Source organism: Lactuca saligna, chromosome 1, assembly GCF_052625555.1.
Source record: "Lactuca saligna cultivar CGN05327 chromosome 1, ASM5262555v1, whole genome shotgun sequence".
In the NCBI taxonomy this organism is placed as follows: Eukaryota; Viridiplantae; Streptophyta; class Magnoliopsida; order Asterales; family Asteraceae; genus Lactuca; species Lactuca saligna.
This window is the reverse complement of record NC_136417.1, coordinates 31,727,368-31,787,785: the sequence shown is the minus strand read 5'-3', so window position 1 is coordinate 31,787,785 and position 60,418 is coordinate 31,727,368. Positions and strand designations below refer to the sequence as shown.

At 39.8% G+C, this 60,418-nt stretch overlaps 3 protein-coding genes and 1 pseudogene across 4 annotated transcripts; 3 read left to right on the top strand and 1 right to left on the bottom strand.

Moving 5' to 3' along the window:
* Nucleotides 1-16,620: 16,620 nt before the first annotated feature.
* On the top strand, nt 16,621-19,794 carry LOC145031331 (vacuolar cation/proton exchanger 3-like). Of its 2 annotated transcripts, XM_078979870.1 has the most exons (10): nt 16,622-16,958; nt 17,441-17,713; nt 17,812-17,879; nt 17,983-18,208; nt 18,303-18,650; nt 18,743-18,859; nt 18,982-19,035; nt 19,148-19,264; nt 19,346-19,439; nt 19,521-19,794. In XM_078979870.1, the coding sequence occupies exons 2-10, from the start codon at nt 17,441-17,443 to the stop codon at nt 19,529-19,531; spliced, it is 1,308 nt and encodes a 435-aa protein (XP_078835996.1). In that variant the 5' UTR covers nt 16,622-16,958; the 3' UTR covers nt 19,532-19,794. The 2 variants fall into 2 exon arrangements, with proteins under 2 accessions (XP_078836004.1, XP_078835996.1); XM_078979878.1 differs by lacking the exon at nt 19,148-19,264 and having other exon boundaries at nt 16,621-16,958.
* A 1,720-nt stretch (nt 19,795-21,514) lies between these two features.
* On the top strand, nt 21,515-23,018 carry LOC145031345 (mitogen-activated protein kinase kinase 5 pseudogene; annotated as a pseudogene).
* Nucleotides 23,019-33,405: 10,387 nt separating this feature from the next.
* Nucleotides 33,406-37,272, top strand: LOC145031315 (protein STRUBBELIG-RECEPTOR FAMILY 6-like). The gene is made up of 14 exons (XM_078979846.1): nt 33,406-33,775; nt 34,007-34,139; nt 34,241-34,312; nt 34,401-34,466; nt 34,561-34,632; nt 34,710-34,781; nt 34,889-34,960; nt 35,024-35,089; nt 35,189-35,251; nt 35,329-36,195; nt 36,288-36,420; nt 36,492-36,622; nt 36,702-36,858; nt 36,955-37,272. The coding sequence occupies exons 1-14, from the start codon at nt 33,694-33,696 to the stop codon at nt 37,102-37,104; spliced, it is 2,136 nt and encodes a 711-aa protein (XP_078835972.1). The 5' UTR covers nt 33,406-33,693; the 3' UTR covers nt 37,105-37,272.
* Nucleotides 37,273-37,448: 176 nt separating this feature from the next.
* LOC145031322 (26S proteasome regulatory subunit 7 homolog A) lies at nt 37,449-40,132 on the bottom strand. The gene is made up of 8 exons (XM_078979859.1): nt 39,948-40,132; nt 39,372-39,453; nt 39,015-39,184; nt 38,859-38,920; nt 38,604-38,748; nt 38,300-38,518; nt 38,023-38,204; nt 37,449-37,930 (listed from the first exon to the last, which is right to left on the bottom strand). Exons 1-8 carry the CDS (start codon nt 40,032-40,034, stop codon nt 37,597-37,599), a joined length of 1,281 nt encoding a protein of 426 aa, XP_078835985.1. The 5' UTR covers nt 40,035-40,132; the 3' UTR covers nt 37,449-37,596.
* Nucleotides 40,133-60,418: the final 20,286 nt, after the last annotated feature.

The following is a 60,418-nucleotide window of genomic DNA, read 5'->3' as shown; positions in this document are numbered from 1 at the left end:
AGCTTTTTAGGATTAGCTGGATATTACCAAAGGTTTATCCAAGGATTTTCTTCGATTGCTACTCCATTAACAACTTTGACCCACAAAGGAGCTACTTATGCTTGGAGTGATAAGCATAAATAAGCATTCGAGAAACTAAAGAAGAAGCTATGCGAGGCACCGATTCTTTCTCTACCCGATGGAGTTGAAGACTTCGTTGTTTATAGCGATGCGTCTGGTGTGGGTTGGGTTGTGTTTTGACCCAAAGAGAAAAGGTGATAGAATATGCGTCTCGACAACTAACGGAGCATGAAAAGAACTACCCCACTCATGATTTGGAGTTGGCAGCCGTAGTTTTCGCTCTGAAAATATGGAGGCATTACCTCTATGGCACGAAGTGCAAACTTTTCACTGATCATGAGAGTCTCCAATATCTCTTTAATCAGAAAGAGTTAAATATGAGGCAACGACGTTGGCTAGAGTTACTCAAGGACTATGACTGTGAGATACTTTACCACCCCGGTAAAGCTAATGTTGTTGCTGATGCTCTTAGTCGGAAAGTTAATATTGAGAGAAAAAGACCAAGAGCGTTGAGAATAGAAGTTGTCTCGACAATTATGGAGAGTATAAAGAAAGCTCAGGAAGAAGCTTTAGAGAAGAATGACCGAAAGGAGGAACGTTTGGGTAAAACGTTAGTGTTTGGTATAAACAGTCACGGACTGAAGGTGTTCCAAGATCGGATTTGGGTACCTAAGTCCAGAGGGATTAGAGATCTTCTGATGGAAGAAGCTCACAAAACCATGTACTCGATTCATCCTGGCAGCACTAAAATGTATAAGGACCTGAAACCCTACTACTGGTGGCCAACAATGAAGCTTGATGTTGCAAAGTATGTGGCCGAGTGTGTGACTTGTGCGAGAGTCAAGACACAACATCAGAAACCATATGGGAGTTTAGAACTTTTACATGTGCCTATAGGTAAATGGGAAGATATTGCGATGGATTTTGTCACTAAACTGCCCAGAATGAAAAGTGGTCACGACATGATTTGGGTGGTCGTTGATCGATTCATTAAGAGTGCGCATTTCATAGCAGTCAATGAGAAATGGTCTATAGATAAGCTCGTGAATTCTTATGTGAAGGAAATTGTGAGGCTTCATGGTGTTCCGTTAACGATTGTATCGGATCGTGATAATCGTTTCACCTCGAGGTTTTGGAAAAGTCTACAAGAGGAAATGGGTACCAAGTTGTGTTTAAGTACAACTTACCATCCACAGACTGATGGTCAGAGCGAAAGAACAATACAAACACTTGAAGATATGCTGAGAGCGTGGACCCTGGAATTCCTAGGTAACTGGGATGAACATTTACCTTTGGTAGAATTTTTCTACAATAATAGTTTCCACTCGAGCATAAAGATGGCACCTTATCAAGCTTTGTACGGACAGAAGTGTCGTACGCCGTCTTGTTGGCTTGAGGCTAGAGAAAAGCAGTTTATGGGACCCGATATGGTCCATCAGACTGCTGAGAAGTTGAAAGTGATCATGGAAAGAGTGTTAGCAGCTCAAGATTGTCAAAAGAGTTATGCTGACAAGAAGCGAACACCAATGACTTTTGAAGTTGGGGATTCGGATTTACTTAAAGTCTCACCGTAGAAGGGACTTATAAGATTTGGTAAAAGGGGAAAGTTGAGACCAAGGTTTATTGGACCGTTTAAAGTTCTTCAGAGAATTGGGAACCAAGCTTACAAGCTAGAACTATCAGAAGAACTGAATGGAATTCATAACATTTTTCATGTGTGTTATTTGAGGAAGTTCATGGGAGAAGTTCCTGACATAATTCCAATTTCTTAATTGAGAATTGATGAAAACAACAGGTTAATTGAAGAACCAGAGGCAATTGTTGACCGAAAGACTAAGAAGCTTCGACGCAAGATGGTCGAATTAGTGCTTGTCCGTTGGAAACATTCGAATGGGAAAAATCTCACCTGGGAAACGGAGAGTGAAATGTTGAGTTGCTATCCGCATTTGTTTGTTGATGTGTGATTCCGGGGACGGATTCATCCTAAGGGGAAAAGAATTGTAACGCCCGCGTTTCCAGGCTATGCATTTTCGTTGATGTAATAGTCTAGGTTAACCCTTGTAGCTCTTTTTGAAGTATTAATGATGAAATATTTGAGTATTATGTGAATTATGTGTATTTGTATGCTTATTACTTAATTATACAAATATAATTAATAAATGATAAAAATAAGCATCAAAATTAAAGTGTGAGATAAGCCCTATATCTTTACATAAAGTTGTAGTGGTCGAAACAAGGATTTCGAGGATATAAAGAACGCCGAAATCCGAGTTATAACGAAGAAGTTATGACATGTCGAAGTTTTACGACAGAACCGGCATGACGCTGAATGATGTAAAATATGAATTTAAGATAGAACGATATCTAGCCTTAGTGATCTAAATGGAAGTTTTAGAGTTCGTTAAACCAAGAGCGTGCATAAAAAGAACGCCCAAATCTGACTTCGTATGAGAAAGTTATGATTTTACGAAGTTTCGACTTAGCAGTATGCAGCCCGAATGCTCGATTTGAGATCGAGTGATTTTTAGTCGAAACAATCTAAATGATAATCGAAGATCTCATCGATAGTAGTGAAACGATAAAAAGATAGGCTAAAACAGACGTCGGATGAAGAAGTTATGATTTTCTAACGGAGTTTTCCTGTCCCGGCCTATTAAAAATAATATATTAATAATATATTAAAATTAAAGTCAAAATTAGCCGACGGAGTCTAAACTAGAGTTGTAGAGCCTTTTCACACCTACACGTGCATATAAATAACATCGAAATAGGAGCTCGTACGCAAAAGTTACGAATTTTACAAGTCCGGGACACAAAATCCGAGACTAACTCAGCCTCACGATGCGAGGGAACCATGCTCACGACGTGAGTCTGTGATGGATGGGTTCCAGAACCTATCAACGAGTTGTCAAGTCTATGTGAGGAGACCTGGTCGAGCTCACGACGTGAGCCACCCATGCTCACGACGTGAACACATCCTATAAATAGAAGCCGATGGTTTCGGGTTTAGGTGCTCATTTCTTCTCTTCTAAGTGTCGTTACTCTGCGTAATTACCTCGACAAGCCATCCCGAATCCCCGGTATTCATCCCGAGACCCAAAGCTCGAAGATCGCGAGAAGAAAAGAGTTTCCGAGCCGAAGCTCTGCCCGCGTGAAGCCCGGTGTGTGAAGTGATCCCGCTTTCACCGAAGAATACTACTCTTAGAGCCGTAGTGCTGTCCGATCATCTTCTGATCAAGTGAGTATGTAGTTATTTTCTTCTAACACATAATTATGAAGTATTTTATACAAAATACGTGTTATGTGTATATTTTGTTGTTATATGTGTGAATGTATATTCAATTTCTTCTATCTCATATATCTGATTTATTCTCTATAAAATACGTGTGATGTGTGTGTGCCTCATCTGTTATATGGAATATGTATTCATTGAACATGCTATACTGGTTTTACCTATGTATAAAAATATATATTTTTATCTACTAATATGTCGGGTAGAACATGGGTAGATAGTTGTGTGATAAACAGATGAGAGGCCTCGATGTTCTTTTTGATTCAGTCATCTAGCAGAGTTTAGATGACGACCACAGAATTTTCTAGACATTCTTGTGGAACGCTATTAGGATCGACACCTGTAGGTGTTAATGAATTTGGGTGTTCATTTGCTGTACTCCATCCCCCTTCATGGTTGCCATATTTGACATATATTGCTGGGAAACCCTCGAAGCATGTGTTGTCGCCCCGATGAAATATTCTTAGACTAGGTCCCTTGTGTTAGTTACTTTAGGAACGTAAAGTGAGAGTAACGGGAATGGGTAATTGGGTTATTTTTGGTTGATGAATATTAATTTAATCATTTATTGTGGGTTGAAAACCCTATATGCTCACCAGGCTCCCAAGCCTGACCCACTCAGTTTTATTTGTATTACAGGAAGTGGCGCAAGGGAATAAGATGGATGAATCATCAAGTTGTTTTGTTTACAAATATGTATATGTATATATTTGTCGAATGACTTGTAATGTTATCATTTATGCTTTATGGTCTGTATCAGAACATGATATCCCGAGTTTTGATTATATAATGAAAATACATTTCTTGATGAAATGCTTTGGTAACTATTATTTTATCATACTTTGTTTTTGGGAAAATTCCGCAACTCTTTCAAATCAAAAGAATTTACTCTGAAATTATTTTAAAAGTATAAATGAAAATCGGTCTTTTCTGGCCAAGGATTTTGGGGATGTCACAGTAATTAATTCATTTCGTATAATAGTTTCCTTGTAGCTATTAGATGAAACCATAAAAAAAGTTAAATATTAACCAAGTTACAAAATATTGATAATTTTTTTCATTCTTACAATTAAACATTGATAAATAAATTTGTATGTTATGTCACACCCACTAATCAGACGGTGGAAATGTCTGGGGGCTTAGTGTGACTTTCAACATTTCAGTATCATTATAGTGAATATAAATGAAACATATCATCATCATCACCATGAATAATATAACAACATTCATTGTTTACATCGAGTATTGTATTCGAATATTACATGTCAAATTAGTCAGGGTATGATAAAACAAAATATAACTAAGTATCCATTAGTTTGTTTCGGTCAACATGCTTCAACGGTTTCCTGAGAATGCAAGTTAATTTAAAAAGGTCAACATAAAAATGTTGGTGAATTCATAGGTACATTTGAGAAAATGATTTGTATAACTTTGTAATTACAAGAAAATCCTGTATTTTCTTAAAATAGTTTGGTATGTTTATTTCCGATCTTGTATTAATGCATGTGTGTTATTGTTAATAGAATGCTAAAAGTGATAGAAGAGAATGTAAATAGAATGTCCCCAGACAACCCGATGTTGCCTGTAAAAGAAGAATAGCCTGTCGCACCAACACCGAGGTTGGGTACCAGTGTGCATAAGTTTCAGGGTAATCCAACATAAAAGAAAATAGTCTTCCTCAAACTTTATATCGTTAATTCCTCTAATTGATCCATCATAACCATACTAAATAATGACAATTTCGCCTGTCTTGGCATTTGTGAACGCCGACTAAAAAAGAGAATAAGGTTATAGTCACCCTAGACCGATGTAGTTTAACTATAGCGAACAGCTCAGGTGTGGGGTGTCATCCCCGTATAGATCTATACACAAAACCCCGCTCTCCCTAAAAGGTGATTCTGATTATAACTACAGACTACGATCGTACACACAATAGGTGTCAACCGACAAAAACTCACTAGATCCTTAATCAAATTTACGCGAACGGAAACGTATAAAACTCATTCCAGGCCCAACGAACCATGTAAATGAGCCACTCGGGCATCGCTAAACATGTGAGTCATTTCAAGACCTAATAGGAATGAGGCTTATATAACATGGGCCCAAAGTATATATGAAAGGACAACTAAGGCCCTTTTCACATGTAATGTATTTACAGGCCCAAATAACACGCAAATAGTATCCAAGGTCCGTCGCACATGTTAATGGGTTGAAAAGGCCCAATGAACATATAGATTGTATTCAGGACCTATCAAACATATAAATGGGCCACTAAGGCCCGATAACCCTAAATATAATCAAAATTAATCTGTTTGTTAGTTTATTGTTAGTTTTGGTTCAATCATTCACTAAAATAGCATAAAAGGCCCAATTTTAGTAAAAATAACACTTTCGTCCCCATTTTGTTCAAAACTTCTATTTATGACTAGTTTTTGGTAAAAATAACATTTTAGACCCATTTTTGTCAAAAATAACATTTTTGGCTCGATTTTTGTGAAAATACACATTTTCCTGGTTTTTTGCTTTTTTGACTTGTTTGTTGGAAAATTTGTAGAAAAATCATTGTAAGTCGAAATATGGATCCGTAAATTCTGGAAGTTTTGAAATTTTATCTACTTTGTTCACAATTTTTCACATAATTTTTAATGGGCTCCAACAAGTGTGAACTATGCCAAGCCTCGGTAACTCACCTGGAGTGCACAAACGATTACTGCTGTGAAGCTCATAGGGCCAGTTGAAACACGGAGCTTCGTGAATATAACATCCGGATTCCCAGGTATATTATTTTATTCTTTTATTTTGGAGTTTGTGGAGGGACTCGACGAGTTGGTGCTTAGACTCGCCGAGTAGGGTCGCGGATTCTCATCTGGGTTAATGACTGGACTCGGCGAGTCCATGAGTGGACTCGGCGAGTCCACGCTGTTTAATGAAACCCTAATTTCCTGGGTTTGGGGCCTATTTAAAGGCCCTTAGGGCCGTCATTTGCGGCCACCAAACGCCAGAGAGAAACCCTAAAAGAGCTAGAGCGATTGTGAGAGGAAAGGAGCCATTTCTTGATCTTTGTGGTTGATTCTTGCAAGAAGGAGGTGTTTCCAGCTTAGAGGAGACCAAGGAGGTGGTGCATCTATGGTTTTCGAGCAAAAGACTTCATCTTTGAGGTACTATATCACCCCTTTATCTGTTTTGCTGAAGGAATCCATAGATGTAGATTTTTCATGTCCTTTAATGGAAGAAATTGTGAGAATATGGCCCTTATTCGCTTTGAGACTTCGGATCTGGACCCATAGTGGTCTAAAGAGCTCATCTCAGCTTGCTTTATGTTGAGGTATGGAGGTGTTGAGCTTAGGATGTTATTTTTGCGGCTAAATCACCAAGTGAAACCTCCTAGACGTCCCATGGGTGTCAAGATTCGAGCTTTACGTGTTTATCAGGCTTGGGAAGGTCAGATTTATGGATCAAAGGAACAGATCTGACCTCAGGAGGTCAATTGAGTTTGTGCATGGCATGAACTCGCTGAGTCCAAGGGAAGACTCGGCGAGTAGGGTTAGGGTTTCTCGTAAATCGCTCAGTGAGTAGACTTGCCGAGTTGGGGGAATAACTCAGTGAGTCAGAGTGGGATTAGAGGACTGGAGTTCAAGGCGGAACTCACCGAGTTGATCTTGAGACTCGGCAAGTTGAGTCGGGGTGGCCCTGCGATTCATGCTAGCTGTGACTCGTCGAGCAAGGGGAGGGATTCGACTTGCCAAGCGAGACTAGAGAGTTAGTGGACACGTGTAGACTCGTCGAGTCGCCCAAGTGCACTCGACGAGTCGGGTCAAAGTTTGACCGTTGACTTTTGGTGACTTTTAGGGTTTGGTCAATAGTGGGGCCTTTGAGCCAAAAGAGGGGTAAAATGGTCTTTTACCCTTCTAAGGGTGCCAAGAGAGGGTTGAGTCTAGTCCCGAGAGTTATATTTATGAGAGTATTTACTTTATGTGATTAGGCGGAGGCTAGATCGTATTTCTACCGAGTCAGAGATTTACCGAGACATCTGAGGTGAGTTTTCTCACTATACTTTACCTTGAGTGGTAATTAGAGTTATATGACAGAGTAATTGTATGCTATTTATGTGATGTGTTGCACTGCATTATTTCTATGTGATTTATGCCATGTGTATATCAGAGTATATTAGAGTTAGAACCGGAAGGTTCACAGAGCTAGGACTAAAGGGTCCACAGAGTTAGGGCCTAAGAGCCCACAGAGTTATAGCCTCGAGTGGCTAGTATGTGTTATGTATGGTATTCTGGGGAACTCACTAAGCTTTATGCTTACAATGTTATGTGTTATGTGTTTTAGGTACCAGTGATGATCACGGGTAGGCGCCAGCATGATTCGTACACACGCATGAGATTTTATGTATTTTGATCTTGGGAAATGTTTTTGTGAAACGAAGATATGATACAATGAGATTTTGTTAATAATTGTGTTTGGAAAATATGTTTTAAATTGCGAAAAATTGTCTTAAATTTTACGGTGTTACAAGTTGGTATCAGAGCCTTGGTTTGAGGGATTAGGATGCATCTTCGGACGTATGTGAACTCAAACTGAGGATTTGAGGAAAATTTTGATAATAAAGTAAATTTTAAAGAGTAAAAAGCGCTTTGAGACAAACAGAGCAGAGTCGTGTGTACGATTAGCCAGCGCTGAATGGTGATTTCCCAAAATACCCTTACAATAAGTGTTAAAAGATATGTTATGTTATCTGATGAATTAGGTTATGCATGCTAGAGTAGACTAGGTATTCTTATTAGGACTAGAGTGGCCTAATGTATGATACCTTAGTCTAGGGGTTTTGCTGCTAGAAATGCTTGAGAGTGTTTAGATAGCAGCAAGTAGCTTATGAGAGATCTGTTAGTGAGTAGCACGTGATTAGAGAGAGTAGTGTACTTGGGATTTGGGACTCTAGGATGAGGACTTGGGGTGAATGCTGATGCGGTATGGACGGTAGTATTAGGCCCGTACTACCGAAGGCACCGGGTCAGTGCGCAGCCCAAGTAAGAATCCTTAGGGTACCAGAGATCAAGTAGGATTGGGATATCGAGTGTGTGTACACCCGAGCGAATTACTAATATCTTATGTTGTATTTCAGAGAGGCATCATGGTAGGGACACGCCACAGACCAGGGACCATTGGAGGGGGTGTGAGTGACGAGGAGCTCCGCCAGATGATTCATGATGAGGTGGCTGCTGCCATCCGCGATGAGATTCCAGAGATGTTCAGGTCTATCAAGACCACCCTGATAGAGACATTTGACGAGAGATACACTGCTCTTTCTGATGTTGATGTTGCTGCGCCACTGCAGCTATAGTTGCGACGAGGCCGCAGGGTGGTGATGCGTTGCTGTTCCGAGAGTTCAACAACACGAAACCACCAGAGTTCGATGGGACACAGGACCCGATTGCAGCGATGAGGTGGATATCAGACATAGAGGGGTGTTTCTTTACTTACTCATCTCCTGAGCATTTGAAAGTCCGGTTCATGCTGAAGCAGCTTCTCTTGGGAGCGAAGGACTGGTGGAAGTTTGTGACGACGTATTTCACGCCTGCTGAGCTTGCTGCAGTGACCTGGGAGAGGTACACTGCTATGTTTCGAGACGAGTACGTTCCCCAGGTGGAGAGGGAGCGATTGGCACAAGAGTTTTTGACCCTCAAGCAGGGTACCGAGTCTGTTACCACGATTACTCGGATGTTTCATGAGAGGGAAATGTTTTGCCCAGAGCACGTGTCCTCCGAGTAGGCACATATGAGATGATATTTGAGTGTGTTGAGGAGGGATATACGGGAGTTCGTGGCGAACTCGATGTACCGGACATTTCCTGAGCTTCATGCAAATGCCCGGAAGAGGGAGATAGAGTTGGAGACCCAGGTCAGGGAGGAGGCTGAGTCTCAGGGGAGGGATTAGCAACCGGTGCAGTCTCAACTGGCAGCTAAGCAGGCCAAGCCCGCTGATTCGAGATCTGGGAGTCAGAAGGGTCACACTTGTGGCAAGTGCGGCAAGAGCCACGATGGGGTGTACAGAGTGGGGTCTTGCTACAAATGTGGCAAGGAGGGGCATATGGCCAAGGATTGCCCCAAGGGATTTACAGTATGTTTTCACTGTAACCAGGCCGAACACCGGAAGGCAAAGTGTCCACAGTTGTGAGGGACAGGTCAGGGATCTTCCCCTGCTGCAGTGAGAGCTACAGACAATCTTCCTGTGAAGGCTGAGGCACCGAAGGCACGAGGGAGAGCCTTCCAATTGACTGCGGAGGAGGTTCGCGCAGTGCCCGATGTCGTGGCTGGTATGTATTCTTTTATATATTTTCTTTTGTGTTGATATATTGTGTTTATATTATGATATGCGTAAGTACTTTTCTTGTGAGTTCTGTACCTGCCTTGGTGTTATTTGACTCGAGGGCGAGTCGGTCTTTTGTATCTTTGACTTTTAGTCAGCACATCAGTATTAGTCGAGAGGCGTTGAGTCAACCCCTGAGAGTTTCCATAGTTGACAAGAGAGCGGTGTATGCCACCGAGGTGATCCGAGGGTGTATACTCGAGATTTTCAGCGTTGAGTTTCCGATTGATCTAGTTCCTATTGCGATGGGAGATTTCTGCGTCATAGTGGGCATGGACTGGTTGAGCAAATTTGGAGTAGTTATCGACTGTGAGAGACAGCTGGTGACCATACGAGGCCTTAGTGGGGGAGTTCTTATGGTGTACGATGAGGGTACGCGTTTTGGGTCGTCATTTTGTTCAGCCGCTAGAGCGAGGCAGAGTCTACAGCAGGGTTGTAAGGGATTGTAGCATATGTGATGGATACGAGGGTTGATTCAGAGAAACCGAGGTCAGTAGATGAGGTTCCGATAGTGCGTGAGTTCCCGGATGTATTTCAGGAGGAGGTACCGGGTGTGCCTCCCGAGAGGCAGGTTGAGTTCGGTATCGATTTTGTTCCGGGGGCTACGCCTATCGCCAAGGCGACCTATCGCCTTGTGCCTCCAGAAATGCAGGAGTTATCCTCACAACTTCAGGTGCTACTGGGGAATGGGTTTATTCGGCCGAGCAGTTCGCTGTGGGGAGCACCTATCCTTTTTGTTAAGAAAAAGGATGGATCACATCGGATGTGCATTGATTACAGGGAATTGAATAAGCTGACGGTCAAGAACCATTACCCGTTGCCAAGGATCGACGATTTGTTCGATCATTTGCAGGGAGAATCTTGGTTCTCCAAGATCGATTTGAGGTCTGGATATCATCAGGTGAGGGTGCGAGATGAGGACATCCAGAAGACAGCATTCAGGACTCGTTACGGGCATTACGATTTTGTGGTGATGCCTTTCGGGCTCACCAATGCACCGACGGTGTTCATGGACCTCATGAACAGGGTGTGCATGCCGATGGTGGATCGCTCGGTAATCGTATTCATCGATGACATATTGGTGTATTCGAGATCCAGAGAGCAACATGACGAGCATTTAAGAGAAATCCTCGGGGTTTTGAGATCGGAGAGGCTTTATGCCAAATTCTCCAAGTGTGATTTCTGGTTATGAGAGGTCCAGTTCCTAGGGCATCTCGTTAACCATAAAGGGATATTGGTTGATCCGGCCAAGATTGAGGCGGTGATGAGTTGGGAGGTGCTGAGGTCACCCACAGAGATGTGGAGTTTCCAAGGATTGGCAGGCTATTACCGGAGATTTATCAGGGATTTCTCCAAGATCTCCGTGCCACTTACCAAGTTGACCCGGAAGGGTGTTGCTTTTTCATGGGGCCCAGAGCAGCAGGCCTCCTTCGAGACACTTCGCCAAAGACTATGCGAAGCCCCAGTGTTAGCCCTTCCGGAGGGAATGGAGGATTTCGTGGTGTATTGTGATGTGTCGATATCAGGGTTGGGAGCGGTGCTTATGCAGAGGGGGAACGCGATAGCATACGCATCGAGGCAGCTGAAGCCTCATGAGACGAGGTATCCCACCCAAGATCTAGAGTTGGGAGCAGTAGTGTTCGTCCTCAAGATCTTGCGTCACTATCTGTATGGGATCCGGTGTACCATATACACGGATCACAAGAGCCTGAAGTACTTGATGGATCAGCCCAACCTAAATATGCGACATAGGAGATGGTTGGACGTGGTAAAGGACTATGAGTGCGAGATCCTGTACCACCCGGGTAAGGCTAACGTGGTAGCCGATGCCCTGAGTCGTAGGGCGGAGAGCGTCCCGATGTTGGACGTTTGTATGAGATTGACAGTGATAACTCTGGTGTTGGACACCATTCTAGGGGCGCAGGCTGAGGCCGTGAGACCAGAAAACCAGAAGAGGGAGCAAGTTATCGGGCAGGTATCGGAGTTCGTTACCGATAGCCGGGGGCTTATGACATTTCAGGATCGGATTTGGGCACCGTTTGTGGGCGAGACGCATACCATTTTGATGGAAGAGGCACATCGATCGAAGTTCACGATCCATCCCGGGGCCACTAAGATGTATTTGGACCTGAAGAGGGAGTATTGGTGGCCCTGTATGAAGAGGGATGTCGCGTGGTTCGTTGAGAGGTGCCTAACCTGTTGTAGGGTTAAGGCCGAGCACCAGAGACTGCATGGTAAGTTGCAGCTGTTAGAGGTTCCCGAGTGGAAGTGGGAACAAATTACTATGGATTTTATGACCAAATTGTCGAGGACTGCGAGGGGGCGTCGATGCAATTTGGGTGATTGTAGACAAGTTGACGAAGAGCGCTCATTTCCTTGCTATCAGTGAGAGCTCTTCTGCAGAGAGGTTGGCAGAGATGTACATGAGGAAGGTGGTATCGTGGCATAGAGTGCCGATCTCGATTGTCTCAGATCGAAATGTGCGTTTCACTTCCAGATTCTGGAAGAAATTTCATGAGGAATTGTGTACTAGACTGCATTTTAGTACCGCATATCACTCACAGACTGACGGGCAGAGCGAGCGAACGATTCAGACGCTCGAGGACATGCTCCGAGCATGTGTGTTGGATTTCAGCGAGATTTGGGACATGTATTTGCTCTTGGCAGAGTTTTCTTACAACAGCAGCCATCATTAGAGCATTGGTATGCCACCCTTTGAGTTGTTGTATGGGAGGAGGTGTCGGACCCCCATTTGCTGGGGAGAGGTAGGGCAACGTGTGATGGGTAGTATAGAAATCGTGCTTTAAATGATGGAGTGGATACAGCAGGTCAGACAGAGGTTGTTGACCGCTCAGAGTCGTCAGAAGAGTTATGCGGACAGGCGCCAGTCCGAGCTCGAGTTTCAGGTCGGCAACTTCGTGCTCCTGAAGGTCTCTCCTTGGAAAGGAGTGATCCGATTCAGGAAGAGGGGCAAGTTGGGGCCCCGATATATTGGACCTTTCAGGGTGATCGCGAGAGTAGGCAGGGTAGCCTACCGTTTGGAGCTTCCTGTAGAGTTGGGTCAGATTCATGATACCTTCCACGCGTCGCAGTTGAGAAAGTGTATAGCCGACGAGTTGGCAGTGGTACCATTAGAGGATATTCAGGTGGATGTGAGCCTGAACTATGTTGAGAGACTGGTGGTGATTAGGGATCGGAAGATCAAGGTTCTGAGGAATAAGGAAGTGCCTCTGGTGCAGGTCCAGTGGCAGCATCGGAAAGGGTCAGAGCTGACTTGGGAGCGGGAGCGCGAGATGCGTGAGTAGCATCCAGAGTTGTTTGCAGAATGAGACTTCGAGGGCGAAGTCTGATTCTAGTGGGGGAGAATTGTAACATCCGGATTCATAGGTATATTATTTTATTCATTTATTTTGGAGTTTGTGGAGGGACTCGGCGAGCTGGTGCTTAGACTTGCCGAGTAGGGTCGCGGATTCTCATACGGGTTCATGAATGGACTCGGCGAGTCCGCGCTGTTTAATGAAACCCTAATTTCCCAGGTTTGGGACCTATTTAAAGGCCCTTAGGGCCGTCATTTGCAGCCACCAAACGCCAGAGAGAAACCCTAAAAGAGCTAGAGCGATTGTGAGAGGAAAGGAGCCATTTCTTGATCTTTGTGGTTGATTCTTGCAAGAAGGAGGTGTTTCCAGCTTAGAGGAGACCAAGGAGGTGGTGCATCTATGGTTTTCGAGCAAAAGACTTCATCTTTGAGGTACTATATCACCCCTTTATCTGTTTTGCTGAAGGAATCCATAGATGTAGATTTTTCATGTCCTTTAATGGAAGAAATTGTGAGAATATGGCCCTTATTCGCTTTGAGACTTCGGATCTGGACCCATAGTGGTCTAAAGAGCTCATCTCAGCTTGCTTTATGTTGAGGTATGGAGGTGTTGAGCTTAGGATGTTATTTTTGCGGCTAAATCACCAAGTGAAACCTCCTAGACGTCCCATGGGTGTCAAGATTCGAGCTTTACGTGTTTATCAGGCTTGGGAAGGTCAGATTTATGGATCAAAGGAACAGATCTGACCTCAGGAGGTCAATTGAGTTTGTGCATGGCATGAACTCGCTGAGTCCAAGGGAAGACTCGGCGAGTAGGGTTAGGGTTTCTCGTAAATCGCTCAGTGAGTAGACTTGCCGAGTTGGGGGAATAACTCAGTGAGTCAGAGTGGGATTAGAGGACTGGAGTTCAAGGCGGAACTCACCGAGTTGATCTTGAGACTCGGCAAGTTGAGTCGGGGTGGCCCTGCGATTCATGCTAGCTGTGACTCGTCGAGCAAGGGGAGGGATTCGACTTGCCAAGCGAGACTAGAGAGTTAGTGGACACGTGTAGACTCGTCGAGTCGCCCAAGTGCACTCGACGAGTCGGGTCAAAGTTTGACCGTTGACTTTTGGTGACTTTTAGGGTTTGGTCAATAGTGGGGCCTTTGAGCCAAAAGAGGGGTAAAATGGTCTTTTACCCTTCTAAGGGTGCCAAGAGAGGGTTGAGTCTAGTCCCGAGAGTTATATTTATGAGAGTATTTACTTTATGTGATTAGGCGGAGGCTAGATCGTATTTCTACCGAGTCAGAGATTTACCGAGACATCTGAGGTGAGTTTTCTCACTATACTTTACCTTGAGTGGTAATTAGAGTTATATGACAGAGTAATTGTATGCTATTTATGTGATGTGTTGCACTGCATTATTTCTATGTGATTTATGCCATGTGTATATCAGAGTATATTAGAGTTAGAACCGGAAGGTTCACAGAGCTAGGACTAAAGGGTCCACAGAGTTAGGTCCCAAGGGCCCACAGAGTTATAGCCTCGAGTGGCTAGTATGTGTTATGTATGGTATTCTGGAGAAATCACTAAGCTTTATGCGTACAATGTTATGTGTTATGTGTTTTAGGTACCAGTGATGATCACGGGTAGGCGCCAGCATGATTCGTACACACGCATGAGATTTTATGTATTTTGATCTTGGGAAATGTTTTTGTAAAACGAAGATATGATACAATGAGATTCTGTTAATAATTGTGTTTGGAAAATATGTTTTAAATTGCGAAAAATTGTCTTAAATTTTACGGTGTTACAGTGAATGTCAAATTCAAAACGACAAGAGGATCCGAAAGTGTTGTTCACGAGTTTTCCTTGGTTGATCTTCCGTGCTTAATTCCCTATGATTGGATCGTTTTATTGCATTTCCTTTTTAGAGAAGAAAAGAAGTACGAACTTCTGGGGCATATAAAGCGAATGCTAACTTCGTACGTTGATGAAGTGGCGAAGTTTGACATTGAAATCACCACAGTTTTGAAGAGGAAACCCATTGTTCTCTCCACTAGCAAGGTGAAAGACTTTAATAAGATGCAGTTGTGTAAGATCAAGAAAGATAACTGGACAGTGATGTTTCATCGTGGTTAAGAAGCTCGTGGTAACTTGCAAAAGTGCCTCTTCGTATCGTCTAATAAGCATTTGTTCTCTACAACTTGCTTGAAGTTATTTTTGGAGACCACAAGTCAATGCAAACTGAATGACAAAGCTGCGAAGAATGATTACTCTGATATGATATGATGGTACACAGAGTTTTGCAAGACTCGTCTCGCAGTCATCCCCAAGCTCTTCAAGACCACAAAGAAGACAAAACAGTGAAGAGCCTCCCGCCTCAATTGATGCAAAGGGGGAGATTGTTGGGTATAAGTGTTGCGTCATTTTATATAATAGAATAGTCCATTATGTAATCGGGGTTAGGCTTGTCCACCCGTTGATTGATTATTAAGGTTTAACTATTTAAGGTGCATGCATACACCGTGTTTGTAATTTTTGGAAATAGCTTTGTAACCCTACATGCCTCTACAGTAGCAATTCTTCATCGAGTTCTTTTGAGGTGTGACTTTGAATCATTAAGTATATCTTGATCCATTCTTGTGTTCTTGTTTCCTATTACCTGTTTGAATCTTTCGATATTTAGAGATTTTATCTCAACTGGGCCCAATACTACCTTTTACACCTACTTGTACCTTTCCCAAGCTCTACCTGATAACCCTAATTCGTCCCAGAACAAAATATATCTCACAGGTTATTGCATAGCTCAAATCCTAGGTTATCCTAAGATTTGCTCCATCTATATCAAACCAGAACTCAACCATAACATGGTGTCTTATGCATGCAAATTATACATAGAACATGATCAAACAAACTTTCGAATAATAGATTCCACTCTAAGACCACAACCAGACAATGAACAAAAAATAAGATCAAATCAATCATTCTGAGACTATAAGACCCTAATCGTATACAATTTTAAGGCAAATCATGTTTCTAAAATGAATTCAAAACATGTTTGGTCATCGATAAATCTTTGCTCTTTTTAAATTTCTGTTTCTTTATCCAACACTATTTTAATCTTTGCTCTTTTTAGATTTATGTTTCTTTATCCAACACTATTTTTGGAATAACTTTGATATCGTAAATAAGATGTTTCGTACATTTAACCATAAAATCTATTTTCTAATTTTATTTACAAAAAATCCTTCAACTTAGAAACCTTGTAATTTTTCTTCATTCGTATCATTATAAGATGATCTTATTTTTCAACACAATTGTTTATTCCAAAAGATTTGAACATGCTATTTTGGTATAATTATATTATATTCCTTCCAAATTCAAAAACGTATTTTAATGGCTGTAGCTTGTAAGAAAACACACAAAAGACCCAACTTGTAAGTTGCAACACTTTCTTCATGTTCTAACCAACCGTTGACCACCTTCATGAGTCAAATCCATGACCCCAAATATCAATTACAACTAATCTCCACCGTTGAATTCTTGATCAATGCCTCCAAAAAAACTATATTTGTTTATTTATTTATTTAAGTAGAAAGATTACGAACTCTCACGATAAGGAGGAAGCTTCCTCCTGGCTTCTGCTCCTACATGCCGCCTTGCCCACTTCAACTCCCCACCAATCTCCGCCCTCCCTCTTCTCTAATCTCTCCCTTAATACCTTTCTTCTTCTTCTTCTTTCAAATCAAACCCTCTTTCTCTTTTCGATTTTTCTCCTAATTTCAATTAGTTTATTACCTTTCACCAATCATTGATCCGTTTTACGAATTTGCCGTCCAGATTTCACTTACAGCATCATGTGATCTGCTTATGGATTTAAATCTCACTTGGACTTCACCATCTTCAACCTTCTTCCTTCGACTTTGAGTTGTCAAGGTGAGTTCGCTTAATTTCTGGTTACTTACTTCCCTTTGTCTGTGAATCACCCATCTTGCATTCAACCCACTTCGTCTCTTGTTGGTTTGCACATCATCTTTCGCAACTTTAAGTTTGGATTTTTGTCTTACTTAAACGATAACAAGATCTGTCCTTTTTTGCTTCAAGATCACTTATATTTCTCCGTCAGATGTGGGCATTGTTGTTTGATTTCGTTACTATTTTGCTCTCAAGTAGTTTTTATGTATTATTGCACCTTGTTTCTAGTTTACACTTAATCTTAGACATTCTTCCGACATAGTCTACTCTGCTTCTACTGTTCACGATAACGTTTATTCTAAAAATTGCCAATTTCAAAGTCCATACCATGATTTAGGATCCGTTAATGGTAGAAATTTGCACGCCAATAAGCTGTCTGATGCAGAAATTAACGAATCCATCTTCAATCAATCCAGTTAATACAAAGTTTATGAACCTTGCAGATGGGATCTAGCAAGATGGAATCAACACTAGAGAAGATTGATTTTGAATCTGACGAAGAGAGCCCGTTAACTTTATCACAATCCGCAGGTGCAAAGCAATCTTTTCAGTTCGAGACATCATCTCATACATCTATCCCCAAATTCCGCACCCTCAGAAAGCTTCAATTCACCGCTTTCCATAGCGTGTATGTCGTCTTATTCAAAGCAAAGATCAATGTCCTGCTTCCCTTCGGACCTCTGGCAGTATTGATGCACTACATGACAGGACGACATGTAAGAATCTTCTCTCATCTCTCTTTAAGCTTCTCCATGACTCTGAAACTGAAGAATTTGGTCTTAATGTACTTCTCATCTTCAACTTTTCTATTCAGGGATGGGTTTTCTTTTTCAGCTTACTGGGAATTACACCTTTAGCTGAACGGCTAGGTTATGCAACCGAGTAAGAACCAAGAAGTTCACTTCTTCATTTCTTTGGTTTTCTTTTCCTTTCTTCTTGAATATGCTGTATATATATATATCAACTCTTTTTTCATATGTTTCAGGCAGCTTGCATGTTATACAGGGAATACAGTTGGAGGTCTGCTAAATGCCACATTTGGCAATGCAACAGAAATGATTATTTCAATATATGCATTAAAAAACGGGATGATTAGGGTTGTTCAACAATCATTGTTAGGATCCATCTTATCAAACATGCTGTTAGTTCTTGGATGTGCTTTCTTTACTGGTGGCATTGTGCATTATCCAAAAGTTCAACGTTTCAACCAGGTAATTCACCATTTCTGAATCTGATTCCATTCCTTTTGTATGTTGGAATTTAGATCTCTGGAATCACTCATTTAGTCATCATTTGTGTTTACAGACAGCTGCAATAGTTAGTTCAGGGCTGCTGCTGATGGCTGTAATGGGAATCCTCTTTCCAGCTGTTCTTCATTTTACACATACAGAAGTTCATTTTGGGAAATCAGAATTAGCACTTTCAAGATTCAGTAGCTGTATCATGTTGGTGGCATATGCAAGCTATCTTTTCTTCCAGCTCAAGAGTCATGCTAATCTTTATGATTCTGTTGATGAGGAAAGAGAAAACAATGGTGATGAACCTGAAGAAGAAGATGTCCCTGAAATTACTATGTGGGAAGCAATTGCTTGGCTTACCATTTTAACATTGTGGGTGTCTGTATTATCTGGATATCTTGTTGATGCCATTCAGGTAACATTTCATACAATTTTAAGTTTTATACATTTTGTCTTCCATAGATTATTAGATGATTCAAGTATATAATGTCGATTGTAATTTTTCAGGGTGCATCAGACTCATGGAATATGCCAGTGTCTTTTATCAGTGTAATCTTGCTTCCTATTGTTGGTAATGCTGCTGAACATGCAAGTGCCATAATGTTTGCCATGAAAGACAAGCTTGTAAGTTTACATTATCAAAAAGCAAATTTCACAAATCACAATAATGATTTTATTAGCAACATAGGTAATGTATGAGATATGTTGATTATATATTTATATATGTAACCTTTTTTTATTTATAGGACATCACACTTGGAGTAGCAATTGGATCTTCAACTCAGATATCAATGTTTGTGGTAATACTAATACCATGAACCCTTTTCTTCTTATTGTTTCTAATATCACAATAAGGTTAATAAATCTTAATAATGTAATGTGATATATTTTTCTTTCTTTTTTCACGAATAGATCCCATTTTGTGTGGTTGTGGGGTGGATCATGGGTCAACCAATGGACTTGAATTTTCAGCTCTTTGAAACTGCTTCTCTCTTTATCACAGTTTTAGTCGTGGCATTTATGCTACAGGTATTTAATTGTGTGTGTGTTTATTATAAGTTTATATTGGATAAGTTTATAAGTAATGATATGGTGTGTGTGTGTGTGTAGGAAGGAACATCAAATTACTTCAAAGGGTTGATGCTGATTCTGTGTTATCTCATTGTTGCTGCAAGTTTCTTTGTACACATTGATAATAAATCAGGTGAGTGTTGATATTTTTAATATAACAATTTGTGTATTTGGAAAGATTTGATTTAACTTGGTTTTGAAATTGTTAATGTAGATGATGACTAGGTAGGTGGAGATGATGAAGTGTTGTAATTTTGTGAGGGGAGGCTACACATGTATGATCATATGGGAAAGAGCATCAAAAAGGAAGGATAAGGCTAAGGGTAAAATTGTCAAAATGATTTATGAAATGAAGCCGAGCCTGCGTTACATGTTTTCTTTTAACTGTTCTGTTATCCATTGTCAAGTACATGTAAAAATCCGTATGTTTCCGTTTCATACAACACAATTTAATGCTATACATTTAATAAACTTCTTTTTTGGTTCGATTCTTTGGTAAACAATCAATTTTGAAGTGTCTTAGGTTTTGATTTTAATGTTAGGTTAAAGAGTAAATTACGAAATTGGGTTCGGGTTTGGTCTGAGTTTTGTCATTATTTCATGTGAGTTTATGGTATATATTACTCATATTGATAGAGAAAAATGCATGATGTGTCTGTTAAAAGTGTATAAACATAATTTTAATGATTATGTGTGACTCGTGTTAAAAGTTTTTTTGTATCTAAATGATAGAAAATAACACATTGAAAGTAAATACATGTGGTTGTAAGGTATATAGTATTCATGGTAAAACAAACTAGTGTATATAGTTTAAGTGATGCTTTATGGCTAAAAGGTAAACAATAGCTATGTAAATACGTATTTTTGTATATGAATAATAGAAAAAACCATGATGAAAACAAATTCATGTAGTTATGAGGTAAACAATTAATATACAATGTTAGAAAATAAACACTTAAATTGTTAATAATTAGTCTCTAATGACATTATGTGTAGGTTTAGATAATCATTCGTAAGTCCTAAATACCTAATTCTATATAGTAATTTTTTTTATTGTATGTATATAAGAGTGACAATCGGTGCATATAATAGATGGCAATATCGTAGACAGAAAATCAGTCTGTTATACTGTATAATTCAATCAAATAGATTTTCTTCATGTTCCTAATTTTACATCGTACCATTACATGATAAGATTTAGGGACTAGATATCAAATTTTGACATCATCTCATTTACTCTCAAATATGTTTCCTCTGACTCCCTTTTCGTTATATGAGTCCTTGATATGATTTTCAAGGACTATTTATCAAACTCGGATACATATTCAAATGGAGTTCACACTAATATTTTTTTCTAAATAAATTTTGTAAAACAACTCAATTCAAATACCAATGTAGTGTTTACAAGTTCTATTAAATAACAAAAAAAAAAGTTCATATAACACCAAATACAAAGTTCATGTGTCTGATGATTGGATAAGAAGATATGTCTTCAAAACTTTCCATCCTCAAAGCACACCCGAGAGCAAGGGGAAGGAGAGACGTAGTGATTGAGGCAATGTATGGTGTGAAAATTGTTTTTCAAATCTAGATCAAATCGGTTTCATATGTCATTTCTAAGTTCAAAAGATATTCCATGTTTTTATTGCACTGGAAACACAAACAATCATGCATGAAGTATTGTTGTAAAAACAATCCGTGTTAAAACAAACAACGGTAGGAGCGTAATTTTGTTTCGACCCAAACAAACTCTGTAAGTAAGTTAGAAGAACACAATTTATCAAAACATGTTATTTACGTTAATAAGTTTGTTTACATTATTTTATTTGGACTCTCAAAAGGTTGACCAAAGTTAACTAATAAATACAGGGCTTATAGCCTAATAGTATCCGATGTTGTCCTTGTTCTTGAAGTCGAAGGTTCAAATAAAAAAAAACTAATAAATACCTAAAATAAACAAGCAGATTGTGTCAAAGTTTACAAAGTGTTGTAAATAGTGTATAAGTTCTTGTATAAATGGTTTTATATTAGTAGAAAATATATATGTTACGGGAGTTAGATGTAGGAGTAACGAAAAATACTTGTGTAAATGATAACGAAAAGATTTTAGGTGTCGGTCAATTATGGAAATCTAGAAAAAGATAGACAAATGGGGTTTATTGTTATTAAACAAATATTTCTTGGAGCTACAACAAGACCATTTCTTTCTATGACTTCCACTGTCTCCCAAACACATTTGAATATCATCTTCCACGCTTCGTCTTCATGAACTCTTCTTCTCAGAAACTTCAAACCCTATAAACCATTTTCTTATGTTACTTCTTTTCTCACTTTCTCATCTGGTTATATATACATGCGTACACATCCATCATCTTAACCCAAACACCAACGAATTGAATGCGAATGACGCCCAACCACGTCGATCAATACTCGCCCTCGCCGTCGTCCTGACCTACCCTTACCTCAGCCGCAGATCGCCGTTCATAGTCCTCTCCTACCCTCCTCCGCCCCTATGTCAAACCAACAACACCTTGACTTGTCAGACTTCATCAGAATCGGTAACGGCTCCTGGGGTCCCGTCTACAAGGTCCTCCACCGCCCCTCCGACACCCACTTCGCCCTCAAGGTAATCTACGGAAATCACGATGATGATTTCCGCGGCCAGATCCTTCATCAAATCAAGCTCCTGCATGGCATCGATAACATCAACATCGTCAAGTGTCATGACGTGTTTGATCGTGATGGTGAATTTCAGGTTCTTCTTGAATACATGAACTGTGGATCTCTTCAAGGCACGCTCTTGTCCGACGAATCCTCTTTGGCTGACCTCACCCGTCAGATTCTCTCCGGTCTCCACTACCTCCACCGGAATAACATCGCCCATCGTCATATCAAACCTTCAAATCTCTTAACTAATTCCAAAAAAGAAGTGAAGATTGCGATTTCCGGGGTTACGAGGATCTTGGAACAGACGACGCATCCTTGTAAAGATCCAGTGGGTACGATTGCTTACATGTGCCCGGAAAGGATAAACACGGACCTGAACCAAGGAAAAAACGATGGTTACGCTGGAGATATATGGAGCATGGGTGTAAGCATTTTAGAACTGTATATGGGGATTTTACCGTTTGAGGTAGGAAGATCCGATGATTGGGCGAGTCTTATGATGGCGATTTGTATGTCTCCGCCACCTAAAGCGCCGGCGACCGCTTCCACAGAGTTTCAAGATTTTGTGGGACGATGTTTGCAGAGGGATCCAGCAAAGAGATGGACAGCAGCACAGTTGTTGGGGCACCCGTTTGTTACACGGGAAGCCATCGCAGATGATATCTACGAGACTACGACTACAACTATTTCCCTTGAGGGTGCCTCTACTCAAATATAATCATTCCATATATAGGTTTTTATTGTTAATAAAGTGTAGTAACTAGGAAGCGGTGCCACACCCTCTAAAAGCTTAGTGACATGTAGGGGTTGGACTTATGATACGGTACAACAAAAATACACGATACGAAACAAAATTGAAATTCGAATTCTTGTTCATGTCGTGTTCGCGTCAGGTATAAAAAACACGATGTCGTGTCGTGTCGTGTCGTGTTCGTGTTCAAAATTTGATACGATTTAACATTTTTTGTCGTGTTTTTCGTGTTTGTGGTGTTTTTAGTGTTATGTATGAGTAAATATTAATTAAATACATTAATTGTTATTTCATGTTATCTTTGTCGTGTCGTGTCGTGTTTGTTGTTTTTTAATCGGTTCGTTTTCGCGTTAGTTCAAAAAAACCGGAGATCGTTTCGTACCGTGTTCGTTTTACATAAAACATTGTCGTGTTGTGTCGTCCCAGACAAATACATGACATGATGGCCCGATTTGCCACCCCTAGTGACATGTAGGCGTCATGTTATCATTTAACACAAAATTATGGTTTCATACCACCTAATACCTAATGAATGGTGTCACATTTTTTTAATTATTTTAATTTATAAATAAATTAAATTTTTAGTTTTAATTAAAAACAAAAGATTTCATTAACTAAAAATAAAAACTAATACATTACTTAAAAAAACATTATATTAAAAAAATCCTAGGAAATTAGAAAATAAAAAACTAGAAAGCTTAAACTTATAACTTAAAAAAAATCAAATATATAAAAACTTGGAAAACAACTACAAATTAACCATGACTAGCGTAACGTTTTTTCACGTCTTCCTTCATTTGCAAAACAACTTGAAGCGCATCTTCGGTCAAATTTGACGTTGAAACATCCAAAAAATACCGTCCAAAATTTTTATTTTAGATTGTTTAAGAAAACCATAATTCACTCAAACATCATAATAAAAATCATAAGTAATGTATCTCAAAACATCATACCATAGCGAGTTCAAAAAGCAGTCTTCTATACATCTTTGTCTCTAACCCTCATCTGATGGTTGCTTGAGCATAGATCTATCTTGGAAAACCAAGATGCCCTCTGTAGTTGGTCGAAAAAATCATCAAGCCTTGCGAGTGGGTAACGGATCTTCACCGTTACCTTGTTCAGCTCCCGGTAATCTATACACATCCTATGCGACCCATCCTTTTTCTTAATAAATAGGATCGAGGCTCCCCAGGGTGAATTGTTCGGCCTAATAAATCCCTTGTCTAATAGCTCCGACAGCTGTGTAGACAACTCCTGCATTTCAGGAGGAGCCAACCGATATGGTGCCTTGGCTATCAGAGGCGTACCATGGACTACTTCGATCCTGAACTCTACTTGCCTCTACGGAGGTATCCTAGGCAGCTTCTCTGGGAATACGTCCGCGTACTCTTGCACCATTGGTACGTCACTCACAATCGCCTTACCCGCTTCTCGGGTATCCATAACGTAGGCGACATACCTTGCGTAACTCTGCTGAAGGTAGCGCCTAGCCCTCGCTGCTAAGCATAAAGTTGGTCCACGTTGTGGCCTCTTGCCCCGCATCACCAACTCTCCCTTACTTGGGGTCCTGACCCGTACCAACTACTGCGTACATTCGATCACTGCCCCATTAGGGCTCAACCAGTCCATGCCTATGATAATCTTGTTCCCACGCAACGGAATGGAAGCCAAACCTACTAGGTAGTAATTCTCATACAGTCTCAAAACACAATCTTTGAAAACCTCTGATGCCCGTATTGATCGGTCGTTAGCAATCTCGACCTCTAAAGGGCAATCCAACATGCCCGAAGACTCAGGGAACCTCTTGCTAGGTGCAAGAGAGACAAATGATCGGGTAGCTCCCAAATCGAATAACACCTGGACTGGGATACCGTTCACATGGAACGATCCCATCACCATATCGGGTGCGACACGCACCTCTCAGTGGTCAATTGGAAGGCTCAGTTCCTTACTAACGGAGTATTTGTCTTGGTATGTGGTCCATTTGTGATTCGCAGGGTCGCTGGAGCTGGTGCCGCCACTGGCGCTGTTTATACTAGTCTCGGGTAATCAGCCTTTTTATGGCCCTTCTGATTGGAATGGAAGCAAATCAGGTCTGATGTCTAGAATGTAGGGGTAGGGGCAGTATAATCCTTGCTAAAGTGCCCAGTCTTGTCGCACTTGTAGCAGCCCGATGATCCCAATCTACAAACTCCCTCATGGGTCTTGCCGTACTTCCCACAGCGACCCCGACCCAGTTGGCCCTTCGACCTAGTGTTGGATCCCTTGGGTTTCTTCCCCCAAACCCCAATAACCTACCCAGTCCCTACCTTCCTCTTCCTGAGGTGCTCTATATTAATCTCCATCTCCCTTGCCATCGTGATCATGTCATCCAATGCCAGGCATGCCAAGTAGCTGACATGTTTCAGAATGCTAGCCATCAACATGTCATGGTATCGAGTCTTCCTCATCTCCTCATCCCCTGCATACTGTGGCACCAGTAAAGCCCTCTCCTTGAACTTGGCGGTAATCTCGGCCACCGACTTTGTAGTATGTCTTATGTTAAGAAACTCACTGGCTAGCTGCTGAAGCTCCACAACCGGTGCAAACTCAGCCCTAAACCTGGCCACAAAATCCGACCAAGTCATAGCCTCAATGGCTGGGGCTCCCAGTAAATCACCAACTGACTCCTACTAATCTCTAGCTCCGTCTGCAATCCACCTCCTGTCAATAATGGGGTCCTTCACACCATGGAAGTCTGGTGCACCACATCCACTGAAGTCCTTGAAAGAGAGTGTGCGTGTCCCCGCTTGGCCAGATGCCATGTCACTCCTGAACTCCTTGAGGTGATCCTCCATCAGCTCGATAATCCCTTCCTTGATCGACCCGAAAATCATCGGGGTTGCCTCAAGGATGCCTCTCATGATCTTAAATGCGATGAACTTGCTTAGTCCGTCATCAACTGGCTCGGAACCTGATCCTGAACCTGAACCTGAACCTGAACCTGATCCTGTCCCAAACCCTGAACCTCCTGCTCCGTGACGCGTAATCACCATTCTGAAACAATACATAAAATTGTCAGGGTCATACATAATCTTGAGAGGTCTCACACACTCTACAAGTTCCTTGGTTCTATCTCGGCCCTCCTTGATTCGAGTACGGATCCCCTGCTTTCAGTAGTACGGGCCCACACTACCTTCCACATCTATCCGTACTTTCCTCAAGGATTGCTTCGACTTCACCAAGTCCCTTCTACTACTTCTAATCTCATCCGAGGCTTACCCTAGGGTAACTCTCCAACCCACTCTCTACCATCAGCTGCATAAGAAGTCCCTATCATCTCTCCTTCACTAGCTCGTGAATACCATTACATATTACTAAGACTAGATAATTCTTCAAATGAGAGATCTCTCCCTACAACGGTTAGACTCAAACGAGAGCTGCAAAATAGGGCTGAACCTAACCCTATGAAATTATTTAATCCTCGTAATATGTAACTTAGCGTATTTGTTTACTAGTTAATTAAAGATAACTAGAACTCCCAATAGCACAAAGCAAGCATCATTCAAGCATTGAGTAACCCAAACCAAGCATATCATATCCAGTCTATCATATCACGGAATACTCAGTACTATCATGCAACTCAATAAGCACACATAACAAGCATATAAGGCATCTTCCTAGATCCTTAGCCCTATTTTAGCATGTAATTCTCATACACATACAGTAGAAATAAAAGGCATCCTTCGTAGATCCTTAGCCCTAATCTAGCATGCAGTTCTCATAATCAGGTCACATCATAACATAAAATGTATGGGTATCTTAGGGAAAACTTACTTGAGCTCGGTCGATTGTACACATCACACGCCTTGTTCTTTCTAAAAACTCTTTACTTTAACTTTTGGAAAAACTATTTTCTCGTGAAAATCTTTCAAACCCTCGATTTGAGTTCAGACACTCCCGAGAGTGTGTCCAAATCCCTCAAACCAAGCCTCTGATACCAAATTATAACATCCCAATTTTCAAGACCAAAAAATTTCATTTTTGATATAACGATTTAGAAAACACTTATAACAAAACATCATCGAGTCGCATCATTTCATAAAACCGTAATCACATGTTTCAAAATCATATCATAAAAATAGTAATAATGTCATTGTACAATCCCAAGAATCTCATAATGCAAAAAACTTGTGTGTGTGTGATGCGCTGCTACCGTTCCGGCTCCTTCCCCTTCGAAGAAGAGGTACCTGAAAAACAAAACTGAAAATTGTAAGCACAAAGTGTATTGACTTCCCCCATCATACCACATACCATACATAACACATATTTCATAACATAACTGGGTATTAACTATCCCTTCGGTCCTGTTGACTGGTACTTTGCCTAGCATATCCGGGTGCTGGCCTCCCCTTCGGTCCTGTCGATCGGTACCTTGCCTAGCATATCAGGGTGCTGGCCTACCCCTTCGGTCATGTCGATCGATAACATTACCTAGCATATCAGGGTGCTGGCCTACCCTTTCGGTCATTTCGATCGGTACTGGGGACTATTTCACCCCCTACTCTACGACATAGCATCCTAGTGCATAAACATACAAGTCATATACCGCCTAACTTATCTTGGTGCTGACATACCCCTTCGGCCCTATCGAATGGTACTTGGGTCTATCCTACCCCTTCTATCACATATCACATAACATCATAGATACTAACACATAATCATAACAGATAACCATATACCAGATGATTATCACAAAGATAATTATCTATACTATAACCCTTACTAATGGGTCGACCTTAGTGCCTTCAACCCACTTCTACTGGAAGGTAACTCACCTTAATGTCGTGAAGTGTTTGAACTGTCCTCGATGCATGGATTAACTCCTCTCAACTCCTACACGTAATAACTTTCCTTAATTACCATTTCATACTCTTAACCCTTTCAAGAGTCAACTCAAGTCAAAGTCAAAGTAAAGGTCAACACCTTGGTCAAGGTTAACTATTGGTCAAAGTCAACATTTGGTTGACTCAACTAGCCGAGTTGGTCCACAAACTCATCGAGTTCCATAATCCTCAAAGTGATGGACTTCAATCCTACTCGTCGAGTCTTTCAAGAGCTCGTCGAGTTCCCTTTCATATAGAATCGGGACCCTTTTACTCATGACTCACCGAATTCATCCTTGAAATCGCCAAGTCCTGCTTCATGCAAGTTGGCACATTTAGTCCTGGACTCACCGAGTTCGTCTTTGACTCGTCGAGTCATTCTTCATTTCAGTCAGGATATTACCTTGAACTCGCCGAGTCATCCTTAAACTCGTCGAGATCTTTGATCTGGAAGTCCATAATCATGTACATTTTGTTGATTCCTCTAATACGCTCAACCAGATTGCTCTGAAATAGAAAAGGTTGGGGAACCATGGCCCAACTCGCCAAGTCCTATGAGCGACTCATCGAGTCCCCCAAAGTCCAAGTCCTTACAGTCGATTTCAGTCGATCTTAATGCATTCAGAACATAGATCTGACCTCCTAGGATCGATATAGCATGTAAAGTTACAAACTTTACGTGCATGCATGGGTTAACTAGCTCATAAGGACCCAAAATGAAGTCTATAAGGTGCATGGGACTCCCATGGACATAAAGTTTGCACCTTTATACCATGGGAACCCTTAAAGGTTCAAGATTTGAAGTATAACCCCATTGATGCACACAATCCCGAAAATGGCTTCACTATGACTTAGAAAAGGTAGAAAATAGCACTAACTGGAGATCTAAGAAGAACATACTCAAAGTATCAACTTTATATCTCAAATGAATTGGGAATGTGCCAAAACCTATGGATCTACTTGCTTTCTCTTGATCCCCCAAACTTCCTCTTTCTTCTCAAGCTTCAAAGACACACAAAATGGCACAAAAAACTCAAGAACACTCAATATTCGATTAGGGTTTCATGATGAGAGTCTGAGGGTGATGGGGGCTGGAGTGGAGGTCATATAAGTTGTCTAAATAGGGTGCAAACACCTAAATTTAGGGTTTCATCTAGATAGGTCTAGTCGTCGAGTCGGGGATTCCGACTCGGCAAGTAGATTCTTCCACCTGCGTCCAAGTTTCACCTCTAATCGGCGAGTTGGGGCCTCCAACTCGTCGAGTTCTAGAGTAAAAGTGCAAAATATCATATTTAAAATACATACAAGGGACCGGGCATCACATTATATAAGCAACTCGATGAGTTGGAAGCCCCAAACTCGTCGAGTAGAGACTGTTTGGGCCGCATGATTTTAGAAACCTACTCGACGAGTTGAGAAGCCTCAACTCGACGAGTAGGCTGGCAGAGGTGAAACCCTAATTTCCAGGGTTTGCACCCTATTTAAGCATCTTAAACCCTCCATGTTGGCCTTATTTCCAGCCTCCAAGCCCCAAACCCTAAATCTCGAAACCCTAATGCCTTATGTGAGCTTGTGAGTCATTTTTGAGAGAAATCTTGTGTATTTGAAGCTAGTGGAAGAAGGAGAAGCTTGAGGGCCCAAGAGGAAGCTTTCAGGTACTTACGTTAGCAAGGGGAAGAGCTCGGGATGACTGCATCACACATATCATTTTGTTTAGCCTAGGATGTTTTACTTTGATATGTTGACATGTGTTTCGATACAATATTTTGATTTGATACGATGACTTATGTTTTTGATTGAAATGATTTTGATAACTATGGTTTATTGAATAATTTAAAACGAAATTTTTAGACCATATTTTTAGGATGTTTCACAGGGATATAAAGAAAAATGAGAGATATTTTAAGTTAATTAGGAGGGTAGGAAAGAATTTCTACAAACGAAATAACAAAAGAATAGTTCATAATGGTTGAGAGAACTTCCAACACCGAATCAAAAGTATAAAGAATGATGAAGAAACACTTTTAATGTTGAAACATTAAGAGACTCACTATTAAGGGTTCCATTAAGAAGCTTTGCAAACAACCATAAATGTTAACAATTGGCTAACGAAATCAGGTGATGTTTTTTTTTTAAGGTTATGATTCAAGTTTTGTTGTTTATATAGATGGAATTAAATATTAATTAAGGAATAGAATAGATTGCCGGTAAAAAAAATAGAAAACATTATTACCATTTTACTTGATTCCTAGTTAAAAGTCACAAATATGTTAATAATATTAATAAATAAAACAAATTGAAGGAAATAGATATTAGTATTCATTGGATCAAGCAGTGGAAATTGATATACTGGCGTGTTACGGAAGTAAAGGAAATGGACAGAAACTACCCACATCTAATGCATGACACATATTTTTTCCTTCCTTTTAAACAAATTATATTATTTCAACATAAAAAATAAAAAATATGAATATAATAGTCACACAAGTGATAAATGAGGGAAACATGCATCATGCAACAATTGATGTGACTCTAAGTTTTATTAAATATGTTTATCAAGTTTAAGACTTTAAGGTATAACGAATATCGTGATTATGTTAAGTGTTAACCATGTCTTGTATTTACATGCCGATAAAAAAAATCTTGTATTTACATTAACGTCCCAATCGCTTTTCCAAATAAATGCTCCAACTGTCAATTGGTGTATATAATAATAATAATAATAATAATAATAATAATAATAATAATAATAATAATAATAATAACAAATGAGCCATATATGTCGACCTCCCATAATCAATCAATGATTACCCAAAATCCATACTTTTCTTTTCTTTCTTTTTTTCTTCTTTCACACACTATAATATTTCACTAATTTAATTTCATATTTAACAATTACTTCAAAATTACTACTCATTTCAACAAATGCATATATATATATATATATATATATATATATATATATATATATATATATATATATATATATATATATATATATATATATATATATATATAAAATTGATTTTTTGTTTTCTCATCAAAACAAGTTATGGAGATTTAATAAGATACTCTATCGAGTATAGGTAATTTGTTGCAAAAAGTATATAATATAAAATTCTAGATAAGTTGAGCTTTTTTAAAAGTGAGGAGGGTTGAATAATGAATGAAAACCACATATGACATGTACGTCGGCTGGTCTTATTAGAAAGATAATGAAAGTAAATATTATGATGAGAAAAGTACTGAATGAATAATTGGCATGTGATGACTCATTTTTTGCATTCTCATCATCTACTTTTCACACTTTCAATATGTCATATTCTCAAGTCTCAACTGCCGGATGCATACTTACATTTAAACAAGTCTAATCCTTTGATTAATTATATAACTAATCAATCTTTTTCTTTTTCCCAACAAACATTCTTCACCTAATTATTTACACTTTCAATCTTATTACATAATTTAAGTCAGCATCCAAAGGATCACCATAGTAATTCAAACGTGTTCACCATTGAAAAGTGCATTTGATCTCCTAAACACGTGTAAAACATAATAAACAAACGGATAACTAGATAGCTAGAATGCATAAAGATAATAAATGACTTATAATTAGAGAAACTCATACCAAGATTTAACATAGCATAGCGTATATGGCATACAAATAATTTTATGAGGTATAGGTATTTAACGTGGTACCATCATCGGATAAATTATATATATCCATGAAGAGAAACATATATCTTATAAAATTTATCAATACAAATCAGGGGTTACAAATTACTTAAATGAACAAAAGAAGATACAAAATGCTTAAAAACGCAACATTGAAGAAAAATATGAACAAAAGTTAGGTCAAATTGAACATCAAAGGTTATTATAATTCGTGTGATAAGCAATTGTGTTTCGTCTTGATCTCATGAGGCAGACGCTAAGACACTCCTAGGTTGCTTTAGCTAGCACTACTACCAAGTTGCCTGGGCGGAGCCAGTAGGGGGGCTAGTGGATGTTTTGCCCCCTAATTCCGTTGATATTAGTGTATTATTAGTTAAAGTCTTCCTTCTATATTTTTACGATGTACGTATTAGTCCCCGCTAATATAAAATTCTAGCTCCGACCGTTGCCCATAAGGAACGACAACGATCATGATCTCCTTTGGTCCCTTTTGTATGATTTCTTATATAGCTCGTGAGGCTGACACACAGTCGCGTTGACCATCAGGTGAACAAATCTTTTCCAGTTTGCGATTTCCTAATTTCTTGAATAGTTGTGAAGGGATGCATCGTCTATCACAAAAAACAACACCCTACTAATACATTGTTCCTAGATCGAAGGACTTGAGGGCACTTACCCCTTCCATAGACACTTTAGAGCCAAATATTGATCTGCTAAACCACATATATAAATGTTACTTTTCGTGGATATCAAAATAGATAGGAACATTTGTAGACATGAAAAGTACGAGACGATTCAATTTCTCTTTCGCAATTTCCACATATTTATTTTGTTTCCTTCCAAACTAAATATCCATGCCTATTAGTACAAAAGCCAGTATAAAATATTTGAAATGACATCGTCTAATTATAACAAGTTTGTCTATATATTTGATATCCGAGGTGTAACAAAATGGATGCATTATTACTTCTTTTTTATCTCTCGTGGCAATCTAGGTGCAAGTTTATTAGATTTGAGTAACTTTTACACATTTAAATCTCGTAAGTATTTCATTTTTATCTCCATTGGTATTTTGTAGGAATTTTGTTGGATTCCACTTTTGTTGCAAGTTTTTCGGAAATTACCAACAAAATAAGTTCATCAGAAATATTTCGTTTTGTTTGCTTGATGGTTATACACCAAATAGATTACATATTGTATGGTTTCATCTTAATTAATATTTACTAAACGTAAGATATCAGAGCAGGACTATACGACGAAAATGCCACATGCAATTTCGATTTGAAACATATATATAGGGGTGTTTGGATTGCTTTTTGAATTCAAAAAATGTTTTTAATCAAACGCAGTTAATGACAGCAAAATGAGTTTTAAAAAGAGTTTAGATTAACTTTTGTTAGCTACAAAAATTAAGTTAATAAGTTAAGAAATATTTGATTTAAAGTTGCTATTGTAATTAAAATACTAAAAAAATTTCAAAAAAACAAAATTTACATGCCTTTTAAATTTTATTTTAAAGTTAATGAAAAATTATTTTAAAAAGTGAATTTAAGTTTATCAAATATTTTCTTTTACTTATTGAATTTGTTTTGAAAAAACAATCCCAAACACTCCGTAAAGTCTAACAAAAAACTACATACCTCCATTGAACATGTAACTTTTTACCCCCTACGATGAAAGTTTAGCAGTTAAGGAGCAAAAATTGGAATATGCGGTCCAGAACTCAAATCATGACACACATAAATTATTGCTAGTGTTTCGTGATTAACCTCCCATATGGATATTCGTACGGTTAACGTGGACTGCTCGAATGATACATTTCAATTTTTTTTTACCAAAAACACCTTTTGTATATTTTAGATTCTCCTTTTTTGGTCTTTGGTTCTAATAATCCTTTTTACCTAAATTTGTACATAAAAATTGACAAAAAAATTGTCAAATTTAGAAGTGAGGGTGTTAAAAAAGGGATAACAAAAGAGAAACATAAACCATACAAATTTAGACGGAGGGCGGATGGAAAAATATCCGGCCCGTTAGCATGCATGTGGTGATTGATATCTAGAATCACTGTGAATTTGTATTTTGTAAAATTTGTAATCGTAATTGTATATGCATATATTTAGAGAAGAGAGAGAAAGAGTGAGGGAGACTATTTCTGTGGCTTTAGATTCTTGGGGCGTATAGTACACCGTCCCTACCAGCTTTCCCCGAGAAAATCAAACCTCTGCAGCTCGCTGCCATTCCCCTTTTTTTAATTTCTCAATTGCCACTCCTATTCTCCCTTTTTTTTTTATTTCTTGATTGCCACCACTATTCAGTCACCTACATCGAAAAGAAGGAATTAGGGAAAATTTTATAATGATTTCAGATGCTTATATTCACTCTTAGGGTAGAGGAGTAAAAGATACAGACGTCAGACGCCGGAGGTAATGGCGGTGCTCGCACCATTGCTCTTCATCTTTCTTGTTCTTGGTCTAAACTCCATTAATGGCGACACAGATCCATCCGATGGTTAGTATTTTTCTTTCTTTCTTCATTTTTAGTTGTGGGTTTTTATTGTTTGTCGGTGTCGCCTATTGATTTTACTGTAAAAGGTTTTTACGATTTTCGTAGTGGTTTAAAGGAACACGCAACCGATTACGTTAACTCAATTACACACCCTCTATGTAAACATACTCGAATTCACAACCAACGAACAAATTAATCAAAGCAATTGATTCGAGTTTCAAACTTCATGTGCAGTCTCTGCCCTGGTAGCCATGTATCAAAGTATGAATTCGCCGGGACAATTAACCAAGTGGAGTTCAAGCGGCGGCGATCCCTGCGGAGATAGCTGGAAAGGCGTCACATGTTCGGGTGCAAGAGTCACAGAAATGTATTTCAAACTTTCCATTGATCATCTACTCATTTGAATGTGTATAAAGTCATCATAATGTGTCGTAATTCATAAAACTCATTACATTTGTATCCGATCAGAAAATTACCCAGTCTTGGGCTTTCAGGGGGGATCGGATTCCAGCTTTCAAGTTTAACATCGGTAACTGAATTGTAAGAACGATAAATTTCTTCAATCTCTTCATTTATGGCTTCTTTTTTGACATATATAAACCTGACATGTTTTAATTTGGTAATGCAGTGATGTAAGCAACAATAATTTTGGCAATCAGATACCTTATAGCCTTCCTCCAAACGTGCAAAGACTGTATGTTTATTTATTTATTACTATTATTATCTTTTAAGCATTCATTTTCTCCTAATCTTCATCTCATTTCTCATATAACCTTTTAAAAATGCAGAAATCTTGCTGGATGTGGGTATACTGGCACACTTCCGTATTCCATATCACAAATGGCTTCTCTAAGATACTTGTGAGTCAACTTTTTTTTATTTTTTTAATCAAAATTGTTACACTGATATTGACATTGATTTTTATATATTTGAACAGAAATGTTGCTCACAATCAAATAAGTGGTCAATTGCCTGACATGTTTGGGCAACTTCCATCTCTTTCCAACCTGTAAGAACCAAAACCATAACATATATTTATGCATATGAGGCAAAAAAAAAAAAAAAAAAAAAAAAACTCAAAAAGTAATGTTTTTAATGGTTTTATTTATACTTCAGGGATCTATCTTCTAATTTATTCACGGGTGATCTTCCTCAAAGCTTCAGCTTATTGTCAAGTGCTAATAATATGTAAGTATATGAATCTGTAATCTGACAAGGCATTCAAGTTCTCATTCAATTATTGTTGTGTAGGTATTTACAGAACAACCAGTTTACAGGCTCCATTGATGTTCTTGCAAATCTTCCCCTCAAGACTCTGTGAGTATTTTTAATCAAAACCAATTTTTTACACATGTTAGGTATATATTATATAATACATTACATTATTCAACACTTATTTCTCGACTCATGTTTCAGGAATGTTGCAAATAACAAATTCACTGGTTGGATTCCAAGTCAATTCAGAAACATAAACTTTCTGTAAGCTTGCAAATTCCTACACTATCTGTATTTATTTAAAAATATATTTAAACATTATACGATTGTTTTTGTGCTAGAAATGATGGCAACTCATGGAACACAGGGCCTGCACCACCACCGCCACCTGGCATCCCTGCACCTGAAGGTGGTGGTCAAACCCGCCAACCGAGCGGCGGCGTTACACCATCTGCTAGCGGCTCTAATGGCGGCGGGAAGAAATCCGGTGTCAGTGGTGGAGCTATAGCTGGAATTGTGATTTCCATTTTAATTGTGGCTGCATTCATTGTATTCATTTTATTAAAAAGAAGATCCAAAAAGTCAACAGATATAGAAAAAACCGAACCCCGATCTTTACCTCCTGTTCCTCCACAACAAGATTCAATCCAAGATTCCTCCATGGTCAACACAAAATCAGTTGACCCTCCACCTGTCATTAACCTCAACCTAAAACCACCACCAATGGATGATAACAACATCTCATTCGATGACATTGACAATGATTTCACAGCAAAACCTATAGTTGTTCCCAAAAAACAAAGTGTGGCCCCACCAGATGCCACGTCATACTCCATAGCTGACCTTCAAATAGCTACAGACAGCTTCAATGGTGATAACCTAATTGGAGAAGGATCTATTGGGCGTGTTTTTCGTGCCCAATTTGAAGATGGAAAAGTTGTTGCTGTTAAGAAAATTAAGCCATCTGTTCTTCATGGTCAATTATCAGAAGATTTCATTGATATTGTTTCAGACGTGTCAAGATTACGCCACCCTAATGTTACAGAGCTTGTTGGATATTGTTCTGAATATGGACAGCATCTTTTAGTTTATGAGTTTCTAAAAAACGGATCTTTATACGATTTCCTACATCTTTTGGATGAATATAGTAAGCCATTAATATGGAATAGCCGTGTCAAAATTGCTTTAGGAACAGCACGTGCATTGGAGTAAGTTCAAAAAAAAAAAAAAATTCTTACCTTAAAAATCTTATTTGAATAATCGAGTATTAGGGCTGATGTCATATTTTTTCTATTTTCAGATATCTACATGAAGTATGCTCGCCTTCTGTTATTCATAAGAACATTAAATCAGCCAATATCTTGTTAGATTCAGAGCTTAATCCTCATCTTTCTGATTGTGGGTTAGCTAAGCTTGTCTCAGATGCAGATCAGGTAGTTGGTGTTTGTACATTGTATAGAGTTGAGTATTTGAATTTACTGATTTGCCCTTGGTTTGGTTGCAGGAGGAGAATGTTGGGTCCGGATATAGTGCCCCTGAGGTTTCGATGTCTGGTCAGTACACAATAAAGAGTGATGTGTACAGTTTTGGTGTTACTATGCTAGAATTACTTACAGGAAGAAAACCTTTTGATAGGTAAAGAAGTTTTATCTTACTAAATATAGTAACCTAGTTTGTTATATATAGATTTCTTTAACCTAAGTTGTGGTTTCAGTTCAAGGACAAGGGCAGAACAGTCTTTGGTACAGTGGGCGACACCTCAGCTTCATGACATTGATGCTCTTGCCAAAATGGTTGATCCGGCACTTAAAGGACTGTATCCGGTTAAATCTCTTTCTCGATTTGCGGATGTAATCGCTCTTTGTGTACAGGTAATACCGATACTGTTACTGATACTGATATTGATACTGATAGTCTGATATTGAGACTGATGTGGTTATATTTATTTTTATATGAATGAATGTTAGGCGGAGCCAGAGTTTCGGCCACCCATGTCTGAAGTGGTTGAGGCGTTGGTAAGACTTGTGCAGAGGGCAAACATGAGCAAGAGAACGGTTAGTCTTGAACAAGGTTCAGCTGTGCGGGCCCGCGACCAGGATTCTCCTCGGGAGAGTTGATTGTATTTATTTTTTTGATTGTTATCGTTTTATTATTAATCTTTAAACAAATTTGGTTTGGTTTTGGTTTTGGTTTAATAATTATATATTGTTATGGTTTTAGATAACGTGTAGGAAACAACTGACATTTGGAAGTGGAAGTTAAAGCATTTATTGATTTTTGTTTCACTTGTCATTGGTGAAGATTTCGGCTACTTGTTTGATTGTTTCCATTTTCTTAATAGCAAAATACTTCCAATTCTATTTGCATGATAGTAATGTAAGTTGCTGTTCCCCACAAATTCCCTTAATATATGCACACAACGAATAAAAACAAAGCATACAACGTAGTTTAAATGCAAGGATAACCAAATATAACATTCATTTTCTAAACTTCAGTCCCATTCCCTCAAAAGAAAACACCACACACAAATTTTTTGACATCTGAATCCATGTGTAGCAAGACTTTAAAGAAACATTAAACAGTTCATATAACACATACCACGTAACAAATCAATTGTAAACCATATACTTAGGAGTAGCACTAAACTTCTGATACCCTTTAATGACTTTGTTAACAGCATCAAGAAAATCCTTCTCAGTCACTGTCTTCCTCCTTGCCCTAATTGCATACATTCCAGCCTCAGTACACACACTTCTTATATCCGCCCCTGTTGAATTAGGGCAAAGTCGCGCCAAAAGTTCAAATCTCACATCCCTTTCACAGTTCATTGTTCTTGTATGAATCTTAAATATCTGTGTCCTACTTTCCATATCTGGAAGCCCAAATTCCACTTTCCTATCCAGTCTCCCAGGTCTCAACAGTGCTGGATCCAATGTATCTGGTCTGCAATTACACATACACATATTCAAATAAAGTGATGTATACATGAAGACAGTTTCTTTTTGGACTTGATAAAAGATATGAATAAAATATACCTATTTGTAGCCATCAAAACTTTAATATTCCCACGAGCATCAAATCCATCAAGTTGATTCACAATTTCAAGCATGGTTCTTTGAACCTCATTATCACCACCAGCTCCATCATCAAAACGGGCCCCACCAATTGCATCGACTTCATCAAAGAAAACTATGCAAGCTTTTTTGGAACGTGCCATCTGTTGAATTGAAGTCAAAGTTGTGTTAGTTGCTTCAATTAATGTCAAATTATCGACTTATTGTAGATTGAATTTGTTCATGAAGGATTGATGACCTGGAAAAGCTCGCGAACCATGCGGGCCCCCTCACCAACGTATTTCTGAACAAGTTCACTTCCAATGACACGTATGAAGCATGCATCAGTTCTGTTGGCAACTGCTCTTGCTAAAAGTGTTTTACCAGTGCCAGGTGGACCGTAGCATAGGACGCCTTTCGGAGGATCAATTCCCAATTTAACAAATTTCTCAGGGTGGAGCATTGGTAACTCAACCACCTAAAAAGAAAAAAGATTTTATAAAACTATAAACACTAGTGTAATTATATAATCATAATCATTATTCATTACATAAGTTACACACCTCTCTCATCTTTTCAATTTGTTCCTTGCATCCACCAACATCATTATATGTGACATCTGGTTTTTCTTCAACTGTCATCATGGTTACACTTGGGTCAATCTTGGGGGGTAATGGGATCTGAATTTGATACTTGTTGCGGTCAACACTGTAATTAAACATGGAGATTTTAGATAAAAAAAGATTAAAAAGAAAGATTAAAAAGAAAGATTAAAAAGAAAAGATTTTTCTCATGATATAATAACAAATTCAAATTACCCAACACGCATTCCTTCTTCAATATCTGTTGGTGAAACTTTGTCACCCAATCCAACAACAAACTGTAGAGTGATAAAACAGAGTATCAGTATGATAGAGAAACAAGGGACTTTGAATTTGTAATTAGGATATAGGAGTTGTGTGTTTTATACATACCTTTGCAATTTGCTTGACATTTATTACATATTTGGCGTCTTCTGTGTTGGGATTAATTATTTTGGTGCATCTGGCTACCTGAAGAGGTTGCTCCTCTTGCATCATTTGCTTATCAGAAACAAGATCCCATTGACTAGGTGCAGCCAAACCAGTGTCAGACTCTTTGATGCCTAAAGCAGTTGAAAAGAGAAACAAAGGAAATATTTTTAACCATTCATATCTAATTATCTATATATGTACAGGTATAAGGCCGTTTATAGTCTCTACAAAGAAGAATGTTCTATGTAGTAAAACAAGAAAAAAGCAGAGTCTTCATACAAGCTTATTTGAGTCAGAACCTCACAAAAATAAGCTTACCACATAAATCGTTGATCCTTTTGGCCATTTCCTTTACATCTTTTTCAGCTTTCTTGATGCTTGTGGAATATGGCCCCAATCCCTGCACAAGCCTTCATCAATTCAGTTGCGATAAACAGAGCATTTCAACCAACACAAACTATCAACTCAAAAGTTTCTCTATAATGCACATGAATTCTAGTAAAATGCAAGATAGAGATCAAACTATCCTAAGTTCCTAACAGCTGAAGGCATTTAAAAATCAATCTTAAATCAAATTGTATCAAATTACAGCAATTCGTCAGCGCACAAAGCTAATCATTCAAATCTTCAGCAGATGCTACCTTTTCCTTGATTTGATATACAAAACCATTATGTAAAAAGTTGACTTTTAAAACAGCAAAGCCTATTTTAGTACACGGGTAAACAGTAAAGAAACTGCGAACAGCCGAACTTCATCAAAGAACTAACTTTCACCCGATCCGTAGTGTTGCTCGATGGGTTAACAGGTTAAAAAGAGCAAGAGCCAATTAAATAAGGGCATCGAGTGGAACAAGTATAAGGTCTTTAGTTTGTAAGAATCGCGATTTAACTCACATAAGTCTTGAGAAGAGCGATATCGTCTTCATCAAGAGGGGGAGGATTCTTCTCGTCCCTAATCTCATCTTCTATGTCAGTCGGCATCGCTTTTTTTTTTTGTTGCTACCGGAGGGCAAGGATTTGATTTGGATCTCCTCGACGGAAAAACGTTTCTTGCCGAACAATAAACTGGGAGAGAGGGTCGGTCCCGTCGAGTATCAACTTATGCTCGTATTTTAGTAGAAATACAAGAATAGTCCCTTGACTATTTTCCTATCCATAACTTGTTGAACTACTATTTCTTTTGTGCATTATCGGTCCAAAATAACTTGAGTTCATACCGGAATGGGTATGACTATGACCATCCCTGAATCGATCCAAAGACAGGTATGACCAATTGACGATACACATACACAACCATGTGGGGGCGAGTTGGGTCATATTCATCGTCTAGAACCTAATCAGAATCACCGATAAATATCCATTTCCAACTCATTATTAGGTATGTTTATCTCCAATCTGACCCAAATTCTTACGGTTTTGGATTTTCCCGTTAGGTTTAAGGATTTTTTGCCATTTCCAAACCAATGAAATAGTAATCTTGTACACATAATGATCATTAGTACACGTGTAATTATAATAGTTGTTTGTGATGACAAATACATTTATTTTCTATTTTAAATTCATTTTATATGACTTAAAAAATGTAAATTAAGAGTTGTACTTATGTCATAAGTGTTTTTTTAGAGATTTTTAGACTACTATAAATGGAGTTGTATAATGAATTCACAAAATATCAAATATTATTTTTCATACAACCAAATCGTAAGAAAATTACATTTCATGGTTATGGCTCATTAGTTAAGTTCAACTTAGCCATATGATGCAATAATCTCATATGTGTATGTACATCGTTTTACTCTTAGTATTAAGTTACATGTATAGCTAAAATATCTCCATAAAACAAAATTTTTTAATATTTTAAATGTAACACCTAGTTTTTGGTCATTTATTAATTTAGGGTTGTGGACCAAAGATCAATCATCTAAAGACTTTGTGTAACATCCCTAAATCATGAGGTAAAAATTTTGATTTAGTTCAACCAAAATGTTAATTATCTTTAAGTCAACATTCAATACTCATTTGCTAAATATTTAAAAGTACTTTGTAAGAAAGCAGTTATCAGAGTACAATCTCAAAATTATCATAGCATGGAAACATGGGTGGAGTTATCAGAGTACAATCTCAAAATCATCATAGCGTGGAAACATGGGTGGATGCGCTGCAATAAAGTCAGACCCTTCCTTTGAAAACAGAAGTACCTGAAACATCAACGGAAAATCGTAAGCACAAAGTTTAGTGAGTTCTCCAAAATACCATATACCATATATATCAACATATATTGGGCCCCGCCCGGCATCGATCACCGCTTGGTATATAGATCTGTCAGTCATCATGTAACGTCTGAGATTTGTAAGGTACTATTTTTATTTATATAAGGTTAATAGTTTGAAAAGGTTTGGGCTTAGACCTTTAAGCCCTTGTAATTGGGCTGCAGAAGCACTGTACGCAGAGTGTACCTTGCCATGTACGCCCAATATACTCAAGAGACTGGAACGCGGAAGCCATGCACGTACGCCCAGCATACCAGGAGTACGTGCAGCATACGTATGCAGATTCTAAAACCCTAAATTTTAGGGTTTGATCCCTATATAAAGGATCTTATGCCTTTGGTCCAGCCTCCCTTTCACCCTTAGGCAGCCACCATGAAGACCCTTACCCATATTTGTGTATTCTTATGATTTGGAAGCCACTTGAGTGCATTTTAATGTTCTTTTGGTGTTTAGAAGAGAAAGAAGTTTGAAGAAGGAGCAATGATTCAAATGGAGCTTGTAGATCCAGGAGATTAGCATCATTTATGACTTATTTGAGGTATCAAGCTTCAAACTTAATCATTGCATGTTTAGATTTGATTTTAGGGTGTTTGATGTCATTTTTGGACTCCATTGTTAAGGTTGCTCGAATCTTGATAGTTCCAAACCATAAGAGTTGTCCTTTTGAGCTCTTAGAAGAACTTAGAGTCATAAAAATCATACCTTGATGGTTCAGCCACAACCATGCAAGTGTTGGAAGGTTACATAGTTGGGTTAAGGACCAAAATCATGTTTTAACCCCAAACATGCATGCAAGCACATAAAGTTTGTGACTTTATGGACTAGGATGCCTTAAAGGAATTGGATATACATTCTGGATATGAGGGCTTAATGGATTAAGTCACAAATGAATCCCCAAGGTGGTCGGTACGTCGTGCGTACACCCTAGTACGTTGTGCGTGCTAGGTCAACTTCCCGTTTTGGTCAAGGCCAGCGTACGTTGGGCGTATGTGCCAGGTATATCGCACGTACGCATGCAGAGTGGCAAACTTAGACTTTTAGGCCTTAGAAGTTTGGACCATGATAGCTGGGCCCCATGGCCCATTGTGGAGCATAGTTTCTAGGCCTACAACTGAGACTTAGAGTATTTGGCCTTTTGGGCCATATTGGGCCACTCGGAATTATTTATTTTGGGCTAAGGATTTATTAGGCTTGTGAAAAGGTCCATTTGAAGAGTTGGGCCCAATGTAGAAATTTGGGCCATTAGTGGGCTAAGTGTTGTTATGATAATGATAGTCGAGGAGTCATCGGAGCAGTTGTTAGAGATTCCTTTCAGTGATATTCAACATTCAGCTTTACGAGGTGAGTTACCTGCCAATAAAAGTAGGTCAAAGGCACCAATGTCGGCCCATTAGTAGAGCTATAGTAGAGATGATTGTCTTTGTGATAATTATCGGTATGTCACTATCTGTTATGCTTATGTGCTAGTATGATATGATGTTATGTGATAGTGGTAGGAGGGGTAGGATAGACCCCAGTACTGATCGATAGGGCCGAAGGGGTATGCCAGCACCTGGATAAGTTAGGCAGTATATGGCTTATATGTTTATGCACTAGGATGGTATGTGGTAGGAGTAGAGGGTGAAATAGTCTCCGATACCGGTCGAAAGGACCGAAGGGGTAGGCCAGCACCCTGATATGCTAGGCGATGTACCGATCGACAGGACCGAAGGGGTAGGCCAACACCCTGATATTCTAGGCAAGTTACCGGTCGAAATGACTGAAGGGGTAGGGTAACACCCTGATATTCTAGGCAAGTTACCGATTGAAAGAGACCGAATGGATAGCTAGTACCCGGATATGTTAGACAATATGTGCTATGTATGGTATGTGGTATGATGGGGGAAATAACTAAGTTGTGTGCTTACAATTTTCATTTTTGGTTTCAGGTACTTCTTCCGCGATGGGAAAGGAGCCGGTATGGTAGCAACACATCGCACACACGGTTTTCCGCATACGAGATTCTTAGGATTTGTACTCTAACATTGTTACTATTTTATGTCATGCTTTTGAGACAGATGATCTATGGTTTTATGATATGAAATAACTTAATGATGTTTTCTTTAAATTGTTTTATGAATTGTTACATCAAAAATGAAATTTATAGGCTAGAATTTTGGGATGTTACAAGTTGGTATCAGAGCCTTTGTTTGAGGGAATCGGACACACCTTCGGGGGTATCTGGACTCAAATCGAGGGTTCGAAAGATTTTTACAAGAAAAATAAATTTTAAAAATTTAGAATAAAGAGTTTTGAGAAACAACAATGTGTGTGATGTGTGCAATCGGCCGAGCTCAAGTAAGTTTTCCCCAAGATACCCATACATGTTTGCTATGACATATGATATAACTATGAGAATTGCATGCTAGATTATGGCTAAGGATCTAGGAAGGATGCCTTATTTGCCTATTGTATGAGAAGTGCATGCTAGATTAGGGCTAAGGATATAGGAAGATGTCTTATGTGCCTGTTGTATGTGCTTATCGAACCGTAGGATAGTACTGACTAGTCAGTGATATGATGGCCTGAATAGGATATGCTTGGTTTGGGTTACTCGATGCCCAAATGCTGCTTTTTTTTTTGTTCTTTTAGGAGTTCTAGTTATCTTTAACTAATTAGTAAACGAATACGTTAAGTTACATATTGCGAGGACTAAATAATTTTAGAAGGTTAGGTCTAGCTCTATTTCGCAGCTCTTGTTTGAGTCTAACCTTTGTGGGGTAGGACCTCTCATTCGAAGAATTATCCGGTCTTAGTGATATGTAATGCTATCCGCGAGCTAGTTAGGTAAAGATAACACAAACTTCTTATGCAGCTGATAGCGGAGAGTGGGTTGGAGAGTTACCATAGGGTAAGCCTAGGATGAGATTAGTGAAACAATCAGTAGTAGTAAAAAGGGACTTAATGAAGTCAAGACAATCCTTGAGGAAAGTATGGATATATGTGGAAGGTAGTATGGGCCCATCCTACTGAAAGCATAGGATCCATACTCAAATCAAGGAGGGCTGAGATAGAACCAGGGAACTTGTAGAGTGTGTGAGACCTCTCAAGATTATGTATGACCCTGACGATTATGTGTTTTGTTTCAGAATGGTGGTGACACATTTCAGAGCAGGAGGTTTAGGATCGGGATCGGGATCAAGTTCAGGTTCGGGTGCGAGTTCCGAGCCAGTTGATGATGGGCTATGCAAGTTAATCGCGTCAGAGATTAAGAGAGGCATCCTTGAGGCGACCCCGGTGATTTTCAGATCGATTAAGGAAAGGATCATTGAGCTAATGGAGGAGCATCTCATGGCGTTCAGGAGCGACATGGCATCTGGCCAGTCAGGGACACATACACTCACCTTTAAGGATTTCAGGAGATGTGGTGCGCTAGACTTCCACGAGGTGAAGGACTGTAACATCCCAAGTCCAGGTATACGTTATAAACCCAATCTATACCAATGAACATGCCACACCCACGGGGTTCATCCCATCGAGATTTGCATAGTCCCAACCTCGCCTCGAACCCCACTGGTTCTCTTCCCATAAAAGAAAGATGCTCTTTGACCCCAATGTTTGCCTTGCCCAAGGCACGAGCTTATCCTCCTTTATACTCGCGACCACCCCAATGATAGTCTACCTCATTCTGGAAAATGCTATAATCTCATCATAGACTTATGACACTTCATACTATCCATCGATACAGTAAATGCTACGACCACCCTAAAGTCTTACGACATGTATATCCAGCCATGGTCACCACCCATGGTCTTACCACACCTTTACCATATCAACCACAATCATCCTGTATCGAACCCATGTCCAACTAAACCCTAATCAGGTGTTCAGTTCATGTTTCGAACTCCCAAATCCTTAATCAGACAAGAACATATAGAGAGACCCTAACATCACCCTCAACCTGAGTCCATCCACATGCCCGCCGTACACCACTACCGATGTGAAACGAAACACATATATCCATTCTTGTGCAATCCCTTCGACCAAAATATTCTCTCCCACTTGGATTCAAATGCGCTCCTCAAATTCTCAAGATTTGATGGATTCCCAATCCATCTTACAACCTTACGACTCAAACTGATGATAGCCTGAGTTTACAAATACCAACATTCCATTACTAGCTAATCTTGATGATCGTAAAACTCTAAAAATCTAGATGATTACTTCCTGAAATCTCATAAGACCGATAATCTTGATCACCTCCCATGGTACAACACCAAATCCTTAAGTTCCTTATGATGGTAACAAGAACCATAACCCTTTCATTGAACTGACAAACCTTCATTCCAAGTACCCATCCTCAAAAGAGTCTCTGAATTCTAACCATCCCTTGCGATTATGAAATTTCCCGTTGGTACTTCCAATGACCAACAACCTCAAGCTACTGCCACCACCAATTTCTTTCTACCGTTCCTTCCCTACTAGCGGTAGTGAGTTGGACCCAAAGGCCCTTCTATAGATGGTTGCTGATCCTATCAGAACAAATACTAAAACTTCTGAACTCTAAATTCATTTGAGAACTAACCAACTAATCTGACCATAAACCTTCAAAATGATGCCCGTGAATTGACCCCATCAAAGAACCGGAACAACAACCAAACAAACTGGCACCCGCTCAGCAAGATACGATCCACTAATGACTTTTAGCATGCGAAATGTAACATCCCGAAAATCTAGGGTCAAAATTTCATTTTTATTATAATTAAAACACTAATGTAACTTTATCCAAACATCTAAAAGCATTTCAAAATAAAACAATTATCAAAGTCCATTCCCTAAGATCACATATTGCGGAAAACACGGGTGTATGCACTACGATCAAGCCGAGTCCTTCCCTTTCGAACCGGAAGTACCTGAAACCATAAACCACAAACTGTAAGCACAAAGCTTAGTGAGTTACTTAAGTACCACATACCAAACATATCAAACGATCCATACATATCATACATAACCAATCAATCAATAAAATTGCTATGTGCCAACCATAGTCTTGTCATTATGCCATGATCTGCCTCGTGGTCTTCCTTGCCAGGTCGGGGGCCAAAACCCTGGGTCTTACAGACAAGTGCCAGGAGCCACCTCCAGGCCTTCCATGCAAGCATCACAAAGGAGACTAGCATACACTCTACACTACTTGACTAATTAACTGCCGAAGTTCAAACTATGGTCTTGCATACAGTTTGCCAGGAGCCGTCTCTTGGTGTTTCATAGAAACTGCCAAGGGTTACCCCCAGGTCTTCCTATAAAAGATAAACCAAATGGGCTGACATTGTGCCTTCAACCCATAGAATAGTGATGAGACTCACCTCGAATAAAGAAGCTTACCGAAAGAAATCCCTAGCTACTGCCCTAACGACTCCTTCGAGCTATCAATACCAAAATAACACCCAATTAGCAATTGGGCTCCAAAATATGACCCAAAATCCATGCTTGGGTTAATATAACCATTTTACCCCTAACCCAACTTGAACCAAACTGAGGCCCAAACCCAAAACCAGAAAGACCCAAAACCAAAAGATCCATAAAGTCCCATTATTTGCCTAATTTTCCAAATTGGGCCCAACCCCCTTATGGGCTATTTCCTGAAGCCCAAAACTTCCCTTAGTCTAAAAATTGATCTCAGATGGACCAAAAGGCCCAAAGCAACAAAATCCCAAAAGACACCACGAGGCCCATGTAACATCTCAGGTTCAAATGCAAGAAGTTGAAGGGTGATAGGTGAAAATAAAGAAGGAAATCGACGAGTAGGTGTCTGGACTCGTCGAGTCAAAGTGGGTGCCGAGCACGTGGTTATGTGGTCTGACTCGCCGAGTCGGCGGCTGGATTCGACGAGTCAGTGATGGATGAGGAAAAACCCTAATCTTTGGGGCTGCACCCTATTTAAAGGACTTAATGTCCTCCCCTCAGCTCCCTTAGCCTCCTGTAAGATCCAGAACCCTATAATCGTGAGTGAAAGCCATTGGAAGCAAATTAGAGCATTGTAAGTGTTTTATGAAGAGATCTTGAAGATCAAGACGCTTGGGTCAAGGAGATTTATGGAGATTCGGTTTACTTTGCAGTAGGAGGTCGTTTTGGAGGTAATAAATCGTTATCCTTGGCTTTCTCCTTTCTAGATCCATATTCATGGAAGTTTAGGGTTTGTTTGGAGATGATATTTTAAGATCTTGGTGCATAAGTTAGATATGGAGTTGAAACTCCAGATCTGAGCTCTATTTGGATCAAAAATGCAGAAAGCCCTTTTGGTTGCTATGCAAAAGCCATTCCCCATGAGTTAAGTTCCTTTCTAGATTGGTTTTTGGTATTATGGGACAAGAAGCACATAAAGGTAGCAACTTTATGTTGCTAATGGACTCTAGAAACCCATATCTATTGTTTAGAGTAAAGGAGTAGCTCTATGACTCGAGATTATGGGAATACACGAATGGACTCGGCGAGTTTGGGAGATGACCCGACGATTTGGGCTAAGGACCAGACTTTGAGTCGCGTAGTAACTTGGTGAGTCGCATGGGTGACTCGGCAAGGAGTACGATGATGAGCTTGGACTCGGCGAGTTGGAAGAACAACTCGACGAGTCTGTTGAAGATTACCTTGGACTCGGCGAGTCAGGTTGCAGAATCCCAACCTATTTTGGTTAAAGCCTTGGACTAAGTGATTCGGTTGGCGACTCAGTGAGCCAGATAGGATGGGACTCAGAGGTTTTTGGACTCGGCGAGTCTTGGGGCGAATCGACGAGTTAGGTTGCGTTATGAGAGTTTTCTGGGTATGGGAACTCGACGAGTCGCCGGGGTGACTCGGAGAGTAGAGTCACCCAGGAAGGTTGACTTTGACTGAGGACTTTGAATTTGACCAAGAGTTGACCAGTTTCACTTCCAAGGGTACTTTGGTAATATTGGTATTTATGGAATTTGTCCTTTGGTAGTGTTCAGTGGCGGCGATCGTGTCGGAGATCGGAGCATCTTGCTCTTATCTTTTCAGTCAGCAATTGCAGGTGAGTTATCCTCACTATATCAATAGGGTCTAAGGCACCAAGGCCGGCCCTTTTAGTTGTTATCTTGGTTACATTATGCTACGTGTGGTTATGATCTGTTAGGTTGGTATCAGAATAGATAGTACGATGTTATGCTCATGTAATCTGTTAGGATCGATATGTTAGTGGCTTGGTTAGGTCGATGCCTTGGTCATGAGAGATTACTATGATCGATGATCTGTAAGATAGTTATATTTGATATATAAGTACTTGTACTGGTGATGTGCTTATTGATTTGTTAGGTCGGCATCCTGGTAATTGGGACAATATTGTAACGCCCCGTTCCTGGTACGTATGTATTTTGATTAAATGTTCTTTTAGGAAGAGATACTCAGCGAGTTGTAGCCCTAACTCGCCGAGTAGATGTCGAGTTGGATACGAGTTTTAAGTGATCTACTCGGCGAGTCCACGCATGGACTCGGTGAGTAGGCCAATCAGGAGGAGGCCCTAATTCTTAGGGTTTGCAATCTATTTAAACATCCTTATAGCCCCTATCTCAGCCTCCATCACCCTCAGAGCATTCCTTATCAAACCCTAGCCGTTTTCTTAGTGAGTGTGTGTGTGTTTATTGTTTGTGAAGGCATCTTTGGAGTAAGAAGGAGAAGGAGAAAGTTGGAGAGTTCAAGGAAGAGGAAGTAGATCCAGAATACACACTCTATTGATCATCTTTTCTGGTATTAAATTCTATAACTTTCTCATTGATCACATAGATCTATGTTGTTCCTAAACTGTGGTTTCTAAGCCCAAAAACCCTAAATTCCTTATGAATAGGCCTTATGGCCGGGTTATATCTCAGATCTGGACACTCATGGAATGCTAGAAGTATAAAGTTTTGGTTGTGGTTGTGATTAAAGTCCCCATCGAGCCTAGAACCTCATTAAGAGCTTATTTTGGTCATATGAAGCCTTTAAAGCCATGCATGCACGTAAAGTTAGCAACTTTACGTGAAAAACATTCCCTAGAAGTCTAGATCCATGATTTGTAGCAGCTACATGGCTCAGATCGGACCTGTATGGAAAAAGGGCTGAATGAACTCGGCGAGTCCACAGGACGACTCGGCGAGTTATATGAATTTAGCCATCGACTCGACGAGTTGGAAGAACAACTCGGCGAGTCCGATGAAGTTTGCCTTAGAACTCGACGAGTTGTATGAGCAACTCGGCGATTCAGATGAGTTTTCCCGAGCAAAGTGGTGTTTGAGTAGGGAGGCTTCATTCCTTCGTAGTTACACATAAGTTAGCAACTTTACGTGTTCAGATGGTTCCAAGATTTCAGATCTACAAGTTAGGAACCATAGAGCGGATTCGAATGTAGTTGTATGGAATATGCTCGACAGAACTCAGTGAGTAGCTCCTCAGACTGGCGAGTAGTTCCTCATACTCGGTGAGTCCGGTCAACAGGAGGTTGACTTTGACCAGGGGTAAAATAGTCATTTTACCCTCAGTACAGTTATCAGTAATTGATTGAGTGTATTTATGGAAATTTGTAGCCGGGGAGATACCGGAGCAGCAGCAGTCGGTTTCCAGAACAGTTCATTTAGCAGCCAGTGTACGAGGTGAGTTTCCTTCCAGTAGGAACGGGTCTAAGGCCACAATGCCGACCCGTTTAATTAGTAGTAGTTTCCGAACCTCGGTCTGATGCAGTAGTTAGAATTTTTGATGCCTTTGTGGCTCAGACAGTGTTTATGTGTTATGTGTTCCAGGTTACGACCCGATGCAGTATGCAGTTTATGTGTTCATGCTAGTTGATATGTTTATGCTATGCTATGCTATGCTATGCTCATTTAGTTTCCGGACTTCGGTACGATGCAGTTAGTTCCGGACTTCGGTCTGATGCAGGGGACAAGGTCCCAGTCAGTTCTGGACTTTGGTCCAATGCAATCAGTTCCGGACTTTGGTCTGATGCAGGGGACATTGTGACATCCCCATTTTCACGGCCAGAAAAGACCGATTTTTGTTTATGCTTTATAAAATTAAGAGTTCTTCTTTTAATAAAAATGTTGCGGAATTTGTTCCCAGAAAAACATGATAAATACGTTATTAAAACATTTCCGAAGAAACGTACTTTATTCATTTTAAAACGTTTGGGATGTCATCGTCAATACAGGAACATAAGCATAAACAGAACTTACATTTATTTACACTAGTGATCTACATCTCTTTAAATCTCTCAGTGTAAAGTGACTTCGTATCAACACTTGTGATATAAATAAACTGAGTGGGTCAGGTTGGGAAATCTGGTGAGTACATAGGGTTTTCAACCCACAATAATATAATTATTATGTTTAAACAATCAAACAATCAACCCAATTACCCATCCTCATTATCTTTTTTAGTCTTAAGGATCTACCCTAAGAATCATCTATTCCTCGTTTATTTAGTCCTAAGGATCATCCTAAGGAATCGACACGAAGTCCATCATTACCAAGGCTTATAGAATATATCTGGTGAACACGTAGTCCGAAACATCTGGTAAACACTTAGTTCAAAAGTAACTAGTGAACACACTTAGTTCAAAATACCTAGTGAACACACTCAGTTCAAAGATACGTAGTGAACACACTCAGTTCAAAAATACCTAATGAGCACCTAGTTCAAAAATACCTACATGTTACGAACCTGCTATCGTTCCACTGGACCGTCTAGTATCGTCCATAGTCGTCATCTATACTCCACTAGATGACTGGATCACTGACAACACTGATGTCTCCCATCGTGTTATCACAAAACAACTATTTCATATACCCATGTTTTACCCTGTCACACCCCCAAACCTGAACGACGGAAACGTTCGGGGGTGGATGACTTCATGTGGTAGTGTAACAAATGAATACATAGTAAAGAAAGCAATACAACCATCATATATATATATATATATATATATATATATATATATATATATAATTGAAAGTTTACATTTGTCAAAAGTTACATGTTCAAAACCAATTACAATATGATGTCAAAATACGAGATTAAACTGGCGCCGCAGCATCCCTTCATCAAAAGCGTAATGAATACCTGAAATTACTGATTTTTTAATACCCCATGTGAGTTTTATAACCATACTATTGACTCGGAATGCCTATACACAACGTTCTTCATGCGTTGAAATGTTATGACGTTTGTCACCCCAAACGGTGGATTGCAGCTAACAGTCAGGGCGCGGGTTGTCAAGCCCGTATAGATCTATACACAAACACCATGCTCCCCCTTCAAGGGATTCTGGTATATAATATAGGACTTGAAATGTGTACTCGAACGTACATGAAGTTAGTGTCTCACAAAACCGTGGTATAAAAGCAGATCTACTTGTTAAAATGTTACGTTTGTTCTTGTATACGAAAGTGACTTCTTGAAATTCATGTTTCTAGTACATAAGAGTTAGAAATTTGTTCGTAAAACTATACCTATTATAGTTTTCTAAAAGTGTGTCTCGTTTGTTTAGAAATACCAAGAAAAGGAATCATTTGTTATGAAAGCATAGATTTTCGGTGTAGAGTCTAAGAATGATAAGTATAATCTAAGAAAGTTTAGTTTATACATGCATTACAACAAATTTATATTTCAAAAGATAGAATGCTATCTTAACATATGTTATATATATATATATATATATATATATATATATATATATATATATATATATATATGAAAGTTCCTTAAAAGTTTGTAAATCGCATGTGATTTGGATATATAAAAGCATATAAAAGAGTTCTTTATGTAACACACGATAATACTCGTGTGTTTTACTTGTAACCCCCCCTTGAAAGCATATAAAAGAATTTATAGAACCTTTAAAAGGTAAATTAAGGGGTATGAACTCACTTGAAAGTTTTGAGATAGCGAGATGGAAAACCAGGCAGAGTTTCGTCTCGGGAAACGGATTTTTCTCGAAATTCTCGGGAATCTCGGGAGTAAAATCGACCCTCGGGACTTGAGCAAAAAGACCAGAGCTTCGGGTTTGAACGGGCACGGAAAACGCGGCAATATCGTGAAAGAAAGGAGAGAAATGAGCATTTTTCTCGGAAGCCCTCGCATGCTATTTATAGGGGGGCCTGAGAAGCCTCGTACGCGGGGCGTACGCTCGTACGTAGCGCGTACGCATACGTCATGCATGACCGAAGCCTCGACTGCCTCGGCTTCGGATGGGACGGATCAGTCTGCCGGGTCGGATGGGACGGCGGGTCGGATGGGTCGGTCGGACGGGCAGGTCGGACGGGTCGGTAGCCTCGCATAGGGCGACGTGGACGATTCGAGGCCAAGTCCCTCAGGTACGCAGGGCGTATAGGAGTACTCAGCGCGTACCTCGGATGAGGACGCTGACTCCTCTTCGGATTATGCTTGAATTTTGAATTAAATAAATATATAATTTATTTAATAAACTTAAAAAATTCATATCTTCTTCATACGAACTCCGTTTTCGATGGTCTTTATATCCACGCGTAGGTGAGACTATGCTCTACAACTTTCGTTTAGATTCCGTTGGCAAATTCCGAAATTATTTTTATTATTTATTTATTAAAATGACGTGATTAAGGAATTTCTTTTAAAAATTCATAACTTCTTTATCTGACGTCGGTTTTTGCCAGACTTTTTACCGTTGAAATACCATTGTCGAGACCTTCGATTCTCGTTTAGGTCATTCCGGCCAAATGTCGCTCGATCTCCGATTCGAGTTTTTAGCTGTCTGTTGCTAAGCTGAACTTGGAAAAATCATAACTTCAATATACGAAGTCGGATTTGGGCGTTCTTTTTACGTACGGTCATGGTTTAATGATATTTAAACATAGAAGAATTTAAATAGAAACTTTTTGGATATTTTATTATCAAAGTTAATTTTATTAACTAAAAAATGTTTACAATACTTGACCTATTAGGTCATTACAAAAAGTTGAAATATCGGGTTGTCACATACCCGACATATTTTGTAGATATAAAATACATATACAGTTTAAATCATTTAAAACATGTATAAAAATCTTTCACCCAGCATAGACAGCAAGTATTCAGACAATATGCACACACAGCACGTAATTTATATTAAAATACTTCATATCTATGTGTAAGATGAAAGAGACCATGCACTCACAACATGTAAATTATATAATAAATACTTCATATCTATGTGTAAGATGAAAGGAACCATGCACTCACCTGAGAAGGTGGTGACTCGGTACTCGGACAACGCTTCGTTTACTTTAAAATAATTTCCTTCGACGAAACCTAGTATTATCACCAATAGATTTTAGTCTGTTATTCGCCGAGACTAATTAATATTCTAGCTATTATTACTATTATATAAGCGTTAAAAAAATAATTATATAACCCATAATAATAGCCCAAGTATTCATGGGGGGCTTAGAGGGGGGCAAAGTGGGCAGCTGTACAGGGCCCAATTTTTTTCATTATATATTTTTATTTAGAAATACAAAATTATAATAAAGATATGGGCCCTTTTTTTCTTGTTCGTCCTGGGCCTTTAAGAATATTTCATTTTTCAGGACCGGCCATGCAAGTATTTATTATATGTTCTTAATAACGTTAATATAATTAAATAAAAACTATATTAAAAATAGCATAGGCGTAGCTCACTTACAGCGGGTTTATAGAAAACCAGGCTTTGCTTGGAGCAGCGTTTCCGAGCCGAAAGCTCTTCTTCTCGGAGCTGTCGAGCACTATGGGGCTTCCGCCTCGTGCTAGGGAGGTTCCCTAGGCTTTTCGGGGGATTTCGGGGCTAGAGAGAGGTTGTAGAGAGAGAGTAAAGAGAAGAAAGAATGGGAAAGGTATGAAGAAAATGAGGGTGGGAGAGGTGGTATTTATAGGGTGAAAATGGCTAAACTTGGTGCCACATGTCACCATCTAGTGGCAAGACTTGGGGAGAAAGCAATGGCCAAGATTGTGCCACATCACCCATTTTCGCACAGCACACTTCCGACTTCTAAAATCCGTAACTTTCACATACGACCTTTGTTTTTGACGTTCTTTTTATCCAGGCGTAGGTAAAAATAATATCTGCAACTTTCATTTTGACTCCGTCGGCTAATTCTCGACCGATCTTAAATTTAACAGTACGAGGCGTTTAGACTGTTAAATGACCGCGAAGAATTCGTAACTCCTTCATACGGACTCCGTTTTCGTTTGTCTTTTTACCGTTGAGTTCCTATTAATGAGATCTTCAACTCTCATTTAGGTCGCATAAGCCAAAAACCGCTCGAACTAAAATTCGAGTTTCGGGTTGTACACTGCTAAGCCGAATCTTAGAAAAATCATAACTTCTTCATATGAAGTCAGATTTGGGCGTTCTTTTTATGGATTTTCTCGGTTTAACATATTCTACGACTTTCGTTTAGATCACTAAGGCTAAATCTCGCTCTATCGTAAATTCACTTTTTACGCTTCCCGGTGCCGTGCCGGTTCCGTCGTGAAACTTCGACAAGTCATAACTTCTTCGTTATAACTTGGATTTCGGCGTTCTTTATATGTACGGACACCTTGTGAAATATAATACAACTTGGTTCAAATTATTTATTCTAAATAATACTTTGTCAAAAAGTCATTTTCGACCCCTATTATCTCTAAATTGACTAGCCTGGATCTACGGGCGTTACAGACATGGTCTCAGTCAGTTTCGGACTTCGGTCCGATGCAGTGGGCAAGGCCCAATATGTGTTTATATGTTATTGTATGGTATGTGGTAGTTTGGGGGAGCTCACTAAGCTTTGTGCTTACAGTTTCAGTTTTGGTTTCAGGTACTTCCGCAAGTAAAGGGAAGAGCTCGGGTTGATGGCATCGCACACACCACAGCTTCAGTTTATCTTGGGAGTTGTTTTAGCTCTTCATAGATATGGTTTGATACAGTTTTCTCGTAATACTTTGCTATGGTTCTTTATATGTACGGACACCTTGTGACATATACTACAACTTGGTTCAAATTATTTATTCTAAATAATATTTTGTCGAAAAGTCATTTTCGACCCCTATTATCTCTAAATTAACTAGCCCAGATCTACGGGCGTTACAGACATGGTCTCAGTCAGTTTCGGACTTCGGTCCGATGCAGTGGGCAAGGCCCAATATGTGTTTATATGTTATTGTATGGTATGTGGTAGTTTGGGGGAGCTCACTAAGCTTTGTGCTTACAGTTTCAGTTTTGGTTTCAGGTACTTCTGCAAGTAAAGGGAAGAGCTCGGGTTGATGGCATCGCACACACCACAACTTCAGTTTATCTTGGGAGTTGTTTTAGCTCTTCATAGATATGGTTTGATACAGTCTTGATACAGTTTTCTCGTAATACTTTGCTATGGTTTTGAGATATTGACGTACAAGCTTTATTTTATGATATTGACATGATGTTTTTAGTAATTATTAAACAAAAAAAATTTGGGTTGTATTTTTGGGATGTTTCAAATATTATGCGAGTAACCTGGTCTAGGACGGTATCCTGGTATATAGAATGATGCTATGTTAGTGACCTGGTTTAGGTCTGTATCCTGGTATATAAGATGATGTATGCTTTATGATCTGCTAGATCGATTTGTTTGCTTATGGATTGTTATGTGATTTCCTGTTATATGTACACATGGTTACTTGCTTGATGTTGGGTTGAGGCAGTCCTGCTTTGTGCTAAAGGCCAACATACCCTACGAGCGGTCTGGATAGATTGTAGGCTCGTATGACTGTCCAGTCATATCGAAGGCTCAGATAGATCTAAATAGACTGAAGGCCCAGTGCGGGCAGTCCAGTCATACTGTAGACTCAGAGAGTGGACCAGGTGAACTGAAGGCCTGTTGAGGGCGGACCAATCACACTGCAGACTTGAGAGGCATGGATGTTCTGTATTATGATACAATATGTTATGATTATGGTTGTATGTGGTTGGTATTTTGGAGTTAACTCACTAAGCTTTCGGGCTTACAATTCAGTGTATTGTTTCAGGTACTTCAGGAGATTGTGGCAAGGCAAAGGCGTGATCGTACCGCTCCTCATGTTTTATGATTCATGTGATATGGTTCTGGGGGATACTCTGATGTTTAAACAATTTTGAGAATAAGATGTATGAACTTAATGGTTTTTGAATGAAATAAAATGTTTTAAATTGGCTCAAATTTTTGGTCGTTACAAGTTGGTATCAGAGCCTTGGTTTGAGTGAATTGGAGGAACATTTGTGTGAATCCAGTCTCAAATCAAGGAGGGATTTACAAAATGGTTTTCAAAAGGTTTTCGAAATAAGTAAAGGAGGATGCAAAGGGTACGATCAGCCAGTGCCAGTAAGTAGACCCCAAAATACCACACAAGTTATTTGATTATGTGACATAATAGAACAACATGCTAGTACTAGGCTAGGGATCTTCAGGAATTGCATGATAGAATTGCCTGATTTCATGATGCCTATTAGCCTAGGGTTTTCCTTATATGAAATTGACATCCTTACTGTAGCTGTTTAGTGTATGCATCACGGCTATGCATAATCAATATCTTATAGCCTGAGAATGTTTGATTCAACCTTAGGGTAGAATTGGATATTCAAAATTCTATCGGGTCCAACGTTATGTGTGGCTAGTATAAACTAATGTTGCAGGGTCGGTGGAAGTTTCGTGGATTGGGTGGGTAGTGAGGGGCCGGGAGGCCAACTATGAGATGTTTAGCATTCCTCTAGGAGTGAGGATTTAATCGCTCGCTACATTTGTGTATATTGTTAGGGCGTTGTGATGATACTTGAGATAAATATGGGTAGGTGTGGAAGGTAGTATGGGCCCGTACTACTAAAAGCACAGGACCTATACGTGTGGCAAGGAAGTCACAACCCTAGGGTTGGGTTTTGGAGTTGTTTCCCTATCATTATATAGCTTATAGAGACCTGTTGGTGTATTGCCAGAATGGTGGTCACAATACGTCTTGTGACCGGATCTAGCTTAGGATCGGGAGCTGGCAACTAGGATAGGACAGCATTGTCAGGGGATCGTGTCAGGGAGATCCACTGGGAGGAGACGATCGAGGTTGTTCGGGGATAAATTCCGAAGATGATTGGGTCTTTCAAGACCGCCATGGTTGAGTATTTTGTCGAGCGTCATGCAAACATTGTTGAGACGGTTGCCGCAGCAGCTTTGGCAACTGTAACGACGGCAAGGAGAGGAGCTGGACGAGCTTTCCAGGACTGGGACATGTTATCGGTACATAATATGATGAGCAGAGGGATACAGTTTTCTGGGAGCAGGAAGATGACCTGTACTCGTTATATTTTCGCGAGTTGAGCGGGAGAGTCTACCTTGTGGGCTTATAGATTTGAGGCTCAGGGGTTTGCTCGAGGCTGGGTTATGGGTCGTGAGAACTCCGGAAAGGAGTGATGATTATGTTCAGCTGGGGTTTTGCAGCTGGAAGTGAAATGGTTAATTGATGGTTTGGATCGTTGTTCTATAGGGCAAGGATTGCACCCTCTCAGTTTACGAGCTCGAAGGAGTGAGCAGGCTTGTGACCCTAGGATTAGGTGTATTCCAGCTCGGGGTTAGTTGGTTACAGGAATATGCAACATTATTTCAGTGCCAGTGAGCTCAGGACGGTTGGCGTGGCATAAGTGTTGTGAGGTCTGCTTTTCCTTGGATCTCTTGTATCGGATGGAAAGGACGATTTGCGCGATCTATTGTACTTTTAGGACTGTAGACCATGTCTTCGGAGTGGTTTGTAGCCTAGTTTAGGGCAGAGGTTGTTTTAGCTGTGGGCATTTGAGTTAGTGAGTGAGTCAGGGTGTGAACCCTGAAGAGAATGATTTCTAAAGCCCGAAAGTGAGAAGCTTGTTTGGACACCTTTGGAAAAGGGGTTTTATGTGGGAAGACTTCGGATGGAGTCCCACAAAAGGTTTATTCATCATGGTCAGGACTCAGGGGTTAGCAACCATTATTGGTTGACAGATTAAAAGCGCCAAGAGAAGTAACCTGTTGCCAAGGTATTAGTTGGCACATTTATATGGTGGTCTTCAGGAAGTGAGCGTGGAGTCATTCACGCATTAGTGGCTGTCGGTTTCACCGGGATTCAGGAAGTGATCATCTGATTCTTAGAAGTGTGTGATGAGTTGGGTATAACTAGAAATGGAACACTAATAGGAAAGAGTTGGTTGTCATCGGGTAAAACATTGGGAAGTGAGAAGGATTGAAAATCCTCCAGATTTACATGTATTATGAAGGCTTAGTTGAATCTAAGTTGGGGAGTGTTACCTTGAGATGTTGAAGTGAAAAGGGTTTTGAAACATGGATAGGTTTCACAGCCCGACAGGGAGAATGGAGGCCCTGTTTGGCTACTTAGTGAGGGTTGTGTTTATTGGGGGTTCGGAAAAACTCCCCAGCACAAGAACACGCCTTCTGGATGCTCGATAACAGAAGTTGGTGAACCAGATTGGGGTCCTAGTCAAGAATCGAGTTCAGTTCGAGTTTTTGGTCGAGGGTGTGCTCGACTCTGAGGGTTTCGGATTGATAGATTGAAGGTTTTGTTAGATATCAGGGCTCAGCAGTGCATTCAACGCGGGGATGTGGGTTATTTAGCGTGCATGGTAAACACGCAGATCAGGGAACAGACCTCGGATTTCCAAGAAGGTGGACGATTGACTGAAGTCCTGATAGGGCGATTCAGTCATGCTGAAGACTCTGTTTATGTTTTTAGATCTATGCTCGGATATTGAGTAGTCTGCTACGCTTTAGCACTCAATAGGTCTGTTCCACGTTTTGAGCATGCTGCTGAAGTAGGCTGAGGACTCCGGTGTATCTTGGTTCATCGGAAGTTATTATTAGGGGTCGGACGGAGTTCAAAGAATCTTGGTGACCTCATCTGTTCGGAGTGTCTCCGAGGTTTCATCTTCTTGGATCGGGTAATACTCCAGTTGAGGACCGAGAATGGATCCGAATGGGTGTTTTAATTAAAATGTTGGATCTAACGGTGTTGTTAGCCGAGAGTGTGGCATGATTGGAGCAAGTGATAAGCAAGTGGGGCAGGGAACAAACCATGGTTTCATGAAAGGTAGTTGGTCAATGTGAGGCTTGGGTTTAGGCCATGGAAAGGATTCCGGGAATGGAACTGGAGTTCGGAACCCCAAGAGGGATAGAACAGACTGCATGGGAGAGATTCCCGGGAAGGATGGTTCAGGGTGACGTACGATAGTTTGAGCGGTCTGGATAGACTGAAGGCCGGAAGGCGTACCATTCATGCCGAAGGCTCAGGGAACGGTCCAGACAGGCTGAAGGCCCGGGAGGGCGGTCCAGACATGCTGAAGGTTCTGAGAGTGGTCCAGATAGGCTGAAGGCCTGGTAAGGCAGTCCAGTTATGTTGAAGACTCTGTATGTTTTAAGTGGATTTGTATGCGGAGAATGAGTGGATATGTCGCCAAGCAATAGTAAACGATATGGTCTGGCCCCAAGTATTGATCATGATGATGGAGTTGGCTCCGGCCGTGCGTGGGTCTTGTTGGTTATGTGATCGGATCCGGGGTATATAGGAGTTCGAGAATAGCAGTTGCTCTACATGGATATTGTAGAGTAGAGTTTAGATCAGTAGCACTTATAGACGCAATAAAAGTTATTAAGTAGACTTCCTAGAAAGGAAAGGTATGTAGCTCCAAAAAGAGTGTGAGTCTTCTGAAAGGAAGGCAATATAGTAAATGGAAGACCGAAAGTGCTTCATTTATTGGTAGTAAGCACTGGGTTGTGCCAGATATTGGAAGCACATACAGGTTTGATGCTCGTTGAGGTGGTGGCAATGTTGGATGATGCGCATACATGTTTTCAGTCTCTTGGAAGAGGAGGAGGATAGTGGTTCCAGATTGGAGATTTAGACAGAGGAAGGTGAGACAGCAGGATTAACAGACTCGGGAGTAGTCTGGATCGATGCTGAGGACTGTATAAGGATATTACAGTCGGAGGTCAATGACCTAGAGATCGTGATAGGGAGATGTGAGTAGGTTGCACCCCTTTGTGTGGAACGAAAGGGTTCAAGGGTAACGCAAGGACAAGATCCTTGGTTCCGAGTATGGTTGTGGTCATGAGCTAT

Bases quoted from the DNA above. Each gene is read 5' to 3' on its own strand.
- LOC145031315 (XM_078979846.1), top strand. From the start codon at position 33,694: ATGGCGGTGCTCGCACCATTGCTCTTCATCTTTCTTGTTCTTGGTCTA. The intron at 34,313-34,400 runs GTAAGAACGATA...TTGGTAATGCAG, and splicing joins TTAACATCGGTAACTGAATT to TGATGTAAGCAACAATAATT. The intron at 34,633-34,709 runs GTGAGTCAACTT...ATATTTGAACAG, and splicing joins ATGGCTTCTCTAAGATACTT to AAATGTTGCTCACAATCAAA.
- LOC145031322 (XM_078979859.1), bottom strand. From the start codon at position 40,034: ATGCCGACTGACATAGAAGATGAGATTAGGGACGAGAAGAATCCTCCC. The intron at 39,454-39,947 runs GTGAGTTAAATC...AGGCTTGTGCAG, and splicing joins TCGCTCTTCTCAAGACTTAT to GGATTGGGGCCATATTCCAC. The intron at 38,205-38,299 runs GTCATCAATCCT...TCAATTCAACAG, and splicing joins TGGTTCGCGAGCTTTTCCAG to ATGGCACGTTCCAAAAAAGC.
- LOC145031331 (XM_078979870.1), top strand. From the start codon at position 17,441: ATGGGATCTAGCAAGATGGAATCAACACTAGAGAAGATTGATTTTGAA. The intron at 17,880-17,982 runs GTAAGAACCAAG...CATATGTTTCAG, and splicing joins CGGCTAGGTTATGCAACCGA to GCAGCTTGCATGTTATACAG. The intron at 18,860-18,981 runs GTAAGTTTACAT...TTTTATTTATAG, and splicing joins TTGCCATGAAAGACAAGCTT to GACATCACACTTGGAGTAGC.